The sequence below is a fragment of the Neofelis nebulosa genome, chromosome 2, assembly GCF_028018385.1.
Source record: "Neofelis nebulosa isolate mNeoNeb1 chromosome 2, mNeoNeb1.pri, whole genome shotgun sequence".
Lineage (NCBI taxonomy): Eukaryota > Metazoa > Chordata > Mammalia > Carnivora > Felidae > Neofelis > Neofelis nebulosa.
The window spans coordinates 20,748,679-20,818,664 of NC_080783.1; the positions used below are offsets into that span (position 1 = coordinate 20,748,679).

Genomic DNA, 69,986 nt, shown 5'->3' on the forward strand with positions numbered 1-69,986 from the left:
AGTGGCAAACTTCATGAAATGCAGCCCCTTTTCCAAAGGAAAGTGAGAGCACTTGGAAAGAGCCGAAGGAAATGTAAAAGGGATGAGTCCAACCCAGGACCGTCCTCTCAGATGGGGCAGCAATGACTGGCTGTGCGTTTTTCTCTGATCTGGTTGCGAAGTCTGCAGCCCAGCCGTGTCAATTTCAGAAGCAAAGTTGAAATCGCCACCTTCCTTCTTGGAAGAATTTAGCTTTCTTTCATTTTACTAAGGAAGGAAGGGATCCAGTAGTGTCTGAATAGATTGCCTGAGGTTGCAGATAGAATAGTAATATTCCTGGTCAGGATATCTTCAGAGCAGGTCCCACGGCTGTCAGCTCACAGTCCTGAGATGTGCCTGTGCATGGCAGTTAACCTTATAACAAGGTGTTCCTCTGGTCCGTCCGTCACCCATCCCCTCCAGAGATGTGGCCCTATCCCATAGAAATGCCCCCTGTGAAAGAACGTGGAGGGAAAGTATCACTCCAATCTGCCTTCTTCCATCTGAAAACTCCACACCAGGACACATTAGATCACCAGCAAGATTTTCACACTTAGCATCTTCTGGAAAGTGCCAGTCTCTGTAACTCACTGCTCCCCACAATGCCGTTGTATGAATGTCCCTTCCTGCACGTACACACAGCACAGATACCCACAAGCATGTGTGCACGTGCATGCATACACACACACACACACACACACACACACACACACAGCTTCCCTGGGCCAACAATGGAGCTGAAGGAAAGTGGCCACCTCTTGATCATATGACCAAAGACAGTCAGTCTACCAGCAAGAGAAATGCTCTTAATTAAATCCCCTTGCCCAGACTTTAGGGGGGAAATCCAGTTTTTCTTTTCTTTTTCTTTCTTTTTCATTCAGCTCACTACCCTCTCAGCTGGCCATCCTACACTAACACTCCCCCATCAAACACACACTCAAACACACACACACACACACACACACACAGTAACTTAAACACTAGCAGACAGCCATTTCCCAAAGCCCGGGAAGAATTTCTTGGGCACTGTATATATCCACTTGGCTAATAAGAAAATGCTTCTCCAGGCAGCCGGAGCCTTGGCTAGTTGAGGGGTGGGAGGGAGGGGGAGACCCGGTTACTCTTCATTGTGTCCACCACCTCCTTGAATTCTCTCTTCCACTCGCCCCCCCCCACCTCCTCCCCCTGTAGGCAGCCCAGCCCTGTCCCCCATGCCCCTTTCTTACATTCCGGGGGGAGGAGGGCACTGTTCCGGGAGCTCAGGGGAGCCCCCGTGTGTCTAGAAGGCCTCTCCCCACCCCCACCCCGTGTGAGTTTGTACTGCAAAGCTCCTTGGCACCCTCGCCTGGGTTGGGTGTTGGGGAGCTCAAATAGCAGCTACAAACTGGCTGGCAGCCAGGGGCCGTCTATTTAAAAGCGCCTGCTCCACCGGAGCCCGTAGTCTCTTTGGAAACTTCTGCCGGGGGAAAGAGCTAGGAAAGAGCTGCAAATCGGTGTAGGGTTTTTTCTCCTTTTTTGCTCCTTTTAATTCCCCCCTCCTCCGTTTGCACCCTTCTCCGAGCTTCACGCGGAACCTGCGAATTTCGAAGAGGTGGTGGCAGAGTGGGAGCAAAGAGGTGTTAGGGTTTGGGATTGGGGGCTTTTTTTCTTTTAATTTCTTGATTTCAACATTTTCCCCCCACCCTCGCGGCCACAGCCGCCGCCTCTTACCTGTTCCGCGGCAGCCGCGCGCCGCAGGCAGCTGAAGGGTAGAGAGGAGCAGGGTATACTTCAGATTTTAAACAAAATTTTTGAAGGCAGACCCATTTTTCTCCCCCACCCTCACCCCCTTCTCCTCCACAGCCTCCGAGCGCATTATTCCGGTGGTTGTTTGGGGGTGAACAATTTTTGGCTTTTTCCTCCCTGTAATTCTGACCGGGTCCCGCCGAGCGCGGGGGGGTGTTGTTTCTCCGGCCTCCACTCCCTCCGCGTGCACCTGGCGCAGCTCTTCTCCCCCCAACCTGTTGCAAGTCCTTTAATCCTTGCATTTGGGACTTGATCGTGGGCGCCTCAGCCCTCCATCTCTCCCTACATTTTGCAATTGTCTGGGGGAGGGCACCTGCTCTACCTGCCAGGAAAAAAAAAATTTGTTTTTTTAATTTCTCCGGGCGCCCCCCTGGCCCCTTTCTCCCTACACTCTCGCTCTCGTGCCCCGCCCCAAGGTAAAGGGGAAGACACGGAGAAGATGGTGCTCACCGCGGTCCTCCTGCTGCTGGCCTCCTGTGCGGGGCTGGCCCAGGGCCTGGGCTCCTTCGTACACTGCGAGCCCTGCGACGAGAAAGCCCTCTCCATGTGCCCCCCCAGCCCCCTGGGCTGCGAGCTGGTCAAAGAGCCGGGCTGCGGTTGCTGCACTACTTGCGCCCTGGCCGAGGGGCAGTCGTGCGGCGTCTACACTGAGCGCTGCGCCCAGGGGCTGCGCTGCCTCCCCCGGCAGGACGAGGAGAAGCCGCTGCACGCCCTGCTGCACGGCCGCGGGGTTTGCCTCAACGAAAAGAGCTACCGCGAGCAAGCCAAGATCGGTGAGCGCGCTCGGTGTGCCAGTCAGTTACACGGCGCACGGCCGGGGGACACGGGACAAGCTGGCCCCGCGCGCTTGGCCCAGCAAGTGGCTTAGAGCCGGGGTGCAGCCGGGGAGGAGGGTGGGGAGGGTCCGGGCACCTCGGAATTGGAGCCTGGCCGATCCAGCTACCCCAGGCTGCTTTCTAGCCGAGCTTCTCTCGCGGTTTTCGCTCCTTCTCCTCGCCCCTACCCCCACCCTTCTCACCCTCCCCCTTCTTCCCGAATACTGACTCTGAGCTGCTGTTCAGTCTCCCGGTCCAAACCGCCGGGTACTCAATCTCCAATCTGAGAGGGTGCATGTTACATTATCGATTCCCTCCTCCATCCCCCACCCCCACCCAATACGTTTTTTTCTGGACTTGATAAAGAAAATCTCTTTTGTTAAAATATTGCTTTGACTGGGGACCTGGAGAGAGAGGCGTTACGGGTCTGCTGTGGTAATTCCACCTTTGTGCCTCCCAGTCCCTGCCCTCCCCCCCCCCCCCCAGTCCGTCCTGACATTTGTATCCTCTACGCCTGCACACACTCGCGCGCACACACAACGCTCGCACGCTTGGAAGCTAACGCCTTTAGGGTGGGGGCTTTGATGCCCCTCCCACGTGCACACCATTGCTCTTGACTTGATTTGACTGTTTGTGGTAGATGGTGAAACATAGTACAATGCAAAATACCTTCTTTCCTCCTGGGAAAGGAAAAATTACAATAGCTCGCTCCGCGGCGGTGGGGGGGGGGGGGGGCGGCGGGGGGCGGGGAGGAACGGGTAAGGTTTAGGTTCCTGTGCTGAGTATTCGTCCCCGAATCTAATTCTTTTTTCCCCGCCCAAATTCCGATTTCACCTAGGAAGAAAGGTGGGTAGAGGGACAAGAAGGGATGGAAAACTCAGACATCACAACTTGCCCGCCAGTGCTAATCTCCCCACCACCACCACCACCTCAGTCTTTCAAATCGGATCGCAAGTGGGTGTGGTGTAAATGCAAGAGGGGCCCTGGAAACGCAGAATGCAAAATCAAGTGGGCGGAGACGGAAAAGCCGCGCTCAGGGAGCCTCCCCTCCGCCTCCAGTAGCCCCGCCCCCTTGTTGCCCCGCCCCCAAATTCTCTGTGTCTGGAGTCTAGGGTTTAAAAGGTTGACAGAGCTACTTGTTCAATCAGTTCAGTCAGAACAGTTCTGCCTCCTTATCCCCAGCCCCCACCACCAGACGGGGTTTCCGTTTGGACTTAGACCTGATTTTACATTTTTTTTAAAGTCCAGTGAATTGGACACAAAAATCTGGGTTCTGAAACATCAACCTGGTTATTCTCTCCAAAAGGGGTTAAGACTTCGCTAAATAATTTTTTTTTTTCTGTGTAATTTCTTACTGAGACCATGCCCTTCCCTCCTATCTCGTCCATTAGGGCACCCAACATGAGTTTTCCTAACTGCAAACTACAGACATTATCATACAGGAAAGGAGTCCGCTCCTGAGAAGCGGCAGGAGAACTTTCCCGGGTTCTTCCTGGATCCCCGCAAACTTTGCAGGTTTCGCCTGTCGCCCGCGGCTGCCCCTCCACTTTGCGAGAGGCTGTCGTTCCCCGGATTGCAGCCTGCAAAAAGGAACAGAGGGCAACACGCAGGCCCCGGAGGCCCTAGAGGCCCGTTTGTGAAGTTATTTTTATTAGGAGCCACTTTCCAAGGCGGTCCTGGCCGCCTTCATCTTGGGGGATGTGGATTTGGAAAATCTTAGCACGGGGGAAGAAAAGGTATGAATCGATTTCCTGGCTTGGAAGCCAGCGCTCTGGGTAAAAATCCGGTCACATCGAAAGTATGCAAGGTATCACTCAGCCGCATTCTGGACCCGCTTTTATTTGCCCAACCGTGTGGTTGGTGTGATGCGGTTGGTGTGAAAGTTGTGCGCGCAGGGCGCGCGCACACGCGCGCGCAATTGCTGGAAGAGCAAATTGGCTCATCAGCCAACTTTCCAGTTCAACGTAATACGCGCGCGCGCGCGCACACACACACACACACACACACACACACACACACACACTGGCTTTTGTCCCAAGCAAGATGCCCTTTAGAATTCTCTGCAGCCCATTCCTCAACCCCCACCCAAAAGGTGCCTCTCGGCGAACACGTAGCACCCTCCACGCCCCACCCTAGACTTTGCGACTCCACCCCGCCTTCGGCAGGTGCCTGACCCACCTCAGTTTCCGAACGGCTACAGGAGCTGACCCCCTTCCTTCCGGAAGATAGTACGCTAGTGGGCGCTCCTGGCTAGCGCCTTTCAACTCGAAAATCGCTGAGTGGGTCCCCCAAAAGTTGGAGACAGGGCAGAGATTCATAAAAAGAGGGAAAAGAACAGAGAGCGGGAGGAGAGTGTCGGCTCCTTTGGCCAAAAATCTTGTTCCCCAACACCCCACCGCCATGTCCCCCTCCCAAAATCAGCAATGAGAACTTGGATTTGCCTCTCCCTCCTGCGGTTGCCATACAGATATAGATTATGCGCGCACACACATACACACACACCCATAAATCAAAAGATACATGCGCATGTAAAGAAAGATACAGATATAGATACATATATATTTTTTTTCACCAAAAGAAAAAGTGCATCTCTAGAATCCGAAATGGAGAGCTGAGGAGAGCGAGGTGGCAGGCAGCCAAAGCTGCTGGGAGGAAGAGCCGAGAGGGCGGGCGGGCGGAGACTGGTGTTTTGCTGGGCGCGTTGCTGGGCAACCGGAGAGCCGAGTCCGCCCGCGAACTGGGTGCTGGGAGCGCGCCGGGCCCTACATTTTATTTTGGCCAGTTCTGGGGCAAAGATAGATACAGAAACAGAGGGCAGTGTGTGTGAAGGCTGGAGGCAGGCGGGAGACGAGCTATTTATTGAGCCAGGCTCAATAAATATCGGTGAGCTGGGTCGAGTCAAGGAAGCACCGGGCTTTTGCTTGGGCATTGTTTGGAGAAGGAGCCCTGTGGCTTTCTGGGAGGGAGGGCAGCCCACATATTTGCCCGGGTCTGGGAGATCTTTCTTGAGCCTGTGGGACATTAAGCTTGGGATACAGGGAGAAATGGGTTTTGAGTTTCAGTTCTGTCATTGAGAAATAAGAGAGGACAGAAAGTATGCTCTGGGAAAGAAAAAATAAAATTACCTAAATAAAAATAAATTCGACCTTTGCTGCTTTGAGGGGTTTGGCCTCCATCACCCTGGCTTCCACTCCAAACCTGGTCCGAATGCCATGTTGAAATCAAGTTCCAGAGTTAGGTTTATTGGCCAAATTTGTGTCTGGGTTGAACAAGATCATGGAAAACTGAAGGAGCCAGATTCCTTTCCCACCCGCATCCCCTCCCTTTGAAACAAGTCTTTGAGAGGCTGGCTGTGCCCTGAGCCAACCAAAATGGGAGTCAGGAAGACAGGAGATGGTGCTTTTAACTGGACTTTTCTTACCTCCCGCCACCTCTTTCTGCTGTGTCAGCTCACACTGGAAGAGTATGGACAGTTGGCCACTGTGAGAGCTCATTTTCTTTCCATATTTTTTTTTCTCTCTTCTTACCCCTCCTTCCCACTCCGCCCCCACCCCCAGCCCCTAGTTCCCGGCAATCCCTGAGGGCTTCCCTGAGGGCTCCAGTTTTAAGTCCACGCAGCTGCGAATTAGCCTGGGGCTTGGGTGGTTGGTTTTGAGCAGCAAGTGGGCTTAAAGCTGCAGAGGGAGGACCGGGCTGACCTAGGAGGCAGAGGTCACCTTGAGGGTTCCAGCAAAGGGCATGAGAGCAGGATTCCCAACCGAAGTCCAGGTCCCCTTAATGGGGGATGGGGGGAAGGGAGATGGGGGAGGTGGCTAGCACGGTAAAGAAGGTGATTTTTGTCTAAAGTTTTTGCTTTGTACCTGAGCAATGCCTTTGCAACCTTGGGCTATTTAATGTGTAAGAACATAGAACTTGAGAAAAGGGATCTGCACACTCCGAGCCCACTGCATCCAGAAACTGGAAGAATGCCATAAACAGAGCAGGTACCAGTGAGGGACCAACACGGGGTACAAGTGAAGAGGGCGGGAGAATGGACTCGGTGAGAGACGAGGAGGCAGTTCAGAGGGGTTTTGTTAGGGTTTTTGTTTTGCGTTTTGCAGTTGGTCTAAAAGTTGCAGTCCCCAGAGACCATCCTTAAATTGCCATCTGGATATGTTTTCCAAAACAATAAGATTTGTTACCTATTTGCAAAAACAAATAAGCAAATCTACAAGGAAGCCAGTTCTAAGCTTCTCCTCCCCACTGCCCCGTATACAGAGGTTCCTCCACTTTTGTTTCCTGTTCCATTTCTTTTCATGATTTCTGTTATGATGTCCTTTTTTTTTTCTTTTCTTTTTTGTTTAATATAAATCCAGAGAGACAAAGTGGCTCTTCCTGTCTGGCCACTCGGCTTAGCTCGGTCCTAGTGTGCCCCCAGGAATTGTCTGGGTATTGGCCAAAGAGTGCTGATGCTGGAAGGAACCCACAGATCCCAGCAATCAAAGCAATGGTTTTACAGATGAGACGCTGAGGCTGAAGGTGTTGAGTCACTTGCCCAAAATTAGGCGCGGAGTTGGCAGCAGAGTCGGGTGGATAGAACTCAGTCTTACAGTCCTGTTGATTCTATACTCCATTCTGCCATTCCGGGCTCTTCACTAGTCCCTGGGGCCTGGCCCAAGCTGCAGCGAGGCTGTGGCAAGTACAGCCCAATGGTGGGGGGTGTGAAGGTGAATGGAGGGCTCAGAACTTGGGGGTGCTCTGTTTTATGGGAAGTGAAGTAGCCCCAAAGCAGAGAATGCAACACCCCTTTTATTTGCAATCCCACTCGGTCGCATTCCTTTCTCTACCTGGTCTTGGGAACAAAGCTGGCTTAGGCCAGTGGTTTGGTGAGGGACAGGCAGGGGCAAGGAGAGTGGAAAGGGGCAGTGCTGAGCCCAGACTTCGGATCCTCATTTCCTGAACTGCAGGGCGCTCTCCGGGCGCAGGAAGCCAGGAAGGCAGGCCCTCGCTTCCCCTTGGCTGTGCCTTGGCCCACAGGGTCCAAGGAGAATGTGGCCAGAAGCAGCCGGCTTCCTGTGGCCACCAGCCTCCGCCAGCACAGGCCTTTTGTGGAGTCAGGCAAGCAGGATGGGGAGACCAGAGCTGGCAAGCTCTGCGGGGCAGGATGGGAGGAGGGAGAGAAAACCACAAGCCACAAGAGTTGATAAGGAGGAGAACAAGTCACCAGATTTTGAGTGTATACAAGTATGTCAGACGATCTTTCCCAATGAGAAGAGAGAGAGAGAGAGAGGCCTCCTGATTACAGCTGGGGGCCTCAGATTGATCTGAGGAGTTGCCAAAGGCCATGCTAATACATTCTGGAGCTGTGGCATCCTGTCCCATGTCTCTTGGGGGATTGATTCTTGAGGACCAGACAGATAAGTTAAAGCCCTCTTCCCGGTAGGTTACACCTGCCAGGTGTGCCTACAAATAGGTTACCTCATTTTCCATCCCTCAACCTCAACCATCAGATGTGGGCCTTCCCTTGCTAAATCCTGAAGCTGAATTTGCACTCAAAACCTGGGCTCCTTTGACCTTTGCTGGTTTGCAACGATGTCTTGCAACGATGCTCCAGTTATCCCAAACCGTTCAGATTGTTCCATCCCAGCTGAACTGAGCGTATATGCTCCACAGTCTCTTTGTCACCCACTGAAGATGACTGTCCTTCCAGACCCTTTAGGACAACACTGGCCAATTGAAATATAATACAAGCCACCCATGTCAGTTCAAATTTTCTACTAACCACATTTTTTAAAAAGGCAAAAGAAATGGGCGAAATTAATTTTAACCATATATTTTAATTCAGTATATCCAAAATATTATCATTTCAACATACACCCAAACAGTTATAATGAGGGATTTTATGTTCCTTCTTTCACATTAAATCTTTGAAATCTGAGGTGCAGTTGACATCTACAGCCCATCTCAGTTGGGACACTACATTTTCACTGGAAATACTTGATCTGTAGTTTTAAGTTTCATAAAAGCTACAGTTGAAAAACTGGATTCACATACCTGAGTTGTTCCAAACATGCTCAAAAATTGTCCAATAACGAGTATTCGTTTGTAAAGTTAAATTAATGTAGGGGTAGGGGCGCCTGGGTGACTCAGTCGGTTAGGCGTCTGACTTCAGCTCAGGTCATGATCTCACGGCTTGTGAGTTCGAGCCCCATATTGGACTCGGTGCTGACAGCTCGGAGCCTGGAGCCTGCTTCGGATTCTGTGTCTCCCTCTCTCTCTGCCCCTCCCCTGCTCACGCTATGTCTCTTGCTCTCAAAAACAAAAATTAAAAAAAAATTTTAATTTAATTTAAATGAAATACATTCTTGAATTCAGCCCCACTAGCCACATTTCAACCTTCAGTAGCCACATGTGGCTAGCGGCCCTGTAACTGGACAGCGTAGAGGCCACCACAAGCCCCTCCCCAACCTGAGGAAGGAAATAACGTCCCTACTCTCCTCCGGCATCCAAGGAGTCCAAAAGGAAGAGTCTTGAGTCTGGATTGCCAGACACAACAGGACTCTTCTCTGACCCCTAACCACTCTATTCTTAGGGGGACCAGAGAGAATTCTCGCTGTCTGTTTGCTCCCTGCCACCCCCTTCTGGCCATCCAGGACCATTTTGAGGGAATGTGGCTGCCTAATTGTAAGGTTCTGAATGGACTGTGATGAGTCATGAGTGGAAGTGTAGCCAGGTCAGAGAAATGGCCAAGTGTCTCCTCCCCGCCTCCCCCCTTTTCCATTCAGAGGCTGCTTTCCACCTGGCCCCTCCTCTCCCTTCTGGTTTGGGATGTCTGTAGGGAACAGACATTTCTACTGAGCATGCTCCACCTTCACCACTCCAGAGAAACCTGGCAAGAGATCCTGACGTTGTGCGTAAGTGTGTATTTCTTCTTTTTTTTTTTTTTAATTTTTTTAAATCTTTATTTGTTTTTGAGAGAGAGACAGAGCGTGAGCAGGGGAGGAGCAGAGAGAGGGGGAGACACAGAATCCGAAGCAGGCTCCAGGCCCCGAGCTGTCAGCACAGAGCCCGACGCGGGGCTCAAACTCATGAACCATGAGATCGTGACCTGAGCTGAAGTTGGACGCTCAACTAACTGAGCCACCCAGGCGCCCCAAGGCTCAGTGTGCATAAGTGTGTGTTTCTTATATGTAAAGTTACTGCCAGCTGCCTTCCAGGGATCAAGAAATGTGTACCAGAGCTGCAGCCCTGAATCCTCCTTGGGCCCTAGGGGAAGTAAAATGAGGGGCGTTTTTTCTTTACCTCTGATCCCAGGACGGTGGAAGGTGTGTGAGGGAGACCTTGGCCTTTCATTCTGGGGAGTGTTACCAACTTGACACCAGCCACATCTGTGCCATCTAGGCAACCTCGGTGCAATTAGGATTTGCCATTAGGAATTAGGGATGCAATTAGACAAGGGGAAACTTCTGGAGGGAGTTCTCGAGGTAGGGACTGGTTCCCCTTACTTGGGCTTGGTGATCAGACTTTCTGGCAGTCTGACTCTTGTTCTGACTGCTTACCCGCTATGCTAGATGCTGTCTTTATTTCTCTGCTTAAGAGAGAGATGTCACATATCCCTGTTGACCAACTTGGCCATTGGCTTAGAGCACCTGAGTACTTTAGTTTTCCTGGCCTGAAATGGGGCAGGGGCTGTCAAGGAGCTCAGCAGGGTAAGCCTAATGGCCTCCCTGTCTATTCACAGATTCTCTGAACCTGCTCCCCGCCTCTGTCAGTCACCCCAGGTCAAAGTTCCCCTCCAGTGTCTTCTGCAACTGTCCCTTAGGATGACGGTTGTTTGGGTTTGTTTTCCTCTTGAAAAGACAGTGCTTTTGTCCTTCTCAGACCATAATTCAGGTTAAAAAGAGCCCAGAACATGCACGTCTGTTGCTGACCACAGAGGAAAAGAAAACTGTCTTCCAGGAGAGACTAGGGCCAGGCAGACACGAGCCAGGGATGGAATGGGTAGGAGGAGGGACACTGCAATTCCCCAAGAAGGTTCAGCAGCCTCTCCCTACCGCCCTGTCCCCTTTCTGTTTACGCAAGGGCATGCGCACACAGTGTGATTGATTCATATGGCATCCACAGCTGGGAAACGGTCAGACTTCAGGAGACTGAAACGTGTCTCACGGTTTTTTAAACAGTGAGCCGCCAATCCGTCATTTCCCCGTAAGCCTCCTGTCCTCGAAAAAAGCAGGAGGATGCAGGTTGGCTGCGAAACAGGGCAAGGTTGGGAGGCGGCTCAAAGCATCTAGCCACACCCAGGCACGGGTCAGTGCCCTCAGACCAGCTGTCCAGTAGAACTGTCTGCGATGATGAAAATGCTCTATACGTGCACTGTCCAACACAGTAGCCATTCACCGCTGTGGCCACTGAGTCCTTGAAACGTGGATAGAGTGACTGAGGAGCTGAATTCATGATTTGATTTAATATTTATCCATTTAAGTAGCCACATGTGGCTAGTGAGTACTGTATTGGAGAGCACAACCTTAGATCAAAGAAGCCCAGTAAATCCAGGGATCCCTCCTTGTTCCCGTTCCTCTAAGACTAATTCCTTGGCTTTCTGGCTCCCTCTGCAGCAGCTTCAATGCTTAAAGGCAGGGGCCTGAGTGATGTGACCTCTCAAGGCATCCAAGGAACCCTAACATGCCTGAGTTTATGTTACAGAAACGCTTCTAGACCCACTTCTCTTTAACTCTTGGGGAAATCTGTGTCTGTCTCTATTTAAACATTATATACTGGTTACCATATAATCGAGAGAAAAAGATAAATGACAAAGCTGTGTGCTTAAGAAATGTACTGCTTAAATTCCACAGAAGGAGTTAGAATGAGGGCCAGAGGAAACCCAGCTCCCCTTTTCATTCCTTGTAGAGATTCTGGGCAAACCCATCTTGTCTCCTGGCTAGAAAAAGAGACTCTCCCTTCCCCAGGTCCAGGTGGCCTGGCAAAGCCCTACATTCTTCCGGAGCTGTGAATTCCGAATACGCCTCGGTTTCCTCAATTTCCGCAAGCAAAGTCGCAATATCAGGGCCACCCCGTTTTCTCTTAAGGTCGATTATGAGGTTAAGATAGATTGGGAAACTACCACCGGCCCAGGAGCAGGGAGTTAATGATGCCAGGGCAGGACTAGGAGCCCCAGGATGGAGGATTAGATTGCAGGGAGCAGCGGGTCCCCGACACCTCCGTCACGGGGCTGGGGAGAAGGATGGAATCAGAATGCACCTACTGGTGCACCATCCGGCCCCTGCGAGAGAGCAGAGGCAGCCGGAGGTTGGATGTGGACAGCACGGTGGCATTTGGGTAGGAAGCCTGCATCGTATGCTCCGCTGTGAGTAGACCTGCCCACCCTAGGGTGCCTCCGAGTGTATAGCAGCTGGGCCTACAGCCAGACACCCTCTGTGACTGCTGGGCCGTGGAAATGGCACAGCCCTCCAGGAGGTGTTCCTGTCGGTGCAGGAACGGCCGTGTTGTGTCCCTGGATGCTGGGGCAATGCTCTGAACCGGGAGCGCCTTATGAACGGAAAAGGAACGGAGTTGGCCACCCTGACCTGGCAGGGGCTGGGGCCATCAGGGAGCTGGTTGGAATGACTGAGCTTGGAAGGCAGACCAGACTCAGAACCCACCTGAAAGGCAACCATCAGGATGACGGGGTAGCCCTCACTCCCTCAGTCGTTGGGTGAGATTGCGGGATCAAAGGGCCCTGCCTCCACCATCCCGTGGAGGAGCAAACAATAACCGAACATGCCGCTTTTCCATCTGCTGCAGAATCCTTTCAAAATGACATCCAGAGATGGGAAGGGAGGCCCTGGGCATGTCTCGCTTCCACCCCAGATCACTTGTCAGCTGCAGATTCGAGAAGCAACACGGGCTTATGCACAGGTCGGCCTTGTCCGTCCCCCCCTCCCCAACAAGCCTCCCACTCTCCCACTGTGTCCACGCGTGGGTTTTTTTTTTCCAGTTCCTCACTGGCCATCCCCACGACTCCTCAAATGCATGCTGCAGACACACAGAGAGAAGGAGAGGACTTGGGTAGCTGTCACAGAAGTAGAGGAGGAAAGCACCCAAATCCCAGATTTTAAAATTGCTTGCAATCCTTGGAAGCACTGGAAACAGGTTGTGTGGCCGTCAGTCTCCTCCGCCATCTACTGGCCATGCGAGGGTATTGACCTGTTTTTGGACCAGCTTCCAGAACCCCCTGCCCCTTGAAGTTCCCTTGCCTTTCAGGGGCCCGGGCAACTCACCAGGAAGTCTTCCCCTAAATCCCCTCTGCAGCTTTGGTCCATATCCTCTGGATGAAAAAGTGCAGGAGCAGCCAGCTACCTGTGCCTGCCTGTCTCACCCAAAACTTAAACCCTTCCCAAATTGAAAGCCTGTTTATGGCTTGGCCGGGAAGCAGCTGAGTAGGGCTAGCCGGCTCTGCCATTCCAGCTCCGGCCTTACTTTCCAGCTTTTTAATCTTCGTAGCTCTGCGCTGGCTTGGTGCCACGTTTCCACTGTCTCTGGAGACTGCAGGTGACCACAAGACCCTGATTAGTATCTTTGATACTCGACTGTCCTGCTGCCTAAGAGGTCCCGTGGGGTTAAGTGGCACCAAAAACCAGGAGGCACATCAAAACTTAAAGTTCAGAAGCAGCCAAAGAGCCTGTGCGCTGGGGAGGGTGTGCCCTCAGGAACCCCGCCTTGGTGAGCCCGGGGAAGGAGAGAGGGCTTGCAGGAGTGTTTTGAGTTCCTCAGAGAACTTACAGGGATCTGCATCATTTTCCGATATCAACATGTGCCTAGCCCCGAGGCCGTATTTGAACACCTTCAGAGAAAGGACTAAGGTGAAGGAAAATTTGCTCCCGAGTTTATGGAACCACTGCTAACAGCCCCGTCCTCCTGCCAGGAAGAGTGAGTCCAAGGTAAGGGTGGCCCATAGCACTTCCTAGAAAAAGTCCTAAGAGGCGAAGAGTCTTGAGAAAAGCTGTCGATATATGGAGTGCTGTGAGCCAACATGCTGCCAGGCCCACAAGGCAGAGAGAGGAGCTCCGTGAGAGGTGACACGAGATCTGGAGGATGGCAACCTCTGACCAAAGGGACGGAGGGGCCCCTGCAAAACAGATGGCCAGAGGAGGATGGGTGGTGCTCCCGTCCCAGATGTCTTCAGGAAGTAGAAAGAGCACCCTGAGACAACGTGGATGTACTTGTTCCTGCTTGGACACAGGGACGTGGACCCGGGGGTCTATTGGAAGGGTTCCAGGAGCTGGTACAGCCAGCCCCTGGAGGTGAGCAGCTTCCTGGGGTCTCTCCCATGAAAGAGGTGACTCCTGGAGCCCGGCCCGGCAGGTGCCCCTGAGGACAAGTTGCTGGCCCTGCAGCCCAGGCTGGAGCAGTTTCTGAAGGAGACACTCAGCCCTCTGCCAGGTGCTGGTCGGCATCTGGCCCACCCACCCCCCACCCTCCCTCACTTCACGTGGTTATCATCTCGATTAGGGAAAGGGTGTGGCCATGCACCCCAGAACGCCCCCAACCTTTCAGTGGCAACCATCTCTTGTCCTCTCTCCTACCTCAGCTGTCAACTGCTTGTTAAAAGTCCGAATGCTTGGTGATGCCCAGAGAGATTGAGTGAAGTGTCTCAGATCACCCAGCAAGATGGGCTCAGCAACCCTCTGTGCCACGGTTGGCTTTTCCTTTCCACGCATCTCTCCCCAAGACCTGAGCCTCGGGTTTGGGACTAAGTTACTAGATAACAGAGCCCTAGCCTTTCAATTTGTACAGAGTCCCCCCCTCCACCCCAAGCCGGCTCTGCTCCTCCCTGTGCCGCACCCCATTCTAACTTGTCCTGCAACCAAGAAAAGTTGGTTGGCTCCAAACCCCACTCCTTAGCCATCCTCCATCTGCCAGGCACATCACCATGCCAGTTAGTCATCACAGCAGGTTTGCTTGACTCCACTGAGTCAAGCCGAGGTGGGAAGAGGGAGGGAAAGACCAAAAGTGGGGGATGGGGACCTGGCACTGAGTTTTCTGCTCAGAGAAAGCCCGCCTGATGCTCCGCCATTTGCTCTCTTCCTGTCCTCTTCCTCTCCGGTGACTGCTTCCCTGCCTATGGATAAATACCCAAATCAGCTAACCCCCACCCAAAACACTGCAAACCTGTGGAGGCTTCTTCGGGGCGGGGAACTTCCCTGCCAGGGCCTTAAAGACCGGATACCTATTCACTTAAGTTTGACAAATCCCAAGCCAAGAGACAAACAGGTGCCCAGGTGCTTCCTGCCACCTGCCATCCTGACCGGGTTAGGCCGGGTCCCCAAACGCCTTCCTTACCCCACACCTGGAACTCCCCCTGGGAAGAGGGCCTCTGCCCGGGGGACACAAAACAGTGTCTTCCCACCAAGGTTCTCCTTCCCAGTGCATCCCTTCATCCGCACCTCCTTGGAGTCCTCTCCCTCCATTTCCCATCCCGATGCCTTGTCCTCATGGCTCCTGGGGAGCCCAGTGACGGTGGAGTGGGCAGGGGACCGGATCTTCCCTCTCCTCATTTGAGTCAGTCGGGGTCACTCCAGAGCCCTGTCTTCTCTTTCTAAAATTTGAAAAGAAAAGAGGTGTTGTAGACGGGGCCTCCCTGCCCCCACCCGCCCCACCTTGTACCTGGTCTTGCTCTGGGCATCCTGGCCACCCCCTGACCGACTGGGAAGAGCGGCTCTGTGCCGAGGCTGGTGGGGTCAAAGAGCTGAGAGGAGACGTGGGGACCCAGAGAAGGGTGCCTAGGAGAGAGGAATGTACTGGAAGTCTGTGGAGGGAGAAAAGGCTAGGGGTAGAATTAACAGATCAACAAATAAATGAACAAAGTCCTGCTTCTTTAAAGGTCATAAGTCAGCTAAGTATAGACTGTCACCAAGTCTCTCCTATATATAACCGCTCCAGCCCCAGCCAGCTGTCAGCCTCTCTTGGCCTGGAGCTGAGTTATGTTCCAGCCTCCCAGGGCCCGGAGCACAGAGCCAGCTCAAGGGTTCCAGGTCCCCCCACCCCGCCACCAGCACTGCTCCCCTCCAAGCCCCACACGTCTGGCTCTCTCAGATCTCCTCCTCTTCGTGATCGTCCCCACCACCACCCTGCCAGCCTAGATCCCGAGGACCGTCCTACTCCCATCCCGGTTGCCCAAGTCACAATCCATCCCAGCTCCAACAGTCCTGGAGGCACAAAGACCCCACATAGGATAGACTTGGCCTTTCCTGTCCATGCTGGGCTGTCACCTATTTTCCCCCAACAGCCTGCATCTCACCCCTGAGGCTGATCCTCTGCCTCCTTCTCCTGCAGAGAGAGACTCCCGTGAGCACGAGGAACCAACCACCTCCGAGATGGCTGAGGAGACCTACTCGCCCAAGATCTTCCGGCCCAAGCACACCCGCATCTCCGAGCTGAAGGCCGAGGCCGTGAAGAAGGACCGCAGAAAGAAGCTGACCCAGTCCAAGTTTGTGGGGGGCGCTGAGAACACTGCCCACCCCCGGGTCATCTCTGCACCTGAGATGAGACAGGAGTCCGAGCAGGTGAGTCTCGAGGATTCTCTCCTCATCTCCGTCGGCATCCGCACCTGGCCACCTCTGCCACTCCCCTGACTTTTGACCTTCCCCTGCTTCTAAATGAGCATCCGTGGGCAGCTGGTGCTTTGGCTGGGCCTAGCTGAGGGCCTACCGCTTAGATCAGCTTGGGATTCAGGAGGATTTTCAGAGCCTACGTTTATCAGGCCTCGGCGCTTGACCGAGGGACCCCGGGAGTAGAGGCGGTGCTCATTCAAGGAAGGTGCTGGGCTGCCACAGCAAACACACCGGGAGCTGCGACGTCACCTGGGCAGAGGCTGCACGTTCCCCTAGGGCATCTGCCGACGACCACCCCGGATGTAATCAGGGCAGAGCGGAAGAGCTGAGGGTGGGTGTTGTGGGAGGTAAGTGGGACCATGTGTCTTCCTGTCTAGTCACACGCAGGCTCCTCCCAGAGGAGGAAAGATCTTAGGTAGCAAGTAATTGGAGCGACAGTCTCGACAGACCCATCAGCCCCCGTGCCCTCGGCCACGCGCTCTGCGTATACAGGTGGTTTCTCCATTTGGGTGCCGCAGTGTCCCTCACCCCTGCTGTCCTCACACAGGGCCCCTGCCGCAGACACATGGAAGCTTCCCTGCAGGAGCTCAAAGGTAGCCCACGCATGGTGCCCCGCGCCGTCTACCTGCCCAATTGTGACCGCAAAGGATTCTACAAGAGGAAGCAGGTACGCCACCCGCCCCGCCCCTGCTCCCAGGTTCAGAGGGCTCCTGAAATGGCACTTGCCAGAAATTTTTTTTACCTCTGAATGCTTAAGATTTCCGTCATTAACAATAGTGTTTCCTGAGCCTCCGGTCTCCGTGCAGGTACCCCGGTCGTCGGGCTCCCCGTTCCCTCCTGTGCTATGATCTACTTAGGTTTTAATGATCCACCTTGTTTCCATGAATCCATTGAAAAAGGAAGCTTTATATCACTATGTCATATCGCACGTTGTACCTACTATTTTCTGACAACCCCACACACAGAAATACATACATCCGCAGATGATGACTTCAAAACCTATTTTCAGCAGGTACCCACCCCCCCCGCCCCCCGAGATCATTTACATCCCATTCGCAGCCAGCCTGCCCTTTGGGCAACACGGAATATTGAGCCTATTCAAGTGGTACCCATTACCTCAGGCCGGTGGTTCTCACACTTCCTGGGAAGTGGCTTATTAAAACACCAATTGCTGGCCAGAGTTTTCCGGGATGGAACTCTGGGAATTTCGCATTTCTAACACGTTCCCTCCCAGGTGACACTGATGGTCCACAAGGGTCGGGGGTCAAGAGCCAGGTGGCCTTGGGTCAATTCTTGGCTCTCCCACTTACGAGCTGTGTCCCCCTTACCTAGTCATTTAATGTCTCTGCCTCCAGCTTCTTATGCAAAATGATGACTGCACCCATTGTCCTTACGCAGTTATGAGGGATAATGGACTCTTCTTTGTAAAACCCTTAGAACAGTACCTTGTATGTAGTAAGTGTTCAGCAGTGTCTGCTACATGATGAAGCTGTGCCAGTGATGCCCGGTACCATCACCACCACTGCCTTCGTCATCATGTAGCCGCCTGGAGAACACCGCGGCGGAGGACCCTGAACGGGTGATATAAAAAGAGCTTGTAAGAGCTAATCAAGGGCCGACTGTCTAAGTTAGCATCTTCCGTGGGGCCATCCCCGTGCAGGGGGTTTACTGGAACCCCATGGCTGAGGTCGGGGTTGAGAATCTGTCTGGGGGCAGGGAAGACAAGGGCCAGACAGGAGCAGAGCCTCCGGGAACAGCCACCCTCACTGCCTGTCACTCTCCCCACCCCAGTGCAAGCCTTCCCGCGGCCGCAAACGTGGCATCTGCTGGTGCGTGGACAAGTACGGGATGAAGCTGCCAGGCATGGAGTATGTCGATGGGGACTTTCAGTGCCACACCTTCGACAGCAGCAACGTTGAGTGATGCGTCCCCTCCCCATCCTTCCCTCGCCCCGTCCCACCCCCAGCCCCGACTCAAGCCAGCACCTCCCTCCACCCCAGGACGCCACTCATTTCATCTCATTTAAGGGAAAAAAAAATACATATATCTATCTATTTGAGGAAACTGAGGACCTCGGAATCTCTAGCAAGGTCTCAACTTTCAAACCGGCAACAGTGGAGATGCAAAAAGCTAAGGAGACCCCCCCCTTTTGAAAATGGTTTTCTTTTTGAAGCAAGTTGAATGGACAGGGAGGGGAAGGGAGGAGGAACATGAGAGAGAAAGGAATAAAGTGCACGTGTAGAAGAGAGGGGGAGACAAACCGAGTTTCGAAAAAGGAAAGAAGAATGTGGGCAGGAAGGAAAGATCACCGGGACCATGGCTGGATCCACCTGTCGTGTCCAGCCCTGGCCTGAGTTGGGAGACGTTTGGGCACTAGAAGGTATGGCCCAAGGTGTGGCATTTGATGACACCCTTGGGGGTTTTCCCGACTGGATTGGATACAGGGGGAGAAAGGAAAAGACAGAAGGGGTCAGTGCCTCTCCTGGATCTGTCTCCACCTCCAGCCAGCGAGCTGCATGGCTCCCACCCACCCCTCCTCCCCTCTCACCCGGCAGAGGGTTCTCCCTCCCCAAAACTTCTAAAAACTAAAATGCATTCCATTCTTCTCCAAACAGAGCAAATGAATAACCGAGTGTCATTAGAGAGATAGATTTTTCCTAAGCAAATACATAAAGATTGTGTGTACGTCTTTCACTCCTCGTGCAGACGTTTAGAACCCAGTACACACGCCCAGAGTGGACAGACTTGCCCTTCCAGGGTGACTAGATCATGCCAACACGCACGGTGATTTCAGCCCCTCATTGCACTCAATTCACCATTAGCACGGCCTCTGTGGGGGAGGATAGGCTGAAAACAATGTGGCCTCGTATTTATCTACGAGGCTCCATGTAGTGATCTATAAGGCATATAAATCTATTTTCTTTCTTTTTTTTCTTCTTTCCTTTCTTTCAAAGGTTTGCATTAACTTTTCAAAGGAGTTCCTCTGGGGGCACTGAGGAACTTCCTCATTTGGGGAAAAACCAGGAAAACCCAAATTCTTCTAACACAACCCTTAACTCTGGTTTGGCCAGCCTCCCTCGAGGGGCAAACGCAACCTTGGGCAGGCCACGGTGTTGGATTTTTTCACGATTCCCCGTACGCATGTGTGTGTCCATAGGTACCACCGAGCCAGGTAGATGAGGGCTCTTAATGGTGCATTGCCCCTGCGTGCACCGTCCCCCCCTCCCCCCCCCCCCCCCCCAGCATATCCTTTAGACCCTCCAGAAGTAACCGGCTCTGGGCCCTGCACCAGTCGCGCACACCAGCTCCAAGTTGGACCCCCTGGTCTTGCCCAGCCTTTTCATTTCATCCGGGCAGAGCCTGCATTTTGAAAGCCTCTCTGGGCCTTCACGCTGGCAGAGCAGGAGAGAGACTGAAGTGAGAGGTGGCAGCAGGGGTGATGGAAGTGAACCGGTTTAAATACAGGGAAACAGTAAAAGTGATTGCATTGCGCAGACCCACGTAGAGGGCATATGGAGGGACGGGGGCTGGAGGGACGGGGGTAGAAGGCAGGGGGACTGCCCTGTTTTAGCTTTGGAGCAAAGCAACAGAAAGGAGGACAGAGCCAAGAGAAGCCTCCCTGGCTCCCCACCCCCCTACACCCTTTGGGATTCGAGAGGAAAGAAAGAGGAAGATGGGGGCACAGTTTCTCAGAGAGAAATGAGCTTAATCCAGGCCTGAGGGCCAGTAAGGTGGGCAACTTTAGGCAAGTTCTAGACCCTCGCTGCTGGACAGGAGCAAGGATCGGCAGAGACTGGCTGTGCTTTTGAAGGGACAAGACCATGCGCTCAGGTGGCTACCTTCAACCCGCAAGGAGGGACTGAGGCCAGAGTCTTTCGAGCTCTCCACCCACACGGGCCGGTGCAGGCTTTGTCCTCGGTGTGGAGGATGGACGAGAGGCCAGGACGACCAGGAAATGGATGCTCCAAGGGTGCTGTCATTTGGCAGCCAGATTTTGAACCAGGAAAATTCCCATTCCTGCTGACTTCCTCCACGGATTGGCAGCCGTGGGCTGTCCTCTGAGGCTCGAGAAGACCTGCCAGGAAAGGGCAGGAAACTGACAAAGGAGACCCCTTCTTGCCATGAACACAGCTCTCTCCACTCTCTCCCAATGGCGTGGCACCATGGAGGCCGCCCCAACACCGAACTTGGGGCAGTGAAGAGGGACAGCAGAGAAGCAGATAGATTTCAGCTGGTGGGAAACTTGTAGCTATGGAACTCGGGGAGGGGGGGGTCTCCTGCCCCCCCCCCAACTGGACAGTTGGCTGGGACAGGAAAGATGGTCGATTGTCATAGGACAGAGGGCCCTATGGGGATGGCAGCCATGAGGACTCACTTGACCTGCTGCGTCCGTGCGCCCCATCTCTCTGCACAACTGTCCCCAAACCCCCGACTCACGTTTCTGTGTCTTAGGCCAGTATTGTAAACCTTTCCCACCTCACTCTTCTGTCTGCCCTTTCTTTCTGTGGATCTTGAGCAGTCTTCTAACTGGGATCTGCCAAGTGGATACTGGGGTGCCGTTGCCCCTAAGAAAAGACTGAGCCAGGGATTGCATACCCCTTCCCACACCCCTCCCAAGACCTGGACCTGGTTCCTGAGAGGGGCCCCCTCTTTTCCCCCTGCTGTTTACTGGACTCTGAACGGGCGTCTGCCCCTGATCTCGGCTCTTTGCTGTCGGCCACGAGGTGGGGGAGGATGGTCTGGTTTAACTCCACCAGCGCCTTCGGGTTTCTGCCGTTCAGGCCGCCTCACCCAAATCTGTGAGGCCACTGCTTTTGCAGAGGGTGACTCTGGTCAGCTGGCCACTCCCCGGAGGATGCTGGACCTTCGTGACGGATGAGAGTGACCTCCCAGGATGAGAGGGAGGCCTGGCCTGCAAAGGCAGTCATCGAGGAAGATGTCCCCATCGAGGAGCATGCCCGGGGCAGGGCAGGAGGAGAGGCAGGTGGGCAACGCAACGCCACCAGCTGGGATCCTGAGCAGGAATCTTCTTGACTCCAGGCTGCCTGACGGCTGCTGTTTATCCACCTAGAGGCCTTAGGCTCCGGGTTTTCTGTGGCCTCAAGACTCAGTGTTGCCCCCGCCCCACTCACCCACCCAACAGCGGGCCTCTTCCCATCCGCCTCTGACTCATGCCTCACTCTAGCAGCGAGAGGATATCCGTCATTTCCACTGGTTCCCGCTGACTGAGGGAGGCCTCGCCAGGACTGAGCCTCCTTCCCCCAGAGCTTCCCCACCCACCTGAGCAAAGCAGGGCATCTGGGACGGAAGAGACTCGAAAGTTTCTCAGACAGCCAGGCCTGGACAGGCAGGCCTGGAGACATTCAACTCCCCACAGGGGAGGACGGGAGGCCCAGGAGGCCGTGGGGTCTACCTCTTGTCTCCTCACCCATTTCCCACCCACCCCCACCCCCCGCCCTGCTGTCACCACCTCATTGGTCTCCATGGTAACCGCAGGGTCAGCCTCCCCTGGGGGAAGGGGGCCTGACCTCTGCTCTCCCACCACCCAGCCTGGTGGCAGCCACACGGCTACCCCACTCAACTGCCAAGCCCCCCCACCAAGGTGGCCCACGGCTGCCCCTCTCCCTCTGCTCGGCCCCCCGAGAGGGCTGCCGTGCCCGTGGAACTCTAGAGGGGAGTGGGCCACGGAGAAGCAATCCTTGGGCTCAAAGAGGACATTTTCGGCTTCTGAGAGAAAGGAGGCTGGGTTTAGAGAAGTGGTGGCACGAGGGGACGGGGACCTGCCAGCCGGCCACCTGGGTGTTGTACTGTCTTTATTTTTAAAACCACTAAGTGCAAGACTTATTTTTGCACTTTTCTCCACTTTTTTTTTCCTCCTAGGTTTTTGTTTCTTTTTTTAAACATACTTTCTTGGTTTTCTAATGGAGTATATAGGTTAGCCATTTTCACAGACTCTGGCCCCCTCTCCAATGGGGGGAGGGAAGGTGGGGAGCACCGGCCACCTGTGCCATCCCCCCCCGACTCCCTGGTCCCCGGCCACCAGCCTGAGTCCCCAATCTCCCACCACCACCACCACCACCGCATAGTAGCCCACATGGATAGACAGTTGTCAGACAAGATTCCTTCAGATTCCGAGTTGCCTACCGGTTTTTTTTTCTTCTTTTAAGACAGCAATAACCACAGCACATATTACTGTAGCTCTTTGTAGTTTTACGTACGTACATACCATAACTCTCTCTCTCCCCTTGTTTTGTTTTCAACTTTTTTTTTTTTAAATAAATGCTCATAATCTTTACTGGTGAAAAGGATGAAAAAATAAATCGGCAAATAAAACCAGGCTGAGGGGCTCGCCTCCTGTTTAAGCATTTTGTACCTGAGGAAATAAAACAAACAAAAACAAAAACAAAAAGCCAGAGGATCTCACGTTTTATTAAAAAAGTGAAGATTGCTGTATACTATTTATTCAACTTATAATTTATGTTACTCCTTGATCTTTGTCTTTTGTCATGACAAAGCATTTATTTAATAAAGTTATGCATTCAGTTAGCCTGCGTCAGCGTCCTCCGAGGGCCCAGGGAGGCAGGTGAAGGGTGAGAGGCACACAGGGGTCCCCTCAGGCCACATTCCAGAGGGCAAGGAGAAAGGGCCAGGCAGAGGAAAGGCTGACGGGCCTGCTCCCTCCACAGAGGAGCCCCCAGACCCAGCCTCCCATCCAAACCTGAGCGCCCCCTTCTCCATCCGTTCAAAACATTCCAGTGAGTTAACGGACACAGCGTGCTTAGAGCAATTAGGCAATGTGCGCTCAGCTACTGTTTTTACCGTTATTATCATCATTTAATCTCAGCCCCTGCTATTACGTAAAGTGGCCTTAATCTACCCTTTAGCAAATGACGGGTCCCTTTTCCTTGGAGAGGATTTTCAGGAAGGCATTTCTAGAATGTTCCTCAGTCGCTGATTCTGGTGCCTCGTATAAACTCTTAACTCCTGGGAACCTCTGGCCAACGTGAATCCTACCTCCCACTCCTGCCCAGCCCCCAGCTGTCTCCGCCCAGTGAAGAAGAAAGCCATAAAATGGCTAATGACTCAGATTTTAACCTTACAGCCATTGAAAGAGCACAATTCCTACATTGCCCCACTATCTGTCTTTCCTTCCTCCTGGGTCCCTTCTTCCTAATGTCCATGCCCTCCCTTCACGTGTGGGGTGCACAGGAGTTCACTGCCCTTCGTGCATCCCACTGACGGCACCCGATGGCTGCCCAGTCCTCGGGCACAGCACATAGACAGAGTTGGTGGCATCCCCACTCTGCCCAGCCCAAACCCCGGTACCTCCGCCCCATCCGAGTCATGTGGCCGATGGAGTGATTAGGAGCATCCTGCCTGGTGAAGAGGTTGGCCTGTCACTGGCCATGCATCCTTCTGAAGGTCGCTGAAACTCTCTTCCCTGGGACCCTTCAGACATGTGGTCATTCAGACAGCGCCCAGCAGCAAAGGCAAAGATAGAGCAGGCCCCTCGGCCTTGCCTCTGCCTAGATGCACGAGGAGGTACAGAGAGCGATGGGGTATCTATTCACCTCCTTTCGCAGGGGGGTTGATGAGGGAGCCCAGGGAAGGTAGTGCTTGGGAAGGCTGTGCTGGTCCAGCCACATGGTACCCCTGCCCTGGGACTGTCTCCTGGCGTCTCCATTGGCAGCCGCTCACCCTGCTGTCACCCCCATGCTGCTGGGGGTGGGGGTATGTGAACCCGGAGTCTTCTCCCCACTGCTCCTCCCTCCACCAGGCTCCGCTGCTGCCCGTGGGCCTTCCCCCTGCCCTGACAACCCTCCTCTGCGAACTTCCTGCTCACCCACAAGGTCACCTAGGATTGTGACTCCCGGCTGCTCCAGACCTGGCCCTGCCCCACCCCACCCTGCATGATTCAGGGGTCATCGGGACAACCCCCACAGCACCCCAGTGATCAGACACTCACGGGGTCCTTGTGACTCAGTAGGACTGGGCTGGCGCCTCCCTCACCGCCAGCCGGCCGCGCTGGTCCATGGCCACACTTCCAGAGACACTGCTCGCTGTGCTGTCGACTTCAACAGTCTCGCCTCTAAACACTCAAAGCTCAGAAGACACGCTCTGAGCCTCAGGACCCCGAAGGGCTCCACACGGAGAATCCCAATACCCTGCTCCCCACTCCACTCGTACTCTGTATCACAGTGAGGAAACAGGTGGGGGCTGCAAGGCCGGCATCTTACTCGGGGGAGAGTGAGTCTTTGGTCTCCCCATTCTATTTTCCAAGCCGTCGAGCCTCTCCGGCTTTGCCTCCTTCCCTGAGGAGACTAGACCCACGGCTCCACTGTTACCTCTGCTTTTCTGGGTCCCACCTGCCCTGCAGCACCTCAGCCCTGGAGAAGCCTCACCAGCCAACAGTGGCACTCCCGTTCAGCCCTGCTGAGCCCTGATGGAGAAAGTCCCTCCGCGGTGTGGGCTGGCATCATCACAGAATCCCCAAGCTCCAAATCCTGCTAGCCTTGCCTCCCTCCCACGCTCCCCCGTGTCTACAACACCCTTTCATGCTCCTCTCCGTACCCCCTGCTCCCCATCAGAGAAAAGCAAGACCGGCCTGTGAGAATGTCCTACCTTCGCATCCAAACCCCTGTGGAGTTAGCCAGAACGCCACCGCCCCGTTCCCCTCCCTCCTGAACCCTTTCTCTTGCTTCCAAAGGACAGCCGCCTTCCTGTGCCCTGCACACCTGCGGCTCCCACCCTTCGCCATTAACCACCCCTCTCCTGCCGTGGAGGTGACGGTGGAGAAGGAGCAAAAGGGGCACATATGAACAGTGTCTTGTGGATAGAACCCAATGGGTCTTGTTCATGAACTGGATGTCAAGATGAGGGTGATGGGAGAGTCAAGAGTGTCTTCTTGGCACTCCGGGCAGCTCCAACACAGTGTGCCCAAAATCGAATTCATCCTGTATGCTCAGGTACCTTGCCCATCTTATTTTATCTTACATGTTGCACACTGCAAGTTCAAGAACAAGAACACCATTTGAACTCATCGCCTTCCTTCCTAAGCCACCCTCTCCTCCTCCCCAAATCCTTCCTCCCTTTCCGGCTGCTATCCCAGAGAACGGTACCACCATCTACCCAGTTGCCTTAGCCTGACCCCCAGTGTCACTGCTGACTCCTCATTCACCTCCTACGTCCCCACGTCCCAGGAATTGGCTACCTCATCGAAAACTCTCAAATCTGGGGCGTCTGGGTGGCTCAGTCCGTTGAGCATCTGACTCTTGATTTCGGCTCAGGTTATGAGCCCAAGTTCATGAGATCAAGCCCCACGTCGAGCTCCACCCTGAGCCTGCCTGAGATTCTCTCTCTCTCTCTCCCTCTGCCCCTCTCCCCTGCACTCTCTTCTCTGTCTCTCTCTCAAATAAAAAATTAAAAAAAAAAATCACACATCCAGTCATGCCCATCCTCTGCTTAAACGCTTTCCTTTCAGTCCAAAGCTGAAATCCCTCAGCAAGACCCCCAAAATCCTTCCTGACGAGCTCTCCTCTGACTTCCTCCCCAGCTGCTCCTGTATCTACACCCTCTCTCTACCACAGGGAGCCTCAAGCCTCCACGTAGCTCATGCTGTTCTCTCGGCCTGAACACCCCCCCACACACACCACATCTTCCTCTGAAATTCCTACCTCCTCCCTACAACTGCTCCTGTGGGACGTACATTCCTCCCAAGGGCACTCGGGAACACCTCTGTCCCTCCCATGGACGTCACAGACTCCCGTGGCTGTTTCCATGCACTGCAGTGTCAACCCTTCGGGACAGGGGCCATAATCTGTCTCATCTTCACCTCCAAGAACCCTAACCCTGAGCCCAGGGTGCAGCACTGACTACACGTAAGCAGCACTTCCTATACGACAGAAATGATTTTATATTCTCAAAGCAATTCTTTGAAAAAGAAATCATCCCAGTATTTAAAAGGGAAATAAATAAAGCTCAGAGGTTAGGAATGTGTCCAAAGTCCCATATGTCATAAGTAGTAGAGTCCAAATTCCATTCAAACACTGCCTCACCCCCGGGGGCGCTCTCACCCACCACATCCTATGGAGCCGGTCCAGTCTCTACAGCAGTGGCGGTCCGGATTCAGAGGGCTTAACAACAAGGCCAGCTTCCCAGGCACGAAGCCTGTGTGGTCACACAGGGCCTGGGCCTGGCTTAATCCTCTGCCATAACTGTCTTGAAATTCTGTTTTTTCAAATGTTTATTTTTGAGAGAGACAGAGAGAGAGGGAGAGAGAGAACATGCAGGGAAGGGGCAGAGAGAGAGGGAGGCAGAGGACCCGAAAAGCGAGCTCTGTGTTGACAACAGAGAATCCGATGCAGGGCTCGAACTCACGAACCGCAAGATCATGACCCGAGCCCAAGGCAGACGCTTAACCAACTGAGCCACCCAGGCACCCCTTGAAATTCTTAATAATTTCTAAACCAGGGGCTCTGAATCTGCCCCAAATTGTACAAATTAGGTCACCGAGAAACTAGGTGACTCTATGAATTAGAATCGCCCAGGGGGCGTGTTTCAATGCAGATTCCCAGATCCCTTCCCAGGCTTCTAGCTCAGGTGGTCTTCGGTCTTCGACAATGGGTCCCCTGTTTCTGCGAGTTTACCAAGCACCCAAGCTCCCAAATGGACTCCTGGGACCACCGCTTAAGCAAAATCACCCTCCGAGACCCAGCAGCAGTTTCCTGTGCTGCCCCCACGGTGGCAGTATAGCCCCAGTGTTTGTCAACAGCCCAGCAGTTCCAGGAGGTGAGCAACCAGCTTGCAATCCTCAAGATCCCTCCCCCCCAACTCCTCCCAGCCATCTCCCCACTTGGGAGCAATTATACTTTCCCTCAGCAAAGGTTTCTAGGGCATACTATCCATCCATCCATCAGGGGGTTCCTGTAGCTAGAGCCACAGTGGGGGTGCGGCTCACCCATAAAATCCTCTTCAGAGGGTTTAGAGCACAGGGAGGCTGTGAGCAAGTGACGTGGAAATGAGCACTCTGCAAAAATACTACAGAAAGGGCCCGAGTTGGTAGTCTTGGGGTATGGCGGGGGCGGGGGCGGGGGAGGGGGGTCTGGCGTGAGTGTTAACTCCAACGACGGCCCCTTCATAATCCACCCCAATTTATATGGTTTTCACATCCATGGTCTCACACTGCTACCACCCTGTTATTTGAGGCTGAGATCATCCCCATGAAATGCAGAAAACTTGAGTCTCAGAGAAGGCGGGTAGCTCCAGGGCAATAAAACAGTTAAGTGGTGGGACAGGATTCAAACCCAGGTGTCCTGACTCCAGCTTTCTTTTTGCCCAGCTCTGCATTAGAATCGCCTGGGGAAAAAAAGAAAAAGAAAAGAAAAGAAAAGAAGGAAGGAAGAGGGAGAGAAAAAGAAAAAAAGAAAGAGAGAAAGGAAAGAGAAAGAAAGAGAGAAAGGAAAGAGAGAGAAAGAAAGAAAGAAAGAAAGAAAAAAAGAAAGAAAGAGGAAGGAAGGAAGGAAGGAAGGAAGGAAGGAAGGAAGGAAGGAAAGCCCTACCTGGGCTCCACTCCAGGCCAATTAGATCAGAATCTCTGACGGTGGGATGCTGACGTGCATGTTTTTTTAAGCGCCCCGGTCAATTCGAATGTTAGCCGGGGTGGAGACGGCCTGCACCTGCAGGGAGAGCCAGCACCCGCTGCCCCATCCCAGGACAGCAGCTGCAGCCGAGGGGTGGGCGGCAAGAGCACCCACCCGTGGATGAAGGAAAATCAGACCCCAAACCAGGATGGCTGGCCCACAGGGTACAGACCCAGCCCGTGCCAAGAGCGCCCTGGGGTCCCTCCAGGCAGCCCCGCCCTGCTTCCGCCCGGAGAGGGCAGCGTAACTCAGAGCTGAGCAGCCTCCGCACTCTGGAATTTGGAGCCCCAGCCTGGGCCGTGGAGGTTGGACACCTCTGTGGGTTTTTTCTTCATCTGTAGAGTGGGCCTAATAGTTCCTCGTTGATAGATTCATGAGGATTGACAGAATTAACTCAGTTTCGGAGCAGTAGAGCACATGGCCTAAGTGACCAAACGGCCTGCAGGCCTTGGCCTTGGCCCGAGGCAGCCTAGAGCACTCTGGCCAGGATTTATCTGCTTTGGGGGACCTGGTTTCCTTCTAAGGGGAGAAGCAAGTCTCACCCCCTTAAAGGTCCCAAGTGCCTTTTTGCCTCTCCTGAGTCGATAGAAGGAAGGACAGGAGGGAGATGGTCGAACAAAACCACCTTCCCTCACCTCCTGTGGCAGGAAAGTGTCTGACTCCAGACACAAAAGAGGGACTACCAGGAAAGGTGGGGCTCTGTGCCCGGTGCTAGGGAGGGGAGAGAGGGGGGCACTCCTTTCCCTGTGGCCCACTGCCAAGTGCGAAGGCCCCTGCAACTCGCCAGGGGTCAGGGGCCCCCAGTACAGTGGGTAGAACTCTCATAGAATTTTGCTTCAGAAACAGGTGCTCATCGGTGCATGTGTAGTCTTGTGAACACTGCTGTTCTGGAAGCCGAAGAGTTACTTGGGCCCCTTGGAGAACAGCACCTGAATTCCCAGAGGCAACACCTTGGTGAACACGCTGGCATACAATAACCCACTCCCTTTCCTTGGGGACCTGGGGGTCATCTCCCCCTGCCCAGAAGGGAGCTGTCCTTACTTCAGGGGCCAGAGGGCCTCAGATCCAGTGTCTCCCTGTTCTGTCGCCCTCTGCATCACCACCTGAACGTGAGACTGAACGTGGGAGAGAGAAAGACACTCGCTCGACCGCTCCTCCCTCACTGCCCACCCAGGGGCGGCTTGGGGGCCAGAGGCTGAGCTGGTAGACCAAGGGAGACACCAGAGTCCTGTGGCCACACTGGAAGGGTCCACCTGGACTGAAGACTTTAAGTTTCCATAGGCCACTTGAGGGAGGAGATTCCCCTGCCTCCTGACCCATCCTTCTCATTCCCAGCCCAGCCAAGGCTGTGCCTGTCCCACTCACTCCCAGCCCCTACTCCCAGCAGTCGGGGACAGAGCTGGACAGACGAGGCCAGCCAGCGCCAGATCGCTTTCCCGGGGAAGCCCCCCAAAGACTCAGGCAAAAGACACACAACTTTATTTTTCCTTCCTTTAATCTTAAGCAAAAGAGACACGGGGGTTCAAAAATAAAAATTTCTTCCCCCCCCCCCCAAATCTTCACCCCAGCTCCACCACTGCAACTGCCCCTTCCTCCCCAGCAGGGACAGGAGAAGGGGGGGGGGGTGGTGCAGGCATCTGGGGAGGGAGAAGGCGGGGGTGTGCCGAGCTCGGTGCTGGTCTCTTTCCAAATATAAATACACGTGTCAACACTCCTGGAAAACCCTCCCCGCCCACCACGCAAGGCTCTCCTCTCTCTGCCCGTGTTTGGAGAGGGCGCCGGAACGGGGGGTGCCAGGCACCGGCTGGCTGTGGTTTACTGCATCCGCTGGGTATGTACCCCACGAGCCTCCTGCTGCTCATTGTAGAAGAGATGACACTCGGGGTCCCCCCGGATGGTGGGGGCTCCCTGGATCAGCTTCCCAGTGTTGGGGTTCACACACCAGCACTCCCCACGCTGCCCATTCAGAGACATCTTGCACTGAGGAGGGAGAAGACAAGGGTATGGAGGACAGGCCTGAGGCCACCAGCTTTCCCTGCTTCCCTCAGCCCGAGGTTTGCCAAGCAGCTACGGGGCGCCCGAGCTAGGGTGCCGCGGGGTTGTCTTCTCGGCCGTGAAGGGTGCCAGGGGACCTCCCTGAAATGCAGATTCCCCTTCAGGAGGCCCGGAGCGGGGCTAAGACTCTGTCTGGCTCCCGCGTGATGCTGGTGCTCTGGCCCAGGGACCATGCTAGTAGGGGATGCCCCACATTGCAACGACTCAGTGCCCACCGGCAGGAGGGGGGACCATCCAGTGGGGGCCCAGCAGACTGGAGTTCAGTCATAGCGTGAAGGGAAAACAGCACGTGACAGCAGAAGTCAGCACTAGCACAGGCCCTAGCAGGTGCTTTGCACCGTGAGAACAGTCTACACACTGCTCATTTACAGTTTACAACGCTTTTTTTAAAAGCGTATTTATTTAAGTGATCTCTACCCCCATCGTGGGGCTCGCACTCATGATCCTCAGATCAGCAGTTGCTCACTCCTCACACCGAGCCAGCACAGCCACCTTGTGAGTTAGGTGCCATTATTTCACCACTTTACAGATGATCAGAAGGAAGCACAGATAGGTTAAGTAACTTGCCCAACGTCACACAGCTAGTAAGAGGCGTGGCTGAGATAAGAACCCAGGCATTCCCGTCCTACGGTCCCTGCTCTTACCCATAAACTAATTACCATTGAAAACCCCTTTAGTTACCCGTAAGGGACCGGCCACAGCCTGTCTTTCATTAGAAGAGATCACTATTTCCACTTTTGATCTCCAAATGAAGTAATCAGCTGACATTTCGAGGGCACGTGTACAAATGGCTTTGAACACTACACTGATATTTAGAGGGGGCAGGATGCCTGCCTGGGCTGTGAGGAAAGTGGGGGAGTGAGACCCCCTAGGGGTCAGCAGAGGCTACTTGTCAATGGTTTAAATCCATGATTCTGCAAGTATAGCCCATGGATCATCAGCAATCCCTGGGAGTTTATTAGAAATGCAAATCCTTGGCGCGCTTGGGTGGCTCAGTCCATTAAGAACCCAACTTTGACTCAGGGCATAATCTTGTGGTTCTCGGGGTTCAAGCCCCACGTCTGGCTCTGTGCTGACAACTTAGAGCCTGGAGCCTGCTTCAGATTCTCTGTCTCCCTCTCTCTCTGCCCCTCCCCTCTTCATGCTCTGTTTCTGTTTCTGTCTCTGTCTCTCTCTCTTAAAAATAAATAAACATAAAAAAAATTTTTTTTTGGTCCCCACCCAACCTTCTGGAATGGTAAGGCCCAGAAGTCACTGCCAGGCGATTCTAATGCTCAATAATAAGTTGACAGGCGTTAGGGTAGCCCAACATCTCTTTTCCCAGAGGCTCCCTCCCAACCTGGACCCCAAGTGCTGATGGCAGGTGGCTGGGTAGGTGGAGTCAGCCTCTGCGTCTGGAGGTGCAGAGGCCTGGCAGCTGACATCCCCACGCCCCCTCAGCATTCAGACCTCAGAGGATGACAGGTGGGTGGGGCAGGGACAAGCACACCCGGGGCCCAAGGCCAAGGAGATCCTCTCTCACCTGTTTGAGGTTATACAGGCCATGCTTGTCACAGTTGGGGATGTGCAAGGAGTAGAGGTGCTCCAGGGGGCCCCGCTCATCTGGAAGGTGCATGGTGGAGATCCGCTCCAGGACCTGGTCCAATTCCTGCTGGCAGGGGGTCTGTGGGCACAGACAGACACAGAGGGGCAAAGAGGGAGCTCGGAGTGAGACTGAGCTTACAAAACACCGGTCCTGGGAACAAGCTCAGAAAGAAGTTCATACGCAGGGAAGGGATTTTCCCAAGGCCACCCAGCAAGTTGGTGGAACCAGGGACTTCCGACAGCGACCTCATGGATATGTCACTGTGCCCCACTCCACCCTCTGAAGAAAGTCACGTGGATAGGAGTTTTCACCCCTCTCTCGTTCTGTGTCAGTGGCTTTCAGGGATCAAAATGGGATCTACTTGCAAAACGTGAATTCAAGTGGCTGTCTCTAGAGCATCTCTACCCCAAACCAGTGGGCCAACCCCCATTTCTTTCCATCAACCCAGCCAGGCCAAGACCCAAGACAACAGAGCTGAGCTGGGGAGAGGGAAGGGCATATCCCAGTGAGACTGAGCAAGTCTAAGGAGGTCCGGCTCCATCTCTAGCATCCACTTCCTTGCCAAACAGAAGTGTGGAGGTTTCAGAAGGAAGGGACTTCAAGAAACCCTATGCCCAGTCCCTTTCACAGCCAGAGATACTGAGGCCCCCAAAGGAGACAGTGATCAGTCTGAAGGTCACTGAATATGTTAGTGGCAGAACCAGAAAGGAAAGTGCTTTGCCTTCCGGCAACACAGGACACGGATGGTACTGGGTGCCCTCCCCCACCGCGAGACCCCTTTTACGTGTCCTCCCGCCCCTCCAGCCAGACCCGGCCCCTCTGACCCTGCCAGGTGGTGGCCGCAGCTTCTTGGGCTCATCCAGGCCAAGGTGATGTTTGCCACCCTTCCCCATCTGCCGGTGCTGCTCGGTGACCTTCTCCCGGAACACGGCCAGCTCCTTCATGCCTGACTTGAGGGGCTTCCTACCAGCACTGCCTCCACCGCCCAACAGGTTCACGGTCCCGTCCACGTGGTTCTCAACCAGACCTCCCTCAGCGTGCTCATCTCCGTTGTCTGCAGAGAGAGGAAGGCAAGACCAGCTCAGGGTGCTGTTTCTAGAGCGGCGGGCCCCCCAGCAACTGTCTGAACCCCTGGAGATGGAGAGGACTGATATCCATGCAGTTGAGCTAAGCAATTTACATGGACTGTCAATTTCAGTTTCGCAGCAACTCTTGGGCGGGGTGGGGGCATTACCCCAACTTTGGCAGACAGACAGGTCAAGGCGCACGAGAAAGACCAAGACCACAAATCCGGGATCTGAACGCAGGCCGTCCGACCCCAGCAAAATGCCTGGGAGGCCTGGCCGGTTCTGCCTCCATCCAAGGCACAGCAAAGGAGCACGGAAGGATGAACGTGTCTGCAAGGCTTTCACCATGGAATGGGATTGAGTCCTTCTGGATCCATCATTCTCCTCTAGAAAGACCTCCCAGATTCACCTGCCATAACCTGCAGTTTAAGATCTTCATCATCCGTGACCTAAAAGGGCACATGCCATGTCTGGCAAGGGAGAAGGTGGAGAATCACCACCAGAACCCACGGTTTCCATCACCCCTGCTGCTACTCGTCATTTGCCCAACGGTCCCCTTCTCACGTGCCCCCATGACTCAGTCCCACGACCGCTCTGGCACGGCCCCGGCGGCCCTGGATTGTTCCCATGTCTGTCCACACATGGCACTGCCAGCCCCAGGCACAGGAACCCGTCCAGCTCTGTAGTTTCGGCTTATCACAAGGCACGTAGCCTCACCCAGATGCTTGTCCAAGGAGCATGTTAAGTCTCTTTCAACTTTCTTCAACCACCAGTCAACAACAGGGAAAGGCTCCTACCAAGTGCACAGCTCAGGGTGGAGGGGGCCCTGAGAACAGCCCCCGGCAACCCCAGTCTCACGCTGGCTCAGGTGTATACACCCAACGGCCAGGCCAGAGGAACAGGATGGTACACGGAAGAGTCATAACAAGGGGGCCAAATCCCCAAGGGCCCTAGGACGGCCGGGACTCAAACAGCCCCTTGCACACGAGGCAGAGCAAACAGGGTCACAGACCATGCCCCCCCGAGTGGTCCCCCTTCAGGTCCCAACAAGACCTACAGATGTGGAGGGGATGTTTCTAAACCAATTTGGCCCATTTTTTCTTCCCCTCTTTCGTGCCTTCAAAAACTTACAGCCCTGATAACATGACTGCATGGCTCCTAAAATATTTCTACCCAAGAGTTTCAGGTGAGGCACTTAGAACCTGGTTGTCCTCTCAGAATTCAGTGCGGCGGGTTCAGATGGCCCCTGTCCTGACCAGTGTCCACGGTAGAAAGAGCAGACGCTGCCCTGTGCGAAAGCTGTGGCATTCACTCTCACTTGCCAACTAAGGGATGGGGACAGTCATGAGTGCCATGGGGAACTGGCACCTGCTTTCACGGAGCGTGCTCCAGAAGGCTCCAGGAGACCAGGCACCTGCCACCTGGCCCAGGTGTCCCCATCAGCTACAGCGGTTTCCTTCAGAAACTCTGCACGTTATCTCCAGGCTGAGGGAGCACTACTTGGTAAGGTCGAATCCCAGCTCCCCCACTTTTTATGCCAGCTGTATTTCTCCTGCACACATAACCTCTCTGCGCCTCCGTTTTCTTAACTCAATTGTCGGATCCTAACAGCTCCCGCCTCACAAGACTGTTCAGAGCATGTTAGAGGCCAAGCAGTTAAAATAAGGCCTGGAACACAGAAACCCAGGCCCTGCTTGTGACAGTTATTACTCTGACAGTGATGAAATGGCCTCAGTCATCTGTTATCTCGGCAATGCGGAACCCGACCAAGGACCAGGAAGCAGAGGAACAGAAGCCCCCGAACATCAGAACAGCTGTCGCTGTATCCATGCGTGGTCAAATTCGAGCGCTTTCCTCACAAGGCGCGGGGACATTCGGCACAGGAAGAACACGGACGGTTCACGGCAGCATGGCTCCAGCAAGCCCGGTTTCTGGATGTCTGGTTCCCAAGGCCACCACAGAATAAAATCAACAAAATTAAAAGGAGAAAGAAAAAAGGCATGTGGATAGTGGCAAGAAGCATCAAATGGCAGGGAGAGAAGAGGACGCTAAAAAAAACCAAACATAAGAACTTAGGGGATATTTAGTGCAGAGCTTACAACTCCATACCCATCGATGACCCCTGAGGACTTGCACGTTCTGTAGCCCAAAACAAGAGTTGTCTTGACTAATAACAATGACCCTGAGACATCCAAAAGGGGATGGGATTAATGTCTGGGTAGCCTGGGTGTTACCCTAAGTAAACTGACCACGGATTAAATCCTGTTCCAGAAGCCCCAGCACCACCTGCAGGGGAAGAGCCATTTGAAGCATTGACCATCGAGCTGGGTGGGAGTCCTGTCCCGTTGTGTATGAGTGGACCCATCAACCCACCCCAAATTTTCATCACCGACCCTGATTCCCGACCCGGCACCACCGACACTGGGACCAGAGGATTCACTGGGGAGCTGTTCTGTGCATTACAGGATGCCAAGCAGCATCCTGGGCCCCTCCCTACCAGATGGCAAAGATACCTCCACAAATTGCCAAAAGGCCCCAGGAGGCAAAAGCACCCCCCACTGAAAACCGCCCTTCGGAAGTTAGGCCTTATCTAGAGGCCTGGAAGTTGCCCAGCCCAGCACCGATGACCCCAGGCCCCACGTAAGGTCGATCTGAGTTCTACCACATTCCCCTCCCTCAGCTAAGACCATCCACCACTCTCCCATCTCCAACACACTTCTGGCCCACTAGTCTCCCTTCCGGCAGGGGGGGGGGGGGTCTTCCCTAGGCATCCAGAGGACTCCCAGGCTGCTGGTCCCCCTTCCCTGAGCTCTCCCCGCCCTCAGACCACTGAGAGGGGCCAAAGCAGCATCCCCTGGCTGAGTCCCAGAGGTCAGCCCACCTTTACTGCTCACAACAAACTCTGGAAACATGTTAGATGGGGGCGCCTGGGGGGCTCAGTCGGTTAAGCGTCCAACTTCGGCCAAGTCATGATCTCACAGTTCATGGGTTCGAGCCCCACAAGGGGCTCTGCGCTGACAGCTCAGAGCCTGGAGCCTGCTTTGGATTCTGTGTCTCCCTCTCTCCTCTCTCTCTCTCTGTCCCTCCCCGGCTTATTTTCTCTCTCTCTGTCTCAAAAATAAATAAATAAACTTAAAAAAAAAAAAAAGTTACCAGCCTCACTTAAACAAAAAGAAAGAGAAAGAAAGAAACAGGCTGGATGAAAGAGAGGCGCATAGGTAAGTACGCATCAAGCCTACCGGCTCTAGGCAGGGCTGGCCCGTCATTAGGTGCAACACGCACAGGCATCCAGGGGCCTAGGAAATGTATCCACTTTAAAATCAAAAGGAAAAATAAGCTTTTACATTAAAAAAAAAAACAAAGGTCTTAATATACAATACTTTCAGTTATTAGACCCAGTTACCAAATATCATTTTGGAACTTTTTCTCACAGAGGAAAAGCCACAAACGCAAAGGCGTCCAGGGTCCACAGAGTCCCTAACACAGCCCTGCACCAGGTCCCAGGAGATGGGGGCCGACTGGACAGTCTTCTCCAAGGACGGACTCGGCTTCCTGTCCTGAGACAGCCCCGATCTCTCTAGAGTCAAGGTCAGTTTGTCCACCCTCGCAGAGGCCACTTGGATTCAAGGCTATGTTTTGTCCCATTCCGTTATTGATCTCAATGCTGCCAACGAACATGCCAATAAGATGAAGAAATCCACGGGTCCGGGTCTGATTTGCTGACGCACATGCTGACACTCCACACCTTGAAATGGAAGCCGAGGGAAGGAGATCAGTGAGCTGACGGGGTGGGGCTCAGAAAAGACTGTAGGCTGAGGAAAGCCTCGATTCCTTGGCGGTTACATTCCCAGCCAAGGAGGTTCAAGAATTCAGGCTTCAAAGTCTAATCGCCGGACTGAATTCCAGGTCTACCACTTAGCTGTGCAGCCCCAGACAAGTTACTTAAGCTCTCTGTGGCTGCAAGGCTCATCTGTAAACTGTGGACAAACAGCACCTGCCTCCAGCGGGCAGCCAGATTCCAGAAGCTGCACATACACGCAGTGCCAGGCACACAGCAGGAGCACACGGAGTCAGCTCTCAGCTGCTCCCATTTCCCAACCCCCCCCCCCGCCACCCCCGGCTCGAGGAAGTGCTCACGTGGCATCCCCTACGCTCAGTAGGACAAGAGCATCGTCACGTTATTACCCAGTTCTTCCCATATGTTCTCTTATAGGTGACAGAAGCAATCTGCAGGAGAACATTCCAGATGCAGAACTCCAGCTAGAGATGGAATCTGCCCTCGGAACAAAAATACCAGGCTGCACTTTTTTTTTCGGCCTGAGAGTGAGGTTCAGAATAATATTTATTATGCAACTACTTATGTATGCAGCTCCGTGGGCTGCAGTGCAAAGGTCAGTCTAAGAAATGGTTCTTAGCAGCCCAGATCACATAACTGGAAAAGGCTTCAGGCTCAGAGGCTCCCGGAGACTTTCCCCTAAGGATTAGCCACTCTCTATGTAGCATCCCGGGCAATGGTTCAACACCGAAACAGGGAATTCACCCATTATACATGGAAAGGAAAGCTTTTCCAAAGTGGGGGAGGCACCGGAGGACCTGAAATGTGAGAACTCCCATCCCGCGTAGTGGACTGCCACACCGCTCGACCTCATGCACCTGGAGGGGGGCTGGAGAGGAGAAAGGCAAGTAGAATGAGAGGCAACGGACGAGCTGCCCCATTTTACAGACGCCAAACTCGAGGCCCAGCTGGACTACCACGTGGTCTACAGGAGCACACACAACCTCCGTGCCATCATCAGAGACGCTTCACAATTGGCGTGGGGTCCCCACGCTGTTCTTTGACCCAGCCTTACTGAGTGGCCCAGGATGGCAGCTGGAAGCAGACATTCCAGAAGATAGGGCTTTACTTACACCTGCATTCCGCATTCTAGACTACGCATTAATACCCTAGTTTTAAATTTTAATTCTGGCCTAGACTTTTTTCCCCCAGTGTAATCTCATTGGATTGTAGCACTGATGATCTTACTCCATGAAGGTCATGGACCCTTGGGTCCAACGGATCAGATCCTTACTCTCACAAAACCCCATCTTCCCCTAGCGCGATGCTCTGACCTCAGTGCTCCAAAGGACAGTTGGTGATTCCTGATCTATGGAAGACCTTAAAGCATTCAAGAAAATAGGCCCCCAGATCCAAAAGCAACCCCCTACTCCCTCTTGCTTAGAATATGAGGCTCTGTCCTTAATGCAGGCCTGGTGAGAAAAGGGAATTTCCCCCAGAAATACACCACACCTTCACAACAGATTAAGGTCTCCTTCCTTTCTTCTTGTCTTTCCCCCACCCCCTGCCCTGAAGAAAACCTAGCCATTTTCCAACCTTCTCTTTAGTCTACTTCCCGACTATTTGGAAATCTAAGAGCTGGGAACACCACAGGGAATCATCCAATCTGACCCTAAATCTATCACTCCCTCCAGTGGATTCACCTCCTTCAAACAGGTGATAGCATTCCAGGCCCCATAAGACTGGATTCTGAGTAATGGGCCGCGGTGACGCGGGCTGCTTTCCTGGTTCCATTCTAGCTGGGCACAGACCTCACATGGCTCCCTTTGTTGGTCTCTCCCCAAAGGCACTTAATCTTGACACGTGTTGGGCAAAAGAATGAACACTAACTTACCATCTTCCTCTTTCCTCCTGGACAGCTTCTCCATGAACATCCAGGACAGAGGACAATTCACTAACAAGCTCAAATGGGCAAAGAATTGCAGGAGTCAAGAGACCTGAATGCCAGGCCTGGCTTTGCTGTTTATGATTCACCCATGACTGTAGCCAAACCCTCTAACCTCTCTGAGCTCCAACTCCTCAAGAGTGACAGATGCAAATAATAATCCTACTAAAGTGAAGGTTGCTACCGGATACAGGATGATCGCTACTTAAACTGGATACAGTGTTGTTAGCATTTGCCCAACATGGGAGAAGCAAGCTCCAGAAGAAACGTGCAGATGATCTAACGGGTAAATGAAAGATGTATGTGCTAGGCAGAGGGGAAGGGTGGGTGATAGCTGATCTGTAGAATGGCCACGCACATGGGGGGGAAATGAGTTACAAGAAAGTTCTAGAATACTATTTGCATGTTTCTTCTAAAGCCTGATTTTGGGGGCGCCTGGGTGGCGCAGTCGGTTAAGCATCCGACTTCAGCCAGGTCACGATCTCGTGGTCCGTGAGTTCGAGCCCCGCGTCAGGCTCTGGGCTGATGGCTCAGAGCCTGGAGCCTGTTTCCGATTCTGTGTCTCCCTCTCTCTCTGCCCCTCCCCCGTTCATGCTCTGTCTCTCTCTGTCCCAAAAATAAATAAAAAACGTTGAAAAAAAAATTAAAAACAAAAAAAATAAAGCCTGATTTTGTTGACTATATGAATTCTGTATGTCGCTAAACAGCATAGTTGTCCACCATTTGATGGAAGTCCTTGGGCGAGTGTGGATTTGCCTAAATTACTTTAACTTTACAGAATCTATGGGAAGGAAGAAAAGGGAGGGAGCAAGGGAAGGAGAGAGAGAGGGAGAGAAGAAGGCATGGAAGGAGGGAGGGGAGGTGGCTCATAACTGCCTTGCATGCACAGGACAGACAGGGCTCACAGGCAAATTCACCAACATACAGGGGAAACAGCTTTTGTTTCAGAGAATTTGAAGCCAGTCCCTTTGGATGGCTGATTGTGGCCACTATGTGTAATAATGCAGGCCACCAAGGCTGGGGTAGATAATCCAGGCCATGCTGGGAGGTGGGGAGGGAGGCAGAAGTTAACAATGGTACAGAAGAAAGGGGAGCTTGTTATTTTTCAGCTGAGGTCCTTTGTCTCTCTGGGTAAGTGACACTGTTTATGTATTTCCCTCCACCCTTTTGCCTAAAGGTCAGAGGCAGCAGGCAGCAGCCGTGTGTGCATGGACAGTTGCTGCGTGCGGGGCACATTCCAGCTTCGCGAATGATGTTCTCCTGGTCAGCCCATCTACCTCCTGCTGACACCCAGCTTCCTTCCAAACTCCCTTCCCATTCTCTCCCCACCCTCTAAGGCCCTGCTCCCCGCATGGCTGCCTGCAAAGCAAATCTGAGGTCTCAGACACTACCACCTTCTGGGAGAAACCCCTTTGGCAACAGACCGGTAGCTCCTCAGCACGGCTTTAGAACAAAAGGAACTCCCTTGTGGTAGGAAACAGCTCCGAACAGACTCTTCGGGTGTTCTAGATCCACAGGTCATCCAGGTTATGGCACACAAGTGCAGGACCTGGCCATTCTCAGCTGGGGATCATCTCCCTGCACCCGCAACTGCCTCAGGCTTATTGCCCAGCCAAGTGTTGCTGAGCTCATAAGCTCTGGGGAGGGGAATGGCCGGTACCCACGTTCACACAGGGAAGGAGTCGCCTGCTACTGGTGACAGTGTACGAAAGCAGGGCAGAGGGCCCACTGCTTGCCAAACCACCCTAAACTTTCTGGATTCCCTTTGGAACAACAGCTCTTGGGTTCAAAGCTCTGGCCAAAGCTTTGGCCATAGTAGGAAGAGAAGTGCTGGTGTGAAAGCTGGGGGTGGGGGGTGGTGTCCAAAGTTCTGCTCCCCTGCTACCATCATGCCTGGGACTCTGAATGATGCTCGGCAGGGTGTTTAAAAGGTTCAGGCTTCAAGGGACACCCGGGTGGCTCAGTCAGTTAGGCGCCTGACTTCTGCTCAGGTCATGGTCTCATGGCTCGTGAGTTCGAGCACCACGTTGGGCTCTGTGCTGACAGCTCAGAGCTTGGAGCCTGAAGCCCACTTCAGATTCTGTGTCTCCCTCTCTCTCTGCCTCTCTCTCTCTTTCTCTCAAAAATAAGTATTAAAAAAAATATTTTTTAAAAGATGTGTAGGCTTCAATATATGGGAAACCTGGCTGGCTCAGTCGGTAGAACACGGGGCTTTAGATCTCTGGGTCAGAGTTTGCGCCCCACGTTGGATGTTCATTACTTAAAAAAAAAAAACCTTCTATGGTCAAGATGTGCAGGGTTCAGTGTGTTCATTTACAAATTCAGGGAGTTAGGTTACGGGAGTGGCTCCCAGTCATGGGTGTTTGTCAGAAGCCATCTGAAGATGGAATGCAAGCTGGTGCAGCCGCCCTGGCAAACAGCATGGAGGTTCCTCAAAAAACTAAAAACAGAACTACCCCGCGACCCAGCCGTTGCACTACTGGGCATCTATCCACGGGATACGGGTGTGCTCTTTCGAAGGGACACATGCACCCCCACGTTTACGGCAGCACTGTCGACAATAGCCAAAGTATGGCAAGAGCCCAAATGTCCATCGATGGATGAATGGAGAAAGAAGAGGTGGTGTATATATCCAATGGAGTATTACTCAGCAATCAAAAAGAATGCAATCTTGCCATTTGCAAAAACGCGGATGGAACCGGAGGGTACTGTGCTAAGTGAAACAAGTCAGTCAGAGAAAGACAAATATATCGCTCATATGTGGAATTTAAGATACAAAACAGATGAACGTAAGGGAAGGAAAGCAAAAATAATGTAAAAACAGGGAGGGGACAAAACATGAGAGACTCTTAAATATGGAGAACAAACTGAGGGCTGCTGGAGGGGTTGTGGGAGGGGTGGATGGGCTAAATGGATAAAGGGCATTAAGGAATCTACTCCTGAAATCATTGTTGCACTATACGCTAACTAATTTGGATGTATATTTTAAAAAATTAAAAATAAAACAAGTTAAAAAAACTATAAAAAGTAAAATATAAAGAAATTTCCCATTAAGAAAGAAAGAAAGAAAGAAAGAAAGAAAGAAAGAAAGAAAGAAAAAGAGAAATCATCCAAAGAGCTTGCTAAAAATGGTCCCAGACTTCACCTGTCTGTGAACTAGCAAGCCTGGGCAAGGGTCGGGGACTCTGTATTTTTAACAACCTTCTTCAAGCTCTGCCATTTCCAAGGCCCCCTTCCTTTGTGCTTCTCTCTCTCTGGCCTCAGATTCCTGAAGAACTTCCTAGTGATGGGAAAGAGGCCTCCTCTTTTCAAAAGATATGACTTCACAGACACACTCTGCGAAGACACAGCCCCATGAGCTCTTTCCGCCCCTAGACTCACGGGTTCAGAAACAGACACACACGCATGCCTGGGTGCACACAGGGGGTCCTTCTTGGCCAGGCATCATGGAGATTTCTAGAGCATGCCCTCACGCCGCTGCAGAAATAGCACGGCCTCTACAGAACTTCCCTGCCTACGCACTCCCTAATGGGCTGCTTTATAAACACCAGGGTCATTCCTGGAATGGCAAAGACCTGGGGAGGGTCAGCGCTGAGGCAGAACGTTTGAGAAAACAAAAACATGCTCAAATTCAGCCAAGGTCCTCTGGGATTCAGTGAGCCAGGCTGTCCTTGAAGAGCCAGAGAAACTGATATCAAGATGGCAAACAGCACTCTCAGCTTTCACTCCTTTCCGTGGGTCCCAAACATTTCTCCTCCGGTTCAACTAAAGTCATCCAACAACCCAGCAAGGTGACCTGTCTGCCGAAAGCCCATGGGAGCAGACGGTGTACTTTGGTGCAAACTTGGACCAGGGACTATGGGAACGGGAAGAATGAGCCTGACCCAGTGATTCGACATCTCTCAGATATGCGTGTAGTGGGCACACGGGCAACAATGTTCATTACGGCATCATCTGTAGTTGCAAAAAAACACCATCGGCAATGCGATCCAAACAGGAGAATGGATGAATAAAATCAGCAGGGTAATAACAATGGAATAATACCCAACAGCTGGCAAGAATCACTCTGACCCGTGATCGCTCAGAGATCTACCCAACATGAACAGATCTCAAAAACCTAATATTGACAGAGCAAAAAAGTGGCAGAAGGACACCTCTTGGGCACATTTAACTTATCTTCAGAGAACATTTCCAGATGCTGGCTATCCATTAGCAAATTTGTTTAGCCGAGGAAAAGAAACACTAAGTAATGCATGCCGGTGGCTGCCTCTGGGGACAAGGGACAGCAACAAGAGGCTGGTGGAAGGCCATCAGGAAAAGATTTTTAAAGAGACATAAAGCAAAAATGACAAAATTATCAACTGCTCCCAATTCTGGGTGGTAGACCGGAGTTACTGCGTTATTCTTATTATTGGCTGCAGTGTTACCATTTTAAGATTTTATTTTTAAGTAATCAGTAATCTCTACATGCAATGTGGGGCTCAAACCCACAACCCCAAGATCAAGAGTCACCCACTCCACCGACCAAGCCAGCCAGGCACTCCGCAACAATTTTTCTTTTAAAAGTCACTTCCTAGGGTAGTTGGGGAGCTCGGTCGGTTGAGCAACTGACTAGGCTCAGGTCATGATCTCACGGTTTGTGAGTTCGAGCCCTGCAGTGGGCTTTGCGAGGACAGCATGGAGCCTGCTTTGGATTCTCTGCCTCCCTCTCTCTCTGCTCCTCTCCCACTTGCGTGCATAGGCTCACACTCTCTCCCTCAAAAATAAACATTTAAAAAAAAGTCCCATCCCTCATGGGGTGCCTGGGTGGCTCAGGCCTCTTCAGGCCTTCTCCAGCTCTTGATTTTGGCTCAGGTCATGATCTCATGGTTCATGAGTTTGAGCCCCAAGCTGGGATTCTCTCTCTCTCTCTCTCTGCCCCCCTCCTGCTCTCTCTCTCAAAATAAATAAATAAACTTTAAAAAGAAAAAGTCCCTTCCTTCACTGCATTCACTCTTCCAGGTCCTTGTCAAGAGGGGTATTTGTAAGTTGGGGTGCCTCTGAAAGCCCACTGGCTGGAAGAGGACCGAACATCAGTGACTTGGACAACTGCCCTGCCACTCTGAGGCCAGAGTAGTGTCACCACGGCCACCTATCACCAGGGGCTCCTGGCCAGGTCTCCGTGGCATGAAGAAGTGGGAAATGAGTGGCACCTGAGTGGCTCAGTCGGTTGAGCATCCGACTTCAGCTCAGGTCATGATCTCGCAGTTCATGAGTTCGAGCCCCACATCGGGCTCTGTGCTGACAGCTCGGAGCCTGGTGCCTGCTTCGGATTCTGTGTCTCCCTCTCTGCCCTCCCCCTGCTCACACTCTGTCTCTCTCTGTCTCTCAAATATGAATAAACGTTAAAAAAAGAAAAAAGAAAAAAAAAAAAAAGAAGTAGGAAATGAGTCAGAGGAAAGACCCAAAGAGAGTGGAAGACAGTCATAGGGTCAAGGAGGGGACGACAAAGGAATCAAGACAGTGCAGGCCTGAGAACGGAAAGCCAAGGGACGAGCACATCCTAGTATAGCCCACAGGGCACTGGAGGTGTGCAGTGGGGGAGGTGCCCAAGGGCCAGTCATGCCCAGTGGAAGGGATGCACCTGTTCCTCGAGGCCCAGAGAGATAGCAGCTTTAAACTGAAACAGGAGAGAGCCAGGGTAGAAGCCACTCAAGAGTTTCACAGGAAGGACTAAAACAGGTTACAAAACTGCAGATGGGAAAAACCACATGGTTTAGGGAAAGACTTTCAAGGAGGAGGGAGGATGGACAATATGGCTTCCAAAATGTCCAAAGGTCGCTTGACTGAGACTATGAAGGGCAACCCTGGGCAAGGCACTCTTGGAATTTGAGTGAACTTCCCTCCCGCCTCCCTAACCATACACAAAAAATGTGCCAGGGCGCACTGGCTAAAAGCCGTCGCTCCACGCTTGCCCTCCTCCTCCAAAGGACAGAGCTTCTTGAAGACACAAACTTGGACTTCACTTCCATAGTGCTTTAAAGAAAAGTAGAAACAAAAGGGGCCACCTGGGTGGCTCAGACAGTTAAGCCTCTGACTTGATTTTGGTTCAGGTCATGATCTCACAGTTTGTGGGATCGAGCCCCACGTTGGGCTCTGCTCTGACAGTGCAGAGCCTGCTGGGGATTCTCTCTCTCTCTCTCTCCCTCTCTCTCCCTTAAAATAAATAATATAAACAAACAAATAAATAAATAAACAAACAAACATTTAAACCTCAGGAAAGCTAACTATTTGGAGAACATCCCACCTGGAGTCCTGGCCTAGAATATCATGTTGTATTACTTCTCCTCACTTTCCTGGCCTCTCCCTCACCATCCAGGCCCCGGAGCAGCAAGGACGGTCAGGAGTTTAAAAAAAAAAAAAAAAAAAAAAAATCATTAAATGGAAGCACGAGATGGGAGAGAAAAGACGCTTCCCTCCCAGGGGACCCATATACAAACAACTGTGCCTGTGCTCAGTTCCAAAGAGCTCAGTTCCCCACAGAGTAGCTCCCAGAGTGATAAAGACTGGGTTCTACCCACCTCTCTCCTCCCACCCTCCCCTTCGGCCTACCTCTTGTCCATCCCCATAAGACTGTTCCCAGAGACTGTAGGCCTGACAAATTGAACCCAGAGGGTGCAAACAGAAACTAAAAACCTGTAAGGATGTCCAGGATTGCCTGCCACACTCTCAAACCAGCACAAGAAGTGTCCTGAATATAAATAAGTGTCTTTAAATAGGTCACCATGCTTTTCTTTCTCTTCAACTAAAAGTTCACTAATTGTGTCTGATAGAATACTGCATCGCATCAGGGGTCTTCCTTGCTTATGCTCCCTTTAGAGGCAGCAAGCTGAACCAGAGACAAGCAAATGGGTTCAAATGGGAACCCTCACCTCTGGGACATAAACGGGCTGGGCCCTCCACCACTGGTAGAGCCGTAGTGAATGACAGTGGCATCAAAGGCCACGACTGTCCAGTGGAAAACCCTCCGCCACTAACCCCATTCTGGACTTTCCAAAGCAAAGGGCAGCTGTCCAGGTAAGCTACACCCCGTGGAAGAAGCCATGCCTGTGAAATGGATTCTTAAGTGCCTCTTCTTAATAAACTTGGCCCATCAGAGGACATGGAAAAAGAGGCATTTGCCTTCTCCTCTTTTCTGGGTGTTGAGATTAGAGGAAGAAGGAAGGAGGTTAAGGGTGGAGGGGCAGGGGGCGGTCAGAACCTGTATGACTTCACCCGATTATCTGAGTTTCTGTGCTAAGTGGCTTATGTACATAACTTTGTTTTATCATCAAGCAATCACATGAGGTTGATAATTTCTTATCTACACTCACCTTGACCCCCCCCCCCAAAAAAAAAAACAAAACCATGGTGTTTGAGGCCAATTGCACAGTCATGTAGACAATGGCAAAGCCAAAACCAAATCCAGGTTGTTCAGCTTTATAGCTCTTACACAACCAGAATGGCATCTAATCTGGCCATCGGCATCACCTACGGAAAGACGCCATTGAAGGCTTTTAACCCCAGGGCTTTGTTTCTTCTGTCCCCCACCACCTCGTCCCTTCTGCACTTCCATGGGACCCTCATCTTCCCAGGGAGGGAAGTCATCAGTCAGATACCAGCCAGCCCCACCCAACCTCAAAAGCCTTCTGATCCATACACCCACCCCACACCCACCCCCCTTTTATCCCTCCCAACACACCTCCTGCCACTGTTGCTACAGAAACTACCCAGGCAGCTGCAGAGTCAGGGCCCAAGGGAACCGCCATTTTCATTTTATCTTGGCCTCGGGCACTTTAGAAAGCAAGTTCACCATCCAGGGGCAACTTGGCACCCCTATCCAGAAGCCAAGACAATAGACCTGAAAAAAACTTCCTGGGGAGTTGCATAAAGGAACGTTTTTGAGAAGTTATGCCTTAATTACTGCCTCCCAGGGAAAAGGAGCTTTTCCGAGGAGCAGCAATATATAATTCGCTGCTTCTTTGCATGCGTGAGTCTGATGGAATGGAGCCCCGGAATGAGAAGCTGGAGACCCAGGCTCCATTCTGGTCTGTGCTCGCCTCGCCACTGGAACCTGAACGTAGCCTTGATTTCTTCATCTGTCAAGTGGGGAGAATCCTGAGGCTAAAACAGAGCTGGAAAACACAAAACAAAAAAACCCTACAGGCGCTTTGGTGAAAGTGGCTGATGTCTAGAGAAAAAGCAATTTTGATTACCGTCATTTTGTCATTTACCCTTTGGGGTAGACCCTTTGACTGCACTCTGCAATCCAGCTCCGATCCCTCCAGCTGGAAGCCTCCCACCTCCTTGACTTCTCAGGGGTTGAGTACGCTAAGTCTCCCCCAGTCCCACCTCCCCAGCTTGCTGAGGCCTTCCTGGGCTCTGCGCCCCTCCTGGCTTCCTGCCTCCCAGAACTCAGCTCCTTGAATGAAACACAGGCTGACACACCTATACTCATCCGCTAATTAGAAACCCCAGGCCTGGCTCCGCGCCAGCCGGCTGAACTGGAGCCTGGGGGCCAATTCTCCTGCCCCGCAGCTGGAGGCCGGCCAGCCCCTGCCCCTTCTCCCCAATCTCCGCTCCTGCTACCTCCCAACAGCCAGGAAGAGATGCGGGGCTGGCGGCCAGAAGGGGCCCCACAGGCTGCCAAATGCCCCCTCCCCCTGCTTAAAAAAAGGCGGTGGGGGGAGGAAAGAAACAATTCCTGACTACAGTCGACTCTGTATTTCTTTCCGGGGGAGGTGGCTGTCTGAGCAAGGTCTCCCTCTGCGTCCTGACTGACACCCAGGAGCTGAGCCAGAGCAGATCCTCCCTGGCTTTGTTAAAGGGCAGGAGTGGCCGAGCAGGGGGAGGGGCACAGGGGATGGTCCATTTTCCAGGAGAGAAAAAAAAAATCTATAGCCCAGACACTCTACTCATTGTGGAGGTGGGGGTGAGGGTGGGGGCAGTTACCCTGGAACCAGAAAGCCAACAAGCTTCTCTGAATCTACTACCCCAGCTGTCCAGTGGGCTTTTCCTCCTGGTGCCCCCCCTCCCCACAATCACAAAGGCCCCCAGAGTCCAAGGAACTGGCCACCTCGGATTTCCAGTGGCAGATCCTGTGCTTTGTCACCACCATAAGCATATGCTGACCCCTGATGACTCGAGCAACCCCCGTTCTCTGCTTCCTGGGGCCTCCCCTCTACCAGAATGCTCAAGAACAGAGTCACTGTATCGTTATGCCCAGACAGGCGGTCACTCGGAGGGCTCTCTGGGACCACAGATGGAATGAGACATTAGGAAGGATCTCAGGGCCCAGAAAACAGTCCCCCGCCCAGCATTCCTGTCGAGAACCCATCAACCCCTTCAAAATGAGGCGCCACTCCCCGACTCGGGGGTGAGGTCAACTCTGGAGACAGCGTAGTAAGGAAACGTCACTTTTTGGATAGAACGTCCGGTTTCTTTGCCAGGATCACGTTCAACTTTCTGGCACCTTAGGCTCAGCCAGGATAGATGTGAAAGCCCATTTTCCTGGAGCAGGAAATCAGGGCCACAGAGTCCCTTCACTGGCTTTGTCAACTCAGTGAGCATACACCCTCACACATGCCCAAAGCACTAAGGGGGCTGAGACGGGTCTGGTTCCTCCCAGACCCTATTATTCTGAAGCCTGAATCCCAGCAGGTTTCCTGTAGAGGGTTGTCCATGGAGGCAGCTGCATCCCACCCCTGAAATGTGGCCTCAGAGATTCTCTGGTCCTCTGAGAACCTGCAGTTGGAGGGCTGGGTCCTAATGGTTGGCTGGCTGGCTGAAGGCAGAACTCTGCCCTGTCACCTGCTTATGAGCAGCAAGCCAGCACAAGTACCCAGGGTCCAAACTCCAGAGCCACTTCTGTCCCCTCAGTCTCTCCACTCCCGACAGAGGCATTACACACACATACACACACGCACACCGCCAAAGTGCTCGGTTTTGTCTTATTATCTAGCTTTACACACCTAAGCACACACACACACACACACACAAATACACACACATGCAAGCACCACCCCACGGAGTGGTACTATCTATATTTGGTTTACAGATAAGGAAACTCTTGCCTTGGGTGACACGTATATGGCTGCAAACTGGGCTTTGAACTGGAACAACTTCACACCAAGATGAGGCCACTCAAGGCCATGGTAAAGCCTGCAGAGAGACAAGTGGCCTGCCTGGCACAGCCAGTTTGGCCTCCGTTCTAAAGGCCACCGAACTAAGCGTCAGAGAGGAGACGCAGCTTGCGGACATTAAGGCAGCTAATGTGTGTGAGAACCTACTATGTGCCAGACACTTGCCAGCCCCACACGCACCCCATGAAGAGATACAATCACCCCCATTTCACCAACAGGGAAACCGGTCTTTGAGGAAGGCCCTTGGGCATCAGCAATCAAGATCTCGAAGACGGGGCTGCAATGGAACCCGCTCATCCTGACGGCAGAGGCCAGGCTGCTTCCAGCATCATCTGCTGCCCACCAGCTCTTCTTGCCCCACCCTGGGACCCTTTGGTCTCTCCTGCCTGCCGCACACTGGCCACTTCCCCCTCTGAAGTCCCCAGGACTTGGGTCTCTCAGTGGACTGGAGGGAATGCACACGACCGAACCTAGCAGTAAGGAACCTGGCCCGTGCATCAGCTGAACACGGCAGGTGTCCAGGAACAAACTTTCTGGCTGACAGGGTCAAAGGCTTTTCCTGCCGACAGCCCCATCCCTTACTTGGCCATGGGGGCAGAGGGGTACAGAGGAAAGGTCAGCCTCTCGTCTCGTTACTTACTGCTAAGGCATCCGTTGACGAGCTTCAGAGTCCACACCTGTGAAATGGGGGTAAAAAGCCTCCCCCTCTCCTTCACACAGATCTTGTAAGTGAGAAGACAAAGCAGGCGAAGAAATCAGTTCATAAAAGGATGAGCGCAGATGGGAAGGTGGCTGAACCCCTGGCAGCTGCCTGCCACCTCAGCAAAACGCTGGCCAGAGACCGCAAGAAGTGCTAGAGAGGCCTAGAACATCTGCCAAGCAGAACACCAGCTCCCCTGGCGACTAAAAAGCATAATCTCGCTCCTCTGTGCCTCGGTGTCAGCGGGAGCAGCCTTAGCGCAAACCCGCTTAGGGAACATGGCCACTTCCCCACCCACACAGCCTGGCCCCTGCACGGCTTCCAACCACCATCATTTCAGGATTAGACTGGTTGCCAGCATTCCAACTCCCAATCACTCCCTGGTCTCCATCTACCTGGACTCCCGTGGAAGGCTGGGGGCGATAGATTTTCCATGCCATTTTCTCGAGCTCTTCCCAGCTACTTAGCATCCAGCCAGGTGTTCAAGACCTAGCCACAATGGGAGATGCGTGGGAGACCAATGCTGGGGTGGGGGTGGGGGGTGGTCAAGAAGGCAGAATGGAGAAAGCAGGGGAGGAAAGGGGCACTGGGAACACTAGGAAGGGACAGACTGAAACTAAATGTAGCCTCTAGTCATGGAGGCTCTTCAACAATAATAATAACCAATCCTCTCATTGTTGTTGTTGGTACCCTGTTGTAGGGTATGAGGAGGGTCAATGACAAAACCAAATGTGGGCACAGCCTGTGTATTTTCTGCTCATCTTCATTCCCTTCAGCACCCCCTGCTGTGCATGACCCCCCCCCCCCCCGGCCAGGTACTGTCCTCCTGTTCTGCTTTTCATTGGACCCAAGGACTTTCGAAACTTCCCGTTACCAAAATTTAGCAATTGCACATCCAATTTTCTACGGCAGGGAATAGCTAACCTGAGACCCAACTATATTCTGACCCGATAAATGGGCCACAGTACAGTGAGTCTCTCAAATTAAGCCCTCGAATGCTGGACAGTGGTGAGTGAATGTGCGCCTGCTCTCGAATAACATGCAATTATTTTTCTAGGACTAAGTTCCATGTCGTCCCCTAACCCAAAGGAATGATTTGCCTGAAATTTTCATTTTAAAGCTCAATGCTAAGGTAAGCTAATGGTGAAAACCACCTAAGCTTCCCTCTTCCCTCTGCCTACCAGGAAACTCAACAGTCTGACTTGACCAAGAACCAGTGCACAGATAGACCCCTGTGGTGGTCACGAACAGTTAGGTTCTTCTTTCCACCACCTCTTCTAATTCAGAGATTCCTGGCCCTGGATTTTGTTTTCCTAAGATTCTTTGACCTTGTGTACGATTTTTTTTTTCCTCGAAGCTTCTTCAAATACCTCTGTCAAAGGAATGGATGGGATCATGGCTACCACACAAAGGGAACTATCTCAGTGAACAATGTGGACATAAGTGGAAGGTGAGTAAGGAGACTGCAGGCAAAAACCCAGATTCTATGACTTACTCAAATTCCAGCCCTCCATGCACAATGGCCGGAGGAGGCAGCTGGCCAAACACTGCCTGCCTTGCGGGTTCCGGACCTGTCAGAGCCACACCCTCCGGACCAGACCTGCCTCCAAGGCCAGAGTGCACCCAGCCACACCCTGCTGGGTCCTGTGGCCCAGGAACTACACAGCTCCCTCCCAGAGACCCAGGAGCAGTAGCCTTCAACTCCCCCATCTCCTCCTTCCAGCGGTGACTCAGAGCAGCTTAGCAGAGTTAGTTCTGGGTGTTCTGTCCAGAAGGGGGGAGGGTGGCGGAAGGTAGTGGTGTTAGCAATCGGTGACAGTGGGTCCCACTCATTCCCCGAGTCTATTTTACGACTTTGAACTCAGTATGCAAATTTATGCAAGACAAGATGCAAAACAGCGCTTTGAGCCAGAAGCCCCATTGCTTTTCTCCCCTTTTTTGAAGCTGCACGGAACCACTGTAAATCAGGGCTCGCCTCTGCCCCCCCCCCTCCCGCTCCTGCTCCCCCAGCAACTGCAGATGCAAAAGCCTCCTCAGACCCGCCGGCCTGCCGGCCTGCCTGCCCCGGGACTTTGAATGACTGCACATTTCTATAGCACCTTTATATGTGCAGCGGGCCAGACGGCCACTTGGGCGGCTCCGCCCCTCGGCATAATCCCAGGCATTGTACCCGGCGGGGAAGGAGGCAGGGGAGATGCTGAAGGAGCCAGTCGCCCCGCCGGCCCAGAATTCTGAAAGGGCCCGGCCGGCCCCAGCCCACTTCCTCTTCTTACCCCGACATTTCTAGGCACTTCTGCCCACTCCACCAGCAAACACACCCACACGCTGTTAAGATCCAGACCTCACCACATCTCAGCCCCCCCCCCCCATTTTTCTTCCAGGCTCACCTACTCCAACCCTCAGTCTCACTTCTGAGTGGCTCTGAACCAACCAGTCCCGACCCCTCGCCCCCAAGGGACGCAGGCTCAGCACCCGCAGATGTGCCCACCCCCGCCCCCTGCATCCCAGCCGTCCCCAGGAAGTCAGCAACACGGCCCCTGAGTCCTGGGAACAAAGACAAAAGAGCTAACAGCAAAGCCGGAACTGCTGGGGTTTTCTGCCTCAAAATAAGAGGGTGTGTTTAAAATTCTCAAAAGCAACCTGCTCAAAGAGGAATGCAGGCTGGGATGGGAGAGAGCCGGTTCTTCAGAGAGGGGAGAAAAGGGGATGGGAGAGGGAGAGGGGGAGGCAGCAGAACTCAGCGCTATGGTCCCCTCTGGGCCAGTGTCCGCCCCTGCACCCAACCCGGACCCCGGCGCTCTTCAAGCAGGGCCGCAACCCTGCCCCAGCCCAAGACCCTCTCCTGCACAGAAGCCTCCAAACTTGCCCGTCTTCCCTGCATCCCTGCCAGCCCAGGCTTCTCCCCACCGTGCCCCCTTTCCCCCAGCCCTACTGACCCCTGAGCACCGTGCTCTGGGTCACTCTTTTCCAGGGTGCCCACTGGGCTTCTGCATCTAGCCCCCACCCCCGCCCCCAACCTGGTGTCCCCTCTTCCCAGTCTGGAACACAAGAGAAAAATGCGGAAGGCGTCTGTCTGGGCACTGGGAGGAGATGGCTGAGGAGGCAGCTGGGGCTAGCTGGCGGAAAGGAGTCCCATAACCAGGCAGAAAATCCAGAGTGACATTCTTCCCATGAACTCACCCCATTGTCCCTGGGCTCCCCTGACAACTCCCCCCTCTGGGGCTCTAGGGAGGAGTGAATGGAGAGAATCTCCTGCATCTGTTCTGGGGCTTGGAAGCAGGAGAGCCGGTTTTCGGGCTGCCAGCGAGAAGGATGAAGAATGAAAAAACAATTCTACGATGGTCAGGAAGGACCTGTACCACGCACTGTGTTAAGATGGTCAAAATCCAAGCGAGTCTATGAACTTGGAGGCCTTTGGAAAAGTTCCTCCTGCTGAGGAAGATGTTTAGTTGGTCAGAGTTCAGCTCAGAAAGCACAGCACCTCCCTGGTGGGGGGCGGGGGGGGGGTGCGAAGGGGGGGCGATGGAGGAGGAAGGCAGGACCAAGACTTTTCCTTTTATTACTTTCTAAGAGAAGCAGGAGAGAAGAGTTAACTTGGAGGCGAGACATGCTGGGGAGGGAAGCAAGCAGAGGCAGAAGAAAGGACTCAGTGGTTCTTCTGGCTCCCTGGGAGGAAGCCCTAACTTGCTCTGCACTCAAGGTCAAAATGAGCCAGAGCAATAGAAGAAATATTTCAACTCTGACCCCCAATTTCATTCTCAAGGAGAACAGGGGAAAAACAATAGCTGGTTGGAGGAAGAGTAGGGGGGCTGGGGGTCTTGGGGAGGGGGGTGGGGAAAGTTGTACTAGGGCCGCAGAAGCTTACAAGCAAGAACGTGTTCACTTATTCTCTCTTCTTTCTTTTTCTAAAAAGCTTGAGGAACTTGGTCAGACTCGCTTGCTTTTTAAACAACAGCAGCAGGCAATGGACACCTTTCCCAACGGTGTCCAAGAAGAAAGAAAGTAATTACAGTTTCCTCCAGACCACGGGGGCGGGAGGTTTTTGTAATTTTAAAAGCGAACGGAAAACAAAAACAAAAGTGAGATTCTGACAGTCCGGTTTGGGGGGGTTGGGGAATGAGGATCCCTTACAAAGGCTCCCAGCCCCCCCCTCCCCCGCCCCGTTCTACCGGACAGGAAGAACCCCTCGGATTAGGACGGGGGGTAACACCTCCCTGCGGTAAGAACGGCTGCGTCCAGCGCCCCGCATCCCCCCGCCGTCCGCCCCGGGGCCCAGATGCTCCAGTGAGCGGCACGGCGGTCCCAGGCTCACCCGGGGCTGCAGCCCGCCACCCGGCTTAAGTTACACAGACTGAACGGCTGGGCTGAGCCTCCCAAGCGCCCCTCTTGCATTGTTCCCCCTAAACGAGATGCACGAGTAGCGCTCGTTTTCCTTTCTCCCCACCCCACAAAGTGCCAGCAAGTCCTTTCTTCCCACCTTACAATCGCAGAAGGAAGGGTCCCTCGACGAGCCGCCGCCTCCTCCTAGCGCCCGTTCTCCCCAGACGTCCCCGAAGTCACCGGCACCCGCCAGCCTCCGCCCCCCAGCAGCGTCCTCCACCGGCACCTTTCCAGGAACCTCTGGTCGGCGGTCACCGACTCAAGCTGTGCTCCCCAAATAAGCCTCAAGCTCTCACTCCCCGGGGTCTGACCAACACCCTCCCCCCCACCACGGCAAATCCCCCCTCCAAAATAGAAGTCAAGGTACGTTCCAGCCGGGGAAGACTAGGGTAACCGGAGATGCCTTTCCGCTGCCCGTATATCCCGACCAAATCAGTAAGCAGCCAGGGCTCTCCCGCACGCTCTGACTCCAGCTCCCCTCCCCGGGCCGGACTTTCGGGTCCCCCTCCCAGCAGCCGCCCCACTGCGGGTCGAGGACTCCGCTCTCTCGCCGCTCAAGCGGTCGCGGAGCCCCGGGCCCCACGCCTGTCCCCCGCGGCACGGCCGCCCCCAGCGCTCCGCTGCCCTCCAAGTTTCTCCGAACTAGCTGTCCCAGCCCCGCGTTACCTGCAACCTGCTCGGGGCTGGCGCCGTACTCGGCGTCCCGGCGCTTTTCGCAAGTGCCCTCGCCCAGGACCAGCGCCTGCAGGGGCAGCTCGGAGCCCGGGTGGGGATAGCAGCGCAGCCCCTGGGCGCAGCGCGGTGTGTAGACGCCGCACGCCTCGCCCTCCAGCCGGGCGCACACGGAGCAGCAGCCGCAGCCCGGCTCACGGACCAGCTCCGCGCAGGGCGCGCGGGCGTCGCCGGCCACCCCGGACGCTGCGGCGGAGGCGGCGGCGGCGGGCGGCGCGGCCGGCGGGGGCCCGCAGGCGGCCAGGCGCTCGGGCGTGCAGGGCGGGCAGCGGAACAGCACCTCGGCGCGCACCCCGCGGCCGCCGCCGGCGCCCAGCAGCAGCGGCAGCAGCAGCAGCAGCAGCGAGGGCGGCAGGAGCAGCGGCAGCGCGGGGCCGCCCAGTCTCGGCAGCATGTTGGCGGTGGTGAGCGCGACGGCGGCGAGCGAGCGGGCAGGTGGCACGGCCCTGCGAGCGCGGGAGCCGCCTCCTCCGCTTCTTCCTCCTCCCCCGCAGCCGCAGCCGGGTCCTAAAGGGCCCTGCTTCTCCCCGCCCCCTGCCTTCTCCCCTCCCCCTTTTGGAGACCACCCCCTTCCCCCGACACTCCCGCGCGCCCGCCTGTGCGTGCGCGCACGCCCACTCGCCCACCCCCGCGCGTTTCTCTGCTCTGCGGGTCCCCCGTCCCCTTCTACCTCGGGCCCCCAGTGCCTCCACACCCTTCTACCTCGGGCTCCCTGACTCCCCGGGAGTGCGAGTAACTTGGGGGTTTGAATAGGACAGGCACGAGAGTGCAGAAAAGTGGGCGCTTTTGTCTCCTGTTTTCAGTTTGGAAGGACTTAGTTTGCGCGCTTCCCGTGTGGCGGGCACTGGGCTAACTGCTGGGGCAATGCAAAGGACGCGAGACAGTCCTGACCTTCATGTAGGTTTCAGTCCACCGTCTCCATCTCCCTCCAGCCTCTGGTTTCCACTCGGTGCTGGTATGTTGCTTGGGGCAACGACTTTGGTGTTCTGTGAGCCCATCAGAAGAAGGTTCACATCCTCTCAAGCAGCCCAGCCCCGAACAGCCCCTCTTAGTGACCACTGCAGTTTCCCAACCCTGCAAGCATCTGGTAACATATAATTACCAGAAATGCAATTTCTGGGCACTGAGAAACCTGCTCCCTTCCTCTCTGCCTACTCTGTCCCCCCTCCCCCAAGTAATCGCTTAGTTGCCTCCACTCTCCCATCTGGAGGCATTTGCTGCAGGAGAGATTCCCAAAACACCCTGCCTCAGGGGTCTTGGAGAGGTCAGATCAGCCTTCCAGGTGTAAGAGAAAGCCCAGGGGTAAGGGCATTCATAGCTCTCCAGCAGTGCAGATTCACGAGGATGGCCTCCCTCCATTGTTCTGTTTGATTTACTGAGTCTTCTCTCCTTGCTGCCTCCAAGCCCCCGCATTCCAGGCTTGACCAGGCTTTAATTCTCACGCATGTCCCTGGGTTGTGACCCTAACAAAGGCCCTCGTCAGAGAGATTGTCTTGGCCCGGGATGGACCATTAAGCTGCCTCCAGCCCAGGTTTAATTTCCCCGATACCGCCGCCACCCCTTCCCCCCTGCCGGAGCCCTCCACGCCAGCTCTAACTTTATGACTCCGAGCCATTTGACCGAACTCAAGAATTCCGCCGCTGCTTACTCAGTGGCCACCTGGCCCTGAAGGTGAGCGAGATGCCCCAGGGACGGCACGTTCTGGTTTAAGGAATTAACAGTGTTTGGGGGAAGATGAACAAATAACCAGTTTGTCAGAGGCTTGGAGGAGGAGAACTATATTTAGATGGAGAAGTGATGAGGGTGTGGGGGTCAGGGGTGAATCAGAATTGAAATTGAAACTTAGAATTCTACCAGGGGGAAGGCAGGGATAGCAAGGACAGCTGGAGCACAGGGACCAAAGCAAGGGCACGGAAGTGGGAAAGTGAGGTTGGAGAAAGGAAGTTCACTTTGGCCAGCAGCGTGCTAGGGGGTGGGGGGCACTGGCAGGAAATCCAGTGGACTTGGGAGGAGGTGTGGCTTCATTTAGCGGGCAGGGGATTCCGCCTCCATGTTTGAGCAGAGGAGTGAAACCCACATTGCTGAACTTCAGGAAATCACTAGCTCTGTATCTGATGCGGATCTGAAAGAAATGAGAGAACAGTGGAGGGGAGGCTCCGGGTCCCTCCTCCTGGGTGTACCCTATGCCTGCCTGGTAACATTTGTTTCTGCTCTTCTCACCCACTAGGGTCTGCGTGCCTTCAGAGTAGGGAGAGTGTCCCGCGTGACACTGCCCAGTGGAAATCGAACGCACAGCACAAATGTGAGCCCCGCGTGCAATTTTCACATTTCTAGGAGCCACGTTAAAATGTGGTAAAAAGAGACAGGTGAAACCCATTTTAATAAATACTTTAACTCATTGTATTCAAAATATTTTCAAATGTAATCAATATTAAAAATTATTAAAGAAATACTTCACATTCCTTTTTTCATGCTAAATCCTCAAGCTCTGAGATGTATTTTATACTTAGAGCACATTTCAGTTTGAACTCCCCAAAACTGAAATACTCACGTGTGGCTAGCAGTTATCATTTGGACAGGGCACAGGTCTAAAATACAGCTCCTGGCACTTAGTGTGCACGCAGTAAGTATGTTGAATGAATAAATGAGTGAATGAATGACTAGTAGTGTTTCGGAAAGTACTCTGGGCAGGACCCCTCCTTCTCAGTCTTCATTGCTAGGTCTGGCAGCTGGGAAAGGTAGCAATGAACCTACTGAGGGGACAGGAGAGACATTCATTCACTCATTCATTCAGCTACTCCCTTACCATTTGAGATTCATTCTCTTTCCAGCTCTGTTTAGTTGTTTTTGGTTTTTTTGTTTTAGAGAGAGAGAGAGCACGTGAGTGGGTGAGAAGGACAGAGGGAGTGAAGGAATCTTAAGCCGGCTCCACACTCAGCACGGAGCCTAACATGGGCCCGATCCCACGACCCTGGGGTTCATGACCCAAGGCAAAATCAAGAGTCGGAAGTTCAACCTACTGAGCCACCCAAGCACCCCCATTCCAGCCCTGCTTAAAGTTCTCGATCTCTTAGCCAACAACTGGGGAGATGAGCAAAGTGAGACTAACTTGACAAAAGCAAAAAACTCCCTGAGATTTCTCTCGAACGAGCCTGAAGGCCAAAGCCCAATTCTTTTGTCCTAGTTTCCTGGTTAAGTGTCAGTTTTACGGGGCTCCTGGGTGGCTCAGTCGGTTGAGCATCCCGACTCTTGATTTCGGCTCCGGTCATGATCTCGAGGTTGGTGAGTTCAAGCCCCGCGTCGGGCTCCGTACGCATCACCACTGAACCTATCTCCTTAAGTCCTTTCCACACCCCCCTGCGGTTCAGAGTTCTACTCCAGGCTGCTGCTGCTGCTACAGCTTCCATCACAGAACACCTGCCATCCACCGAAGCCTGGAGAAGCAGAGGAGCTTGACCAGGAAGCTCTACAAAGATTTGTTGAGCGAACCCAGGCTGTCTGTACTTGTCCCTGCTGTGCCCACTGTTCCTGGAGCACACCTTACTCTAAATCGCTCATGAGTCCTCGGCAAAGGATATGTCCTTAGTCCTGAGACACTGGCTGTGCCCGGCATCGGCATGGAGGACTTTTCCAGAGATGGGGACAGGCTGAAACTGGTTATCTCCTCTCACCCTAATCCCTGCCTTTTTCCATTTGAAAAGTGTTTCACAAACTCCACCCCCATAAGGTTTACCTTCACCAAGTACCACCTGTACTTTTATTTACATAAGATTTTTTTTAACCTTAAGTCAATTCACTGGGTTTTTTTTTTTTTTGCAACTAAAAGCTATTTTTAAAATAAACTTTATATCACTACCATAAACGAAATACCAGGATTGATGGCCATAGATAGATAGCAACCATAAAAATAAACACAATGAAAACAAAACAATGCTATTCAATTCAAGCTGGATACAGTTGCCTGCTGAAGCCTGTGAGCCTGGCATACTCCTCTGGTTGACAAAAGATGAGCCAGTCTAAAGAGAAGAATTAAAGGCCAGCCAGACCCAAGTTGAGATTTATCTCCATTAAGTCATCAGAAGGAGGAGAATTTTTTTTTAGGCGTTTTATTGAGGGGGCTCCTGGCTGGCTCAGTCAGTGGAGTGTGCAACTCTTGATCTCGGGGTTGTGAGTTCAAGCCCTAGGCTGGGCATAGTGATTACTTAAAAATAAAATATTTAAAAAAATAAATAAGCATTTCATTGAAATGTAATATACATACAAAAAAGTACACATATCACAAACTTGCTAAATGTTCACAAATGGACCATTCCTTATTGCCAGTACCCAGGTGAAGAAAGAGAGCGTTAACAGTACCCAAAAGCCTCCTTCATGCCTCTTCCAGTTATTACCTCCAGCACCCCATTATCCTGGATGAGTTTTGCCTGCTTTTGCATTTCACATAAATGAAAACATACAATATACAGTCTTTCTGTCTCTGGCTTATTTTTCTCAAAGCTAACACTGGTCAACTTTGTCCATATTCTCGTATGTAGCTATGGGTTCAATCTTGTTGGGTTGTGTTCCGTGCTGTGACTGCACCACAATTTATTCATCCTTTCTACTGTTGATGGACATTTGGATAGTGTCCAGTGTTTGACTCTTCTGAACGCAGCTGCTGTGAACCTCCCAGAACATGCTGTTTGTGGAGCATGTGCACACATTTCTGTTGTAACCACACTCGATATGGAATTTCTGGGTCATGGGGTACGCATGTGTTCAGCCTGAGTAGATACAGGACAGGCAGAAAGTTTTGTGAAGTCAGTGTATGCATATGTATATGCATATATATATATGCATCTGTATATCAGCAGTTTATTGCTTCCTATCCTTGCCAACACTTGACACATTCCATCTTTTCTCAATGTACGGGCTCTGGTGGATGTGTAATTGCAGCTCATTGTGGTTTTTACTTTGCAGTTCCCAGATGACCCAGGAAGGTGAGCACCTTTTTAATGATAGGAGGGGATGCATTTTAAAAAGAGAATTATAGGGGAGTCTGGTGGTTCAGTCGTTTAAGCGTCCGACTCTTGATTTCAGCTCAAGTCATGATCTCATGGTTAGTGAGTTCAGTCCCTGCATCAGGCTCTGGGCTGACAGTGAGGAGCCTGCTTGGGATTCTCTCTCTCCCTCTCTCTCTCTCTCTCAAAATAAATAAATTAAACTTTAAAAAAGGGAGAGAATCATATTCCATAATATTATATAATGTCATGCCCACATATCATGATCAAATACCATGAGTAACACCTAAAATCATCTTGGCCACATGGGTTGCAGACGTTTTTATTATGGAAATTTTGTTTCAGTTTTACTTGTTTTGAGTGGAAGAGAAGCGGTGGAAAAGGGTGAGAGTATTGCTTGAGCAGAAGAAATGTCCTCCACTCCATCCACACCCCTGGGAATGGCCAGGGGCCTGTGCACCTCTTCCTGATGAGCCCTGAAGCCAAATAAACAAGCATGAGGACGTCTGGCTTTTCTGATCTGAGTCCTTGGTTGGAAACTCCATAGTGAAAATCTGAGGAGCACGACTGCGGAAAAGATGAGAAATGAAAAACGTGCTCAGAGTTAAGTAAGCGGCCGGGTCTGCCTGCTTTGTGGTGATTTCCCGGACCAGCCACAGGTACCAGGCCAACAATCAGGTCCTGTCACCATCATTGTCTCTGTCCTCAGAGCATCTTAACCAGACACCTCTACCCTGACGCTGGCTTAGGTTTCTGGATGGCCCTGATTTCTAGAAGGCACTGAATTGGGTTGAGTGACTGTAAAGTGACCAAATGGAAAGGACACAAAAGAAAATCGGAATGAGAACGTGAGCACTGAAGGCTGGCAGGAGAGTTAAGACAGAGGGTTGGGAGCAGACTGGATTCGCGTCCAACCCCTTCACTCGCTGGCTGCGTCGTTTGGGGCAAGTTACTTTATCTGTCCGAGTCTCAGTTTCCTCATCTGTAATAAGGGGCTGAGATAATAGCACCTATTTCAAAGGGCTGCTGCAGAGAGTAACTGAAACACTATGCCTGGCACACAGCCCTCGACAGGAGATGGTTGTGCTGTTATTATCACCTCATGCTCACAAGGAGGGGCCCGTGTCTTTCGGCACAGTACAGGAATGGGGCATGAGCCTCACAGTTCCTCAGTGGGAGGCCAGGCAAGCACCAGGCCCCTTTGAATAAAGCTGGGAAGATGTTTGCAGGAGGAGGAACTCACCAAGCTTGGTGGGAAGGGGCGGGAGTAGTTCCCCCAGGGTGCAGGGTGGCAGGAAGGGGATAGTTGGATGCACGTGGCTTCCAGGAAGTACAATGAAGAGTAACAAGAAAGACAGAAAAAGTGGGGTGCCTGGGTGGCTCAGTCGGTTAAGCATCTGACTCTTGATTTCAGCTCAGGTCATGATCTCCCAGTTTGTGGGTTCGAACCCTGCGTCGGGCTCTGCACGGACAGCATGGAGCCTGCTTGGGATTCCCTCTCTCTCTCTCTCTCTCTTTCTATTTCTCTCTTTCTCTCTGCTCTTCCCCATGTGTGCATGCACAGTCTCTCTCTCTCAAAATAAATAAATAACCTAAAAAAAAAAAAAAAGAAAAGAGTACCAAGAAAGAAATATAAGTAGACATCAGAGCACAGTGAACCCTCAGAAGCCCGGAAGAAGGCAAGGAAGCGGTCCGGGATCCAGAACCTTATCTCTTCTGTAAGATGTGGCAAAACAGCATGACCATAGCCACAGGCAACAGAGGGCAGTGACGAAAGGAAGAAAGGAACGAAACTCCCAGCAGTGCCTCTGTGCAAACACTCCCACAGGTGCTATTTCATTTAATTCTCTTAAGTGCCAGATGAGGCCCAGAGAGGTGAAGTGACCTAGTGACCTGGTCATCCAGCTGCAGACGGTCCCTGACTCACGATGGTTCAACGTACAATTTTCGACTTTGCGATGGTTGAGGAAGTGATACGCCTTCGGTAGAAACCATACTTTGCATTTTGAATTTGGATCTTTTCCTGGGCTAGCGGTGTGTGGGGTGGTCCTCTCTCCAGATGCTGGGCGGTGGCAGGGAGCCGGGGCTCCTAGTCAGCCAGCGATCGTGAAGGTCAACGACCAACATGCTCACAACCATCCCGGATCCCTATAAATGTTCTGGTTTTCACTGTCAGTACAGCAGTCAGTAATTTATAGGAGATACTCAACATTTTATTGAATAGGCTTTGTGCTGGATGGTTTTGCCCAACTGTAGGCTAACGTAGTGTCCGGAGCCTGTTTAAGTTGGGCGAGGCTAAGCTGTGATGTTCAGCAGGTTAGGGTATCACACGCGTTTTCAACTCTCGATGCTTTCAGCTTACAGTGGGTTTATCAGGATATAACCCCACTGGAAGTCAAGGAAGATGTATAGCATTTAATAGAGCCAGATGCCAAACCCTCACCTTTCCACTACCCTGGGGACCAAAACTCTAATCCAAGATCTGCTAAGATCGAGGGGTGTGGCCACAGTTGTCCCCCATGCCCCTCCTGGCCCACACTGCCATTGCCTTGTTCTGGTAAGTTACCTCTCGCTGTGTAACAAACCATCCCAAAACGTAAGCTTTGGAACAACCATTGGCATCATCTCTTGCAGTACTGGGGATTAGCAGGGCTCAGCTGGGTGATTTGCACACAGGCTCTTTCATGGGGTTGTAATTCACAGTGTCTGCGACATGGGTCATCTGGAGGCCTGGCTGGGGTTGGACATCCAAGAGGGTAGTTCCTTCACCTGGCCAGAAGTTAGTGCTGGCTCCTGGTTCTCAGCTAAGCAAGGTGGTCAACCACAGCGCCCCCCTCTGGCTCCTCCATGGGTATGGGTTTCTCAGGGTGACAAGGCTAGGTTTCTTGAGACAGTGTCCCAAGAGTGAGTGTTCCGAGAAGCCGAGTGGAAGTTGCAAGGCTCCTTGATGTCCAGAAGTCCCACCACATCATGCCCCCTCATTCTGCTGGTCAGACAGCCGCCAGGCCATCTCGTCTTCAAGGGGGTGGAGAATTGGCACGTGGGACCGAAGAGATTGTTCAGGTCATCTCTGGAAAGCATAACGGGGCACAGCCCCCCACCCCTCCTCATTGATGAGAACACCTGCATGGAAGGCAGGCTGTCACTCTACCTCCCTCTGCTTCTCAAATTGCTGCTCCCTCCCTGGAGACGAGGACCCACCCCCACCCCCCCACCCCTCCCCCACCCCCCCACCCCCCCACCCCCACTGCTCTCCAGAGGCAATGATAGGAATAAAACCAATCACTGCCCTTCCCTCCACTGGGGCACCCACAGCTCCCCAGCTCCTGAAGCTCACACTTTCACAAAGACCACTGCAGACCAAGCTTCGGGCAGAGGTCTGCCGTTAAACAAATCAAATTCTCCCCCTCTCCTTTTGTGAGGTTGTTGGGGTCCACATGTTGTGGAAAGTCTGGATGGGTTCAAGACCTTGGGGCCCATTGCATCTGAAGGAGGGGTGTTGAGCAAAGCATCCCTCAGCCTGAATTCTCTAGATCGGGGGTCGGCAAAAGTAAAAGACCCTCCAGTGAATATTCTAGGCCTTGCGGGCTTCAGATGGTCTCTGTCACAACTACTCAACTCTACCATTCCAGGCCCAAAGCAGCCAAAGACGACAGTCAAACACAGGAGCTATGTTCCAATAACATTTTATTCACAAGAACAAATGGAGGCCAGAACTGGCCCGAGGTCTGCAGTACGCCGACCCCTGCACGAAGGCCTCCTTATTTATAGGGAGCAGGCTTTCAAAGACTGTCAGGCCTAGGAGACAACGTAGACCCCGCAGAATCACTCCCAACCTGGATTCAAGTGACCGGCATGGTGGTGTCCCAACACGTGACCCCCAGGATGCCTGTTGGAAAGGCCAGCTGCAGACACATCACATTCTGGATTCTTTACAAGGGTCCCCACTCCCCCAGCTTTCCTCTCCATCCTCATTCCCTCCCAGAAGCCCACAGTGAGGTGCCCGGGTCCCCAGCGTCACCAGATGAGAGTCTCCATTTGGCATTTGGCCCGGCCCCAGAGGACCCTCCTGGTCACCAGGACGAGACTCGGAGAGGACAGGGCTCTCCCCCTGACACTTCTTGGAGAAGGAAGGCAGGCCAGGAGGCACAGGGAGGCCAGGCAGATGTCACGGATCAGAATGGGGGAGAACTGGTAACTGGCTTCCCTGAAAAGGTTTCAAGCGGGGTGAGTGTCTCGGGAAAACGTGAGTGGGGCCGCTGCCTCCATCAGATGGGCCTGTCCCCTCCCCCCACCGGCGCAGCTCTTCTTTCGAGGAACAAACGATACTCTATCTGGAATCCTTAAGTAAACCTTTCAGGCCCTGGCAAACAACAGCCCATCTTATTCCAATGGGGGAGCTTCTGAAACACAGCAGACTTCTTAATCCTAAATCTGTCTGCGGGCACCCCCTCCCCTCTCTGCAAATCCCTGCCACCCCCACTCCCCAGCCCTCGGCTGGCTGGGAGAAGGATTGCTCACTCTTGCTACCTCTGACCCCTCGACCCTTGGTTTTGAGTCTTCACGTTTACTCTCAGTGTTGTTATACTCGGTTTTTCTCCCACCCCCCCCCCACCTCCTTTCAGGGTCCTCTCTCTCTCTCTCTCTCTCTCTCTCTCTCTCTCATTCAGTGGATCTCAGCCACACAAAACTGTCTGAGCAAACTTGTTCAGGCCCCCACAATTATCTCATCTCCCCATTACCCCCACCCTCACCCCCTTGAGGCCACGGAGGAGCAAGCAAAGCTAAATAAATAAAGGCTGGGAGGGGACCCAGCCAGCTTTTCTGAGCCCTGGCGGTGTAAAATCACAAGCGCATAGGCTCAGCTTGCCTTCTACAACCCCCCACCCCCCAACCCAGGGCACCAGCCTCTCCCCCCATCCCTCCCCCCCGTAGTCAGATCAACAAAAAAGCTGAACCCCTCCTACAGATGAAACCCAAGTCCTCCGCAAAGGCGTGTCGCAACGCAGGCTGCAGAGTCTGTGTGTCCAGCTGAGCACACAGACCTCCCCCTCCCCAGTCCTCTCACTCCCTTCCTTCAACATCACACACACACTTCGTGGCCCTAACTCCCCTTTCCAGGAAATCTGTTGCCTCAGCAGAGAGGCAGGGAAAGCAAGAAGTTGCTGTAGGCACGTTTGGTCTCTTACAAAATTGCTGCCGAGCAGTGGTGAAAAATGGGTTGGAACAGCACCCCTCTGCCTCCCCACCTCTTTCCCGCCTGGGAGAAGGCTGTAGAGACTGCACACTGCAATTTTACAGGCAGGCTTTGGTTCTCCTTTGCTCTGTAATTAAGCTGCAGCCTCTCTCCTCCAATCAGAAGCCAGCCTGACTGCTCCACGGGGATTGAGGGGGAAGGGAGGGAGATTTGAGTGTGGGAGGGAATGATGAAATCATCCAGGTTGGAAACTAAACCCTTGGGGGTGGGGTGTGAGTGGAGGTAGCAAAGAATCATTCCCTCGGGGAAGAGAAAAGACCCTCCCTCACCCCCCCACCCCAACAAGTTCCAAGATTCTTTACAGGGGAGGATGAAAGAAATCCCCTGAGAGAAGGAGGCTCTCTAGACTTCGGTTCTTGCTTCACTCCTGATAGAGCACCTTCCTGAAGGTGAGGCAGACCTCATCTGTCCCCGTCCCTTGCTCCTCTGACACCACCACTCAGGACTGGAGCCCCATCCAAGCTGTCCTAAGATCTTAGTTTATATTACTTTGTGTTTCTTTTTGGGTCTCCCATCAATCCTTCCCGTTTCCCAAGACACAAAAAGCTTGGTGAGGGCAGGGACTGGTCTTCTCTGATTCCTGGGCACCCCTCTCCCACCCCCCCACCCCCATACCCCTTCTGCTTGACTTTGCCCACAGTAGATGGAGATTAATTACCCCATTCTCCCTACATGCCCTTCTATGGCGAGCCTTGGCGATGCCTCTGTGAATGGAAGAATTGCGACCTGAAGAAACAAAGCTCCTCTTCACACAGGCCATTGGGTGAATGTGATTTCACTGCCCAAGCACTGGTCACTCCACCAGGCACTCCAACCTCTTCATGCTGGCCATGGGCAGGTAATAACCACCCCCTGAGTGAGTGCCATTGTGTACAGAGCTTTTGCCAAGCAGCACTTCCCAAATATCTGCCATTCGAGAAACTGCTCCTAATTTTGCCATATCTTTGAACTGCCTTGATTATGATGCCTTTAATGTTCTCTTTAAGTCAACTCATTTTATTTAACTAAAAGATTGTAAGCAAGAATATGCCTAAAAACACAGGTTTAAAACACGCTTTTTCCTTTACACATGACAATGAAATACGTAACTTGTCAAATAAAAGATGTTTCTTGGAATACCACCTAAAATTGGCTTGCATACCATATGTTGGGACAAAACATAGAAAGTATTTGAATCTTTTGGCCAGGTTGCATATTTTAGGCAAGTCTCTGAGGATCCGTCCCCTTATCTGTAAGACGAGAAGAAAAATGCCTGTTCTGCCTTCACAAGATAATCAATACCCTATGAAGGGTCAAGGGCAAGATCAGTAGCTATCAAGGAGGAAGGGGTTGTTTAATAGAAGACATGGCCAGGAGAATGGCATAATTTAATAGGCATAAGAGTTGGTTTGTTTTTTTTTTTAAGTATAAATTGCTAAAAGAGGAAAGAGCAACAGTGTCATACATAACTCAAAGGAACAGGAGCCCTGCACCAGATACTGCAAAGAGATATAACAGAAATAGTAGAGACATGTACCGGCTATTAAAGGAAACAATACACACCCACATGAAAAACACAAATAAAAGAACCTATAGGGAATTATAACCCTGATTGTAATTCTAGTGAGCCAAGAATGTAAAGCAAGGGAAGAACAAGCCTCTGGATATATCAGAGGGAGCTCTGCAGCCTAACCAGTGAGCTGGGAAGGCTTCCTGGAGGTGGTGTTAGAAACACAGTTCTGGCTCCTTGGTTGTGAGGATGTTTCTGGAATCCTTTTTTCTTTTGCCCCATCTCAACTCCACGTTCCCTTGGGTTCTAGCCGTGGACAGCAGGTACCTGTTAAAAACTGCTTTTCCGGGGGCGCCTGGGTGGCGCAGTCGGTTAAGCATCCGACTTCAGCCAGGTCATGATCTCGCCGTCCGTGAGTTCGAGCCCCGCGTCAGGCTCTGGGCTGATGGCTCGGAGCCTGGAGCCTGTTTCCGATTCTGTGTCTCCCTCTCTCTCTGCCCCTCCCCCGTTCATGCTCTGTCTCTCTCTGTCCCAAAAATAAATAAAAAACGTTGAAAAAAAAAAACTGCTTTTCCGGGGGCTGCTGATGGTTGTCAGGACGTCGGGGCCGTCTGAGTGTCCACAGCAACACAGAGAGTCTCTGTGATGTGTTCCAGGGCTAGCACCTTCTGCTGCTCTGAGTCCCCTCCATGGCCCGCCCCCCAACTCCTCTCCTCTTACCTGCAGCCTCCCGTGGGCACCTCCTTCCCTGGAAATCTTTTCGGCTGCGGCCTCCGGGGAAACTTATCTTCCTCACTGTCTGTAAAGTGTTTCTTCTCTCTGTAACTTGTCACAGTGTAACTATTTCTATCTCTTATTTTGTTGGTGCACTGTTCCACTGTAGCTTACCTTGGGGTCTCTTTCTGTCTTCCTGAGTTTTCTGCCTCTTTTTCATCAGTTGTCTTCATTAAGGATATTCGTTTTCATGCCTATGCACCGCCCCCCCCCCCAAAACCGGCTAGAGGCCTCCAGTGACCCAGCCCTTCCCTTCTATAGAAAAAGTCCTAAAGACTCTGCTATATTGTAATGATAATCAGTGGCCAGGACTCTGAGGTGACATTGTCTGGGGTATGGGAAGAAGGGAGAGTTTAGAGTCACAGAGAAACTCTACCACCATTGCGCGCGCGTGCACACACACACACACACACACCCGTGTGGCTGGGGCGCAGCCCATCGGGCACCTTGCCAATACTTTCCAAATTGTGCTTCCTGCCCATGAGCCAGAATGGAGAATCAATAATTATTTCCATCCACATCTTTACAAAATAGTAAACAACCCGGAGGCTTGGCCAAGTCAATGACCTCAGTTCCTGTTCTTTGTCCAGAATCCTGGTCTCTGGACCTTCAGTATGTAAAGGGGCATTTGAGTCGTAACACCACCGACTTCATAGCTTGGAACAACCAGAATGGGCACAACATACTTTACAGGCTGTTAGTTGAGGGTCCCAGGGCTAGCCCTGCCACGTAATCCACAGGGTGGTTTTTGTGCAGGTCACCAAACTGCTGGGAACCTCAGTTTCCTCACCTGCAAAATGGGGTAAGAACACCTAGCTCCCGGGGTTTCTGTAAGGATGGAGTGGAATCACTCGTGAAGGCCCCTGGCGGGATGGCCAGTCCGAGGAGCAGGCTCCATTCACTGTCGGCCAAACCCAAGCTGGTCTTTTCTGAGGGGCTCTGGCCTCTTGGAGCCATCCTCTGAGACTTTGAAAACTCAGATCCAGAATATGGGGTGCCTGGCATTCTTCACCACCACCTGTCATCGCCTGAGCCCCATCTCTCATTCCCTGGACTCGATGATTCCGAAGGGATCCACCAGGCCAGGCAGGGCCCCCCCAGGAGACCTTCACCCCGCAGGACTGCCATCTGCCACGGCCTGTCCGCCCTAGTAGGTCCTGAGTGTCTGGAACAGGAGCTTCTCCCTGGGGGAAAATATTATTGTTTTTTGGGCCACTTGTTTGATCCTTCAGAGTCAATATTTGTGGAGATAAGCACGGCGGCGTGTAGCCAGTGGAGCTGTTTACAGTGCAGCCCCCACCCCGTTGGGCTCCCATCCCCTCTGGGTCACCGTGTGAGCTGAGAGGGTGCGTTTCACCAGCATTGGGTCCTGCAACTCGCCTGGACTGCCTTGGCGGGGATGCAGAAGAGGGGGTGGAGTGGGTCTGCTCCTGTCCCCGAAGGTGTGCTGTCACCTGCTCTGAGAGGAGCGCCAGGCAGGAGTTTCATGTGGCCTTCCAGGAAGCTGACAGCCTGGACCCTTGTCCCTGCAGGCCCCTTCTCCAGCACACGTCCCAGGCCCACCTAGGCCTTCTCCAACAGACTGTGAGGTCCCGGAGTGCTCTCCTCTAGAAGAACAAGCTTTTCTGTTTCCACGTCACACACACACACACACACACACACACACACACACAAATGCCTCGAGAGATTTTCCACCAGGTCCGGAGGGCTTATCAAAGGATTGGACTTAAAATATAGGTTACAGGGGGTATGCAAGCTTCCCTTTGAAGTGGCCTAGAGGGGAGGGCACCCCCGTGGGCTGGGCAGGCAGCAATTGGCCAGCACAGCTGCACAGGGGGTGCGATGGGAGGCCAGAGTGACACCTGCCTAGGAGAGACACAAGGCACATGGTAAGCCGCCGAGGACAGAGAACACAAACACGGTTTCAAACAAAGCCCAAGCCAGAAGTCCTGGGGACGTGCATTCCAAGTCTCGGTGGAGCTGCGTGTCATGTGGGCAGCTCTGTATAATTACAAGGGAGTAGAAGCAGGGATGGAATTATTTAACCACGGTTCATGGTTTTCTGGAGAGACAACAGCGAGGCTGGCGAGCTAATAACAACAACCAGAGAGGAGGAGGCCGGGGCAGGAGAGGGACGGAGGGGGAGGAGGAGAGCCTTGGCATAGCTGGGCCGTCTGCTGCGTGCCTGGCTCTTGGAGAAGTGACGTCCAAAACTAACCTCATTTAAGTGTCTTAAATTTTTTTTTGATGTTTATTTATTTATTCAATTTTTAATGTTTATTTGAGAGAGAGAGAGAGAGAGAGAGAGAGACAGAGACAGAGCATGAGTGGGGGAGGGGCAGAGAGAGAGGGAGACACAGAGTCCAAAGCAGGCTCCAGGCTCTGAGCTGTCAGCACAGAGCCCCATACGGGGCTTGAAGTCACGAACCATGAGATCATGACCTGAGCCGAAGTCGGACACTTAACCAACGGAGCCACCCAGGAGCACCCCCCCTTTTTTTTAATGTTTATTTATTTTTGAGCAAGAGAGAGAGAGAGCGAGCAAGCAGGACAGAGAGAGAGGGAGACAGAGAATCCAGGCCTGACGTGGGGCTCGAACTCATGAATAACGACATCATGACCTGAACCGAAGTTGGACGCTCAACCTACTGAGCCACCCAGGCGCCCCTCATTTAATCATCTTATTTAATTCTCACAACAATCATACAAAGCTGTTCTCATTATCCGCACTCTTCAGATAAGGAAAGTGAGGCTCTGAGAGGTTAAAGTGATTTATTTGTCCAAAGTCATAAAGAAAGCAGGCCCCCAAAGGGGATTTTGCTGACGTTGGTCCAGGCACTTCCAACAGATCCGTTTTTGATAAACTCATCACTCTGTCCTGTAGACAGCCAGGACCTCCTTATCCTGCCTTAGCCATTTCCTTGATTATTCCTCTTTCTCTCCTTTGAGACAATGGGATCTTTTGTCTCCTAGGCATGAGCACATGCTAAGCCCCAGGACCAGTGGGTCAAATGAGTCAAGAAGACTGATGCTGTCCTTAGCCAACCACGGAGGCATGATTGATAGAAACCTGCCTGAAGCCCTTGGGAAGTTGAGAGGTGCTCAAGAATTTGGGGGGCACCTGCTGTGTGTCACGCACGGTTTTCATTTCTGGGATATATCAGTGAACAAAGCAGATAGATGGCTCTCCTTGCCCTGGCGGGGCCGACCCTGGGAGGGAG

General features: G+C 52.9%; 2 protein-coding genes across 2 annotated transcripts; one reads left to right on the forward strand and one right to left on the reverse strand.

Annotated features, from left to right (window-relative positions):
- The first annotated feature begins 1,444 nt into the window (after positions 1–1,444).
- Positions 1,445–22,753, forward strand: IGFBP5 (insulin like growth factor binding protein 5). The gene is made up of 4 exons (XM_058705509.1): positions 1,445–2,576; positions 15,930–16,159; positions 16,755–16,874; positions 17,999–22,753. The coding sequence occupies exons 1-4, from the start codon at positions 2,243–2,245 to the stop codon at positions 18,128–18,130; spliced, it is 816 nt and encodes a 271-aa protein (XP_058561492.1). The 5' UTR covers positions 1,445–2,242; the 3' UTR covers positions 18,131–22,753.
- Positions 22,754–29,323: 6,570 nt separating this feature from the next.
- Positions 29,324–54,745, reverse strand: IGFBP2 (insulin like growth factor binding protein 2). The gene is made up of 4 exons (XM_058705519.1): positions 54,180–54,745; positions 32,311–32,540; positions 31,424–31,564; positions 29,324–29,826 (listed from the first exon to the last, which is right to left on the reverse strand). The coding sequence occupies exons 1-4, from the start codon at positions 54,637–54,639 to the stop codon at positions 29,662–29,664; spliced, it is 996 nt and encodes a 331-aa protein (XP_058561502.1). The 5' UTR covers positions 54,640–54,745; the 3' UTR covers positions 29,324–29,661.
- Between the last annotated feature and the right edge of the window lie 15,241 nt (positions 54,746–69,986).

What these genes read in the sequence shown, in the direction of transcription:
- IGFBP5 (XM_058705509.1), top strand. Translation starts at nt 2,243, where the DNA reads ATGGTGCTCACCGCGGTCCTCCTGCTGCTGGCCTCCTGTGCGGGGCTG. An exon ending in CCGCGAGCAAGCCAAGATCG is followed by an intron (nt 2,577 to 15,929) that starts GTGAGCGCGCTC and finishes CTTCTCCTGCAG; the next exon opens with AGAGAGACTCCCGTGAGCAC. An exon ending in TGAGACAGGAGTCCGAGCAG is followed by an intron (nt 16,160 to 16,754) that starts GTGAGTCTCGAG and finishes GTCCTCACACAG; the next exon opens with GGCCCCTGCCGCAGACACAT.
- IGFBP2 (XM_058705519.1), bottom strand. Translation starts at nt 54,639, where the DNA reads ATGCTGCCGAGACTGGGCGGCCCCGCGCTGCCGCTGCTCCTGCCGCCC. An exon ending in CAGCCCCGAGCAGGTTGCAG is followed by an intron (nt 32,541 to 54,179) that starts GTAACGCGGGGC and finishes CTCTCTCTGCAG; the next exon opens with ACAACGGAGATGAGCACGCT. An exon ending in TGCGGCCACCACCTGGCAGG is followed by an intron (nt 31,565 to 32,310) that starts GTCAGAGGGGCC and finishes CTGTGCCCACAG; the next exon opens with ACCCCCTGCCAGCAGGAATT.